This window comes from Triticum aestivum, chromosome 6B, assembly GCF_018294505.1.
Source record: "Triticum aestivum cultivar Chinese Spring chromosome 6B, IWGSC CS RefSeq v2.1, whole genome shotgun sequence".
Lineage (NCBI taxonomy): Eukaryota > Viridiplantae > Streptophyta > Magnoliopsida > Poales > Poaceae > Triticum > Triticum aestivum.
In genome coordinates, this window is record NC_057810.1 from 190,860,093 (window position 1) to 190,932,181 (window position 72,089).

The following is a 72,089-nucleotide window of genomic DNA, read 5'->3' on the forward strand; positions in this document are numbered from 1 at the left end:
CCTCATCTGCAGCCAAATCGGTCGCGCCCCCAGTATCCATTGCCCGGCGGCGCCCTCTCTCCTTCCCCTTTCTATTCTGCTCGGATCTAAGAGAAAAACATGAAAAGAACGAACCTGATGCAGTGACGGCGGCGGCGTTGTGGCGGGGCGGAGCTTTCCGGAGGCAGCAGTTGCGCCGGTCAGCGAATCGGGGAGGGGGTCGGGGAGGTCGCCATTCCCCTAGACAGAGGGGAGAGAGGGGTCGTTTTCGGGGAGGCATAAAAAAAGGGGAGACGTTCGGGGAACTGCTGGAGGCTGTTTTTTTGCTTTTCTCCCCTATAATGACGATGGGGGATGGTTTCGGGGCGCTGCTGGACTTGCTCTAACATCAGAAAGAGTCAAGAATAGAGTTTTTCAGCAAGTCCACATACTCAACTATCATATAATCTTCTACAATTGCTAACACCCACGCAATACTTGTGGTTATGGAGTTTCAGCCGGACACTGAGAAAGATAGGGGCTTATTGTGTTGCCTCCCAACGTATTCACCTTTAGGTGATGTCAACAATAATAGCCCATGCTAACTTACATTCAATTGGATATATATATATATATCATGATCTTTCAAACACGAGGAGCTTGCCAAAGGATAAAATGAAAAAAGGGAAAGGTGAGGATCACCTTGACTCAAGCATAAAGTAAAAACATAAAGTAAAGATAGGCCCTTCGCAGAGGGAAGCAGAGGTTGTCACGCGCATTTAGGGTTGATGCACAAAATCTTAATACAAAATAACGTCACTTTATATTGCCCCTTGTATGTGGACCTTTATTATGCAGTCTGTCGCTTTTATTACTTCCACAAGAAGTTCGTACAAAGCTTATTTTCTCTGCACTAATAAGTCATGCATATTTAGAGAGCAATTTTTATTGCTTGCACCGATGACAACTTACTTGAAGGATCTTACTCAATCCATAGGTAGGTATGGTGGACTCTCATGGAAAAACCAGGTTTAAGGATATTTGGAAGCACAAGTAGTATCTCTACTTGGTGCAAGGAATTTGGCTAGCATGGGGGAGAAAGGCAAGCTCAACATGTTTGGAAGGTCAATGACAATATACTTTAACTGAGATGTCGGAAAACATAAACCATTACGTTGTCTTCCTTGTCCAACGTCAACTCTTTTAGCATGTCATACTTAATGAGTGCTTCACAATCATAAAAGATGTCCAAGATAATATATTTGTATGTGATCCTCTCTTTCCTTATTACTTCCTATTAATTGCAACGATGACCAAAACTACGGTTGTCAACTCTCAACAACTTTTATGCCTCATACTTTCTATGTGTGAAGTCATCACTAACCATGTTATAAGCATATGAAACATATAAAAAAATTCAGATTTATGACATTCAATTCATTCCCCCATTTACTCGTAGGGTATACGTGAAGCACAAGAGTAAATGACAAACTACTCCAAAAGATTTGAGTGAAGGGCACTGAGTAGGCAAATAATTACTAACTAGCCATGGGAGGATTCTTTTTCATTCAATATTTCAGATCCAATGATTTTATTCAAACAGCAAGCAAAACAAAATAAAATGACATTGGAAGGATAGCACAACTTATGTGAAGAAGCAAAAACTTAGGTTCAACCGATACTAACCGATAGTTGTTGAAGAGAAAAGGTGGGATGCCTACCGGGGCATCCCCAAGCTTAGAATTGTGCTTGAGACTTCTTGAAATATTATCTTGGGGTGCCTTGGGAATCCCCAATCTTGAGCTTTTGTGTCTTCTTAATTCCTCTCATATCATGGTTTCTCTTTTTATCAAAAGCTTCATTCACAACAAACTCAACAAGAACTCGCGAGATAGGTTAGTATAAACCAATGCAAAACCTTATCATTTTCTACTGTAGCAAATTACTAAAATTATTATTCAACATTGCATACTGAATGCCTCTGCATATTTAACACTCCTATCCTCAAATAGAATCATTAAACAAGCAAACATATGCAAACAATGCAACCATAACAGCAATCTGCCAAAACAGTATAGTTTGTAAAGAATGGAAGAGTATCAATACTTCCCTAACTCCAAAAATTATGAGAGAAAATTCCCAGTGTAGTATATTTATCAGAGCTCAATATGAAAAAATATTCAACATTATACCACTCTCTGACTTTTCTAGGGAATTTTTGCAACAGCGGTAAATTTTTTGTTTTCAAACAGCAACATGTATACTAGCAAAATAAGCATGGCAAAGGCTATCCTTGACTTCTTTATTGAAATTAAAGATGCAAAACATTAATCTAATTAATAGCAAGCAAATACTAACAAAATAAAATGACTCTCCAAGTAAAACACATATCATGTGACGAATAAAAATATAGCTCCGAGTAAGGTGTACCGATAGTTTTGAAGACGAAAGAGGGGATGCCTTCCGGGGCATCCCCAAGCTTAGGCGCTTGAGTCTTCCTTGAATATTACCTTGGGGTGCCTCGGGCATCCCCAAGCTTAGGGTCCTTCCACTCCTTATTCTCCTCATATCGATATCTTACCCAGAACTTGAAAACTTCAATCACACAAAACTCATCCAAACTTCGTGAGATAGGTTAGTATGATAAAGAGTAAACCATGCACTTGGGTACTGTCAAAGACAGGTTCAATTGTTGTCACACAATGCCTACTGTACCATATCATTTGTACAATTTATATTGAGAAATATAAGTCATAGAAACTAGAAAACAAGCAAACTATGCAATGAAAACAGAATCTGTCAGAAACAGAACTGTCTATAATGATCTGAATAATAACCATACTTATGCTACTCCAAAAATTATGAAATAAATTGGTGGACGTGAGGAATTTGTCTATTAATCTTATGCAAAAAGAATCAACTCAAAAGCACTCTTCTGTAAAAAAATGACATCTATTCTCGTGAGCGCAAAGTTTCTGTTTTTTACAGCAAGATCACTTTAACCTTCACCCAAGTCTTCCCAAAGGTCTTACTTGGCACTTTATTGAAACAAAAGGATATAAAACATGATTACTACAGTAGCTTAATCATGTAAACACACAAAAACAGTAAGGGTAAATATTGGTTGTCTCCCAACAAGCGCTTTTCTTTAATGCCTTTTAGCTAGGCATGATGATTTCAATGGTGCTCACTTTAAAGATAGGGATTGAAACACAAAGAGAGCATCTTGAATAATATGACTAGCATATTTAAATCTAACACACTTACGATGCCTAGGGATTTTGTGAGTACAAAATTTATAAGAACAACAATCAACTAGAATAGGAAGGCAAAACAAGCATAACTTTCAAAACTTTAAGCACATACGGAGGAAACTTAATATTATTGCAACTCCTACAAGCACGTATTCCTCCCTCATAATAGTTTTCAGAGGCATCATGGATAACAACTTTGTTCTCATACTCAATTGGAACCTCCTCCGAAATAGTGGAATCATTACTAACTAAAGTTGACACTCTTCCAAATCCACTTTCATAAATATCACACTAAGATTCAATATCTTCCAAAATAGTGGGATCACTAATTCCTAAAGTTGACACTCTTCCAAACCCACTTTAAATGATAGTATTATTCATACTCCAAAAGGTATAAGTGAAGTTCATGGAGCAATTCCATAAGATCATACTTAAAAAGATTTAAGTGAAGCACATGAAGTATTCTATAAATCAATGAAGGGATATCTCATGCTAGCATGGTTCTTTAAGAAAAGGAAAAACACAAAGGACACAAATCATGTGAACAAAACAAAAACCGAGGTATACCGATATTTGTTGAAGAAGAAAGATGGGATGCCAACCGGGGCATCCCCAAGCTTAGATGCTTGAGTATCCTTTGAAATATTTACTTGGGGTGCCTTGGGCATCCCCAAGCTTGAACTCTTGTCTCTCTTTATTCTTCTCACATTGGTAACTCCTCGTTCTTCTAACACTTCACTCACAAAAACTTAAACAAAAACTTGTGAGATCCGTTAGTGTAATAAAGCAAACTACCACTTTAAGGTACTATAATGAACTCATTCTTTATTTGCATTGATGTTAAATATACTATATTTCAACTTCTCTATGGTTCATACCTTCCTATACTACTCATAGATTCATCGAAATAAGCAAACAACACATGCAAAACAGAATCTGTTAAAAACAGAACAGTCTGTAGTAATCTGGAAGTTTGGAAAACTTCTGTAACTCCTAAAATTACAAACTAAATTTGAAAATTTGAACAATTTGTACAGAAGTAATGTGCAAAAATAATCAGAACCATTTGACTTTCCAGTTAAAAACTTAAATTCATGCACTACAGCCAAAGTTTCTGTTTTTGTTTTGCACAAAGCAAACAAGCAATCTAATCATCCTAAAACCAAAGCTTGGCATATTATTTTTATAATACAAGGAACATATACAAAGGGGATAATTATTTACAGAGAAACTTCCATGAAAAATTCTACATTGTTTCCGTGAGCATGAGCACAAGTGCTCAAGGTCGACCCTCACTTCTTCAATGCAAAACCTTCCAATCACTTCTCTTTTTGAAAAACTTTTTAGGCATGAAAGGCAAGTAATAAATTTTTATGGCATTTTAATATTTAATAATTTTTTTGTATGTTTCACCCACAACTAAATAGAAACAAAAAGGAAAAAAAATCTACTTACTGAAGGAAGCAAACAAGCACACACGAGAATATCAACCCCACGCTATTGCTCCCCGGCAACGGCGCCAGAAAAGAGCTTGATAATCCCCAAGTGCAAGGAATCATCGTAGCACTTTCCAAAGGTGGAAGTGATAAGTATGGAGTGTTGAACCCACAAGGAGCTAAAGGTAAGATCAATATTCTCTCAAGCCCTATCTGCCACCGATACGACTCTACGTGCACCAGACGTTTGCTTCCAACTAGCAACAAGAAATAAAACTTTGTTGTGGGCATGAAGAGGATAACTTTGTATGATATCGGAGAGCTAATACATAAAAGTAGGTGTTGTTATCATAAAGTTAGAATATAATATTAAATACTATAAATAGCGAGTGCGGAATAATGGTGGATCGGTGTGCGGAATTCTCCTAGGCAATTGTTAACAAGACCAATAGTCGTCATTGCAGTTTCATATGAGGGAGAGGCATAAGCTAACATACTTTCTCTACTTGGATCATATGCACTTATGATTGGAACTCTAGCAAGCATCCACAACTACTAAAGATCATTAAGGTAAAACCCAACCATAGCATTAAAGCATCAAGTCCTCTTTATTCCCATACACAACAATCCTTCTTACTCGGGTTTGTGCTTCTGTTCACTCACCAACCCAATATAAGCGAATCATGAACATATTGCAACACCCTATAGCGGGAACCCCTCACGCTTGCGCGACACGGAGGGCACCATAGGACAGCACCAAAGTAAAACATACAACTCATACCAATCTAGATCATCAATCAACCCAAAGACAAAAGATATCTACTCAAAACATCATAGGATGGCAACACATCATTGGATCATAATATGTGGCATAAAGCACCATGTTCAAGTAGAGATTACAACGGGGTGCGGGAGAGTGGACCGCGTAAAAGAGATGAGGATGGTGATGATGATGGTGATGTTGATGAAGATGATCACCGTGGCGATGATTCCCCTCCCGATGGCACTCCGGCGCCACCGGAAGAGAGGAGGAGAGGTTCTCCCCCTTGTGCTTCCTCCTCCATGGCCTCCACCTTCTGGTCCTTGGCCTTCATGGTGATGAAGACCCCTCCGGGATACTCCTCCATGGCCACCGGTGATGATGGCCCCCTCCGACAGGGTGCTGGAGAGGGCCCCGATTGGTTTTTCGTGGCTATAGAGGCTTGCGGCGGCGGAACTTCTGATCTAATCTCTGTTCTGGAAGTTTTAGGGTACGAGAGTATATATGGGTGCAGGGGGTACGTCGGAGGAGCTACGGGGGCCCCACGAGGCAGGGGGCACGCCCGGGGGGGCCCACCCTCGTGGGCAGCCCGTATCCCCCTTGATGTGCACTCCAAGTTCCCTGGACTGCTTTCCTTCCAAAAATAACTTCTCCAGTTGATTTCGTTCCGTTTTGACTCCGTCTGATATTCCTTTTCCCCGAAACACTGAAATAGGCATAAAATAGCAATTCTGGGCTGGGCCTCCGGTTATTAGGTTAGTCCCAAAAATAATATAAAAGTGGAAAATAAAGCCCAATGTTGCTCGAAACAGTAGATAATATAGCATGGAGCAATAAAAAATTATAGATACGTTGGAGACGTATCAGCCGGCCGCACCTCCCCCCTCCCTCCTTTATATATGGGGGCAGGGGCACCGCATGACACACAAGTTTATCTTCGTGATCGTTCCTTAGCCGTGTGCGGTGCCCCCCCTCCACCATATTCCACCTCGGTCATATCGTAGCGGTGCTTAGGCGAAGCCCTGCGTCGGTAGAACATCATCATCGTCATCACGCCGTCGTGCTGACGGAACTCTTCCCCGACACCCTGCTGGATCGAAGTCCGGGGATCGTCATCAAGCTGAACGTGTGCTGAACTCGGAGGTGTCGTACGTTTGGTACTTGGATCGGTCGGATCGTGAAGACGTACAACTACATCAACCGCGTTGTTCTAACGCTTCCGCTTTCGGTCTACAAGGGTACGTGGACAACACTCTCCCCTCTCGTTGCTATGCATCACCATGATCCTTGCGTGTGCGTAGGAATTTTTTTGAAATTACTACGTTCCCCAACAAGGCTGAGAATGCACAGACATAAAAAATTATATCCGTGACTACTTCCGCTGAGTTTGGGTCTATGCAAACATCCAACACGGTACTACCGCAAGCCTGGCACGGTACTACTGTGTAGGGCGTGGATGTAAAAAATTATATCCACCCCTACTTCCGCCCGTGCTGCTGTGCCTGGCCAGAACTCATGGTACTACCGCGTAGGGAGCGGATGTAAAAATTTACATCCGCTCCTACTACTGCTTGAGCAACTGCTCCTGGTCGAGGCCACGGTACTACCATTCCCAAGGAGCGGTACTACCGTGAGTACCTACGGTACTACCATGCAGGAGCCCGGTACTACCGCAAGGGCCAGCGGTAGTACCGCTCTGGGGAGCAGTACTACCGCCTGTCTCAGTTCAGCAACAACATGAATCCTTCATTTTGCAGAGACACAGAGAGACGGACACTACTAGGGAAAACCCTAGCAGTAGCGCTGGTTTTGTGCTCACTAGTAGCACGGGGAGGCGCGCTACTAATAAGGCGCTACAGCTATTGCTTAGCAGTAACGCGTGCCCGCACGCGCTACTGCTAGGACAAATAGCTGCAGCGTTTGTTCACTCCCACGCTACTGCTAATGTAACTAGTGGCAGCGTGTTTTCTCTCCATCGCTACTAGTATTCTTTTTTTATTTTTTTATTTTTAGTGTATTTATGCGCCATCGTATAAATATTGGTACAATACCAGTTATGAGGTTTACATCATTATGTCCATAACAGTGTGTCAAATGAAGGTGGATTAGGTTCAAGTGGAGGCAATATGTGGTGCATGTCAAAAGTATACTACTAAACTGAACTTGATCTAGTTTGGACTAGTAGTACTTTCGATGTGCACCACATGTTGCCTCCACTTGAATCTAATCCGCCAGCACAAGCTATTTAATCATCATCATAGTCATAACATCAACAGTAGTTATTTAATCATCATAGTCATAGTGTAGCACATCACCATCTTCAAACTCATTCTAGCTAGCTAATCACCACCAACACTAACTGCGGTAGTTATCTAATCACCAGCAACACTAGCTAATAAAAATCATCAGTCATTGCCACCAACACTAGCTAATCAATCCTGCTGCTCTCTCTCAGGTAAAATAACATAAAACATGTGTAGCACTCGTTCTTCATCAAGTTGGAGCATGCAGATGAACCTATCTCCTAATCGTGGGCTGCGCTTCTGATTGCTGCCCCTAGTACTTCTCTGCGATCGTTCACAATTTTGCTCCAATCTTTCACTATTAAGTATTCCTCGCTATTAGAAGTCCTAAATGCACTAAAGTGCATTGTAGGATATCTTGGTCGTAAGATAACAATTCTCATCTGACCTTTAGTCTTGATCCAATGAGGCACAACATTCAGCGGGAATCCCTGTTGAAGAACATCGTATAGTAACATACTTAGCAATGAAATTTAGCTTAAAAATAATGTATGCGAAAGATGCACTGAGTACAATAGTAAACATCTTACCATCTTTCCTAAATAGATGTGACCGTAGTTCAATACGAACACTATTGGTCGCATGTTTTGAGTACTAAGATTTGCAAGTCCAAAAAAATAATTTGTCTTGGCAGTATGAAGATCCTCAAGCCATGAACAATAATGACTTATCTTCTCGCAGTTTAGTTCAGCCCCGGGACAGTAGTAGGTCCTGTCTACCAAGCGCTGGACATGTTTGCTTGATTGGAAATAAGCTGTCAATAGAAATTAGTTGTCAACTATTTTTGAATAAACAATATCAAAGACATAAATATGGTTGAGAAACTCACATTTTCGTAGAACTGGAGGCGTCTGCACATCGACCCAAGATGTCGGTATTACCTTCAATACCATCTTCCGGACGAATATCAAAGGTGATAACCATATCAGGCTCAAATGCATAAGTCTTGCATAGTGCTCGCCATGTTTTGCATCCAAAATAGGTGTAGTAGTCTTTGTTGTATAATTTTGCATGGAAAATATAACCATGCTCGGTCTTCAAATAAACTCTCTTTACCTCCATAGTAGTTGTCATAGAACTGAAACCTAACTTATCCAATACAAAAACTATTGCATGGCAGGGGATACACTAGTAGACTAGCAAAAACAATAAGTTGAAGCAAATGAAGCATATGTCATGCTTAATTACGAAAAAAGACTTGTCGTTGTGACTTACTGTATCCACTTCGAAGTTCTCGTCCAGCTTGATGCTGAAGCGCCTATCATCATCTAGGAAGATTCTGTCACACAGGCCGCGCTCGTCTTCGCAGTATTTGCAAATACCGAAATCCTTTTCGTCGTCAGACATTTCCTATGTTCATAGTTAAAACATTAATTGAAAATTGATCGAAGACAACTACCAGGATACTCAACACACAAATCCAGGGCACTCGATATTTCCTACATATTCTGGCATAAGTCATGCCAAAATTCATGGAAAAATCCGGCATGACCTTTACTAAAATAGGACATATCGAGCGCCTGAAATTTGCCGGAACGGAAATGAATCAACACTCCGGAAAAACATAGGCCACTCGGAGGTGTAACCTGCAAACATGACCGGCCACTTGGGCAAGCACATATCCTATTTGAGCAACACAAGATATACATTTCAAAATATCTTATAGGACTCAAATTAGCATGCATTCAATAAGCAAAAGTAAATCATCTCATGCGTTCGTACATCGTCGAATATTATCACTAATACATCCCGAATAGTGTCATACATATAACATCACTAATACAACTAATACCCTAGCACACGACGGGTATCGGCGTGGGCGGTGGACACCCACAGAGAAGGAACCATCACGGGATCATAGCTCCAGTGAGATCCCTGGAGAACCTCCAGGTATTGGAGAACCTGTGCTCCAACACAAACAAGTAGCAACGGACGTGCGCATCCTCCTCACTGACACGGTGATGCACCACCTCCGCGGGGTCCTCGAGCCTCTGGACCGTCACTGGCCCACGCGACCACCACCAAAGAAGGTTCAGGTCAACAACAGGCTGGCTCCTCACCAACCTGCGCCCCCCGGTAGGTAGCGCCTCCCAGTACCACCCCGGCGGAGTCTAGTCCCGGACATGGCCCGTCTGGTCAAGCAGGTGTCGTCCTCCGCCGACTCGACGACGAGGATGCGGGATAGGCATCGTCCACGTCGATGCGGGAAAAATTGCTTTAACTAAAAAATAGCAACAAGTTATTACTAACTAGTTCTATTAATTCAATTAGTTCTTATTAAAAATAAACTTACTATAAATAAAAATAAACTAGTACCTAATTAGTACCTAGTTCTTATTAACTAATTAGTACCTAGGAACTACTGCCCTAATTACCATATAAGTATCCATTTTTTAACTAGGGTATGTACTACCTAATTAAATACGGTTAATACGAATTGTAATTAACTAACTAGCACTAAAAATAGCCTAGGGTTCATACTAACTAGCACTAAATAGCTAGGGTTCATACTAAGCAAAGAAGAGGGATCGGAAGGGGAGAGTGCTTACAGAGGGCGGGGAGAGAGATGGGGTCGGGGGAGACGGCGGCACCGAGGCGCGGCAAGGCGGGGTCGGGGGAGACGGTGGTGAGGCGGGTCGAGGGAGACGGCGGCGGAGAGCGAGGGCAGGGGCTCCGGCAAGGTCGAGGTCGAGGAGGAGGAGGCACAGGCGCGTGACGACATCGAGGGGCAGATTCCAGCGGAGAGCGAGGGCAGGGCCTCCGGTGAGGGCGAGGGGAGGGGCTCCGGCGGAGGCGATGAGGGGGATAAGAGAGAGTGGGGAATTGGGGGAGGAAGCAGAGGAGAGGGAATCAGGCCGCGCGGGGGGTTAGGTGAAAATAGCTTTAACAGCAGCGTGGGGAGCGAAAATGCGCTGCTGCTAAAATCCGTACTAGTAGCGCTGTTTCTAGAAGGGCGCTACTACTATACATAGCACGTCAGGAACGGTGTGGCAATTATAGTAGTAGCGCGTTCTGTTCCTGCCGCGCTACTGCTAAGCGGGTAACAGTAGCGCCGTTTTAGCCGACGCGCTAGTGCTAAGTAGCAGTAGCGCCTCATTTTAACACGCGCTACTGGTAAGATTCTGTGTATAAGGTTTTCCCTAGTAGTGGGAGGATGGGCCAAAGAGCTAAAGGAAAGGTGGTGCAAAAAAGGAACAAATGTGTACGTGAGATTCCACCCAAACCTTTCCAACACGGACCCCCTTTTAATAGTATGGCTTTCCTATGACTCAAATCCACCGAAAAGAATTAGAGGAACGCCATCTTCAATATTCTTCGAGGGACACCAAATCGTCTTGTGTTTAGACATGATATATCTAAAAAGCTCAATGCACATGATTAGTCCGCAAAAGCATTGTCATCAATCACCAAAACTACTAAGGGATAAATATGCCCTTACAACGGCGGCCTCCCATGTTCTACTATTCCTCGCTATCGGCAGTGGTCATGGACTAGCCGGCATGTCATTTGTGTCACATTTAATATGGATTGGAGGTTAGATAATATATATCCGTGTGTATGTGTTTGTGTGACATTTGTGTTAATTAAAATTCAAGGGATAATTGATTTTATGCCCCTAGTTGGGTCACACTCGGCAAGTTTACCCCTAGTTTCCAAAAACACTTGTTCCTGCCCAAACCACTTTGCTCCTCTTATGCTTTTGCCCTTTGACCGTTTGACCATCACTTTGAAAACTTCATAAAAAATTCATACTAACTCAGAAAAATTCAAATAAGATATCAAAATGTTCAGAAAAGCATCACCTATATGGGCATGTCATTTGCATTCATGAAAAAAGTGTTGGCCAGTCCCCATCTTAGTTTTAGCTCATATGACCTTAGCATGAATAGTAAAATCTAAAAAAAATCTAAAAATTCTAAAAAAATTGCTGGCAAACATTGACCAATGTTTTGAGTGCTTGCCAAGTTTCATAAGGAAATGACATTCATGGAAGTCGTGGCAAAAAAACAAAAATCAATGCTCCAAAATTTCATTTTTTCCACGACTTCCACGAATGTCATTCCCTTATGAAACTTGGCAAGCACTGAAAACATTGGTCAAAGTTTGCGACCAATTTATTTTAGAACTTTTAGAATTTTTTTTAGAATTTACTATTCATGCTAAGGTCATATGAGCTAAAACTAAGATGGGGATTGGCCAACACTTTTTTCATGAATGCAAATGACATGCACCTATAGGTGATGTTTTTCTGAACATTTTGATATCTTATTTGAATTTTTCTGAGTTAGTATGAAGTTTTTATGAAGTTTTCAAAGTGATGGTCAAACGGTCAAAGGGCAAAAGCATAAGAGGAGCAAAGTGGTTTGGGCAGGAACAAGTGTTTTCAGAAACTAGGGGTAAACCTGCCGAGTGGGACACAACTAAGGGCACTAAAATAATTATCCCAAAATTCAATGGATCAAACAAAAGCTTTCAAGGTGGCTGCAATATAGATAATTATTCTGATAACACTTCCGCACTACATGCTCAACGCAAGTGCACGTCATTGTTTGAACCAAGTGTGCTGCAGTACTCTCACGAGTGAACTTCCCGTCGCAAAAAACTGCACGCTGTGTATTTTCGGTACTTTTTTTTTGCTCTACTTTTTAACCGTTTGTCGGAATGAGGCGTGTAATATACTGTTGAAAAGCTATGGATTAGGCGCAAATTCTCCTTGTTGAACAATTTTCGAGATTCCTCATGGTTTAAGAGCAGTTTTGAAAATGGTGCGGTCCATCATGAGTGGCAGCGAGCGTTTTTTCGCGATTTCTTCTAAACCTCTCGTCAGGATGAAGCAAATGGTACACCATTGGAAAGATATCGTCGAGGCGCATCTTTTTCATATCTATTATTTTCTCTAATTCGTTACGGTTTAAGAGCAGTTTCAAATTTACTAAATCGCGGAATTTTGTTTATCAATTTTTTTCAAATTTTTGATACTGTTTTCGCTCCAGTTTTCTAACCATTTATCGAAATGAGACGTATGATACGCCATTGGAAAGCTACGGATGAGGAGCAACTTTCATATGTTAAAATGTTTTTGAGATTCCTTATGGTTTTTAGTTAATTTTAAAAATTGTGCGGTTAACGACGAGAGGCACCGGATGTTTTTCACAAATTTAAATGTTACGCCGCTAGAAAGATATCACCGAGACGCAAATTTTTCATGTAGAGCACTCTCTCTAATTCCTTACAATTTAAGAGCAGTTTTAAAAATACGAAAATGCGGACACTTTGTTTTTTGTGACACCAAAATCGACGAAGGAACTGCATCAGACAGAAGAACGCACTACTTTAGACTGAAAAATTGCACTGCATTGGACAGTCAAGTGAACTTCATGGTTTCTTTTGTCACACGTAATTTTTCCTAGACGAGTTTTTTTTTCAATTTTTTTGTGAACGGGAATGGACAACGGAGAGGAGGGCAAGTGAACCGCGACATATATCGAAGTGAACCACATTAATATCTTGTTGTTTCGCTAAATTTTTCACACTTTTCCTGTTGGGCGCAAGTGAACAACCTCACTCTCAAAAGTGAACCACACCCGAAGACCAAACGCTGAAAGGATCAATATAGTTGACTAGAGGGGGGTGAATAGGCAACTAACAATATTTAGCTTTTCTTTACCAAATTAAACTTTGCATCAAAGTAGGTTGTCTAGATATGCAACTAGGTGAACAACCTATATGATGCAACAACAACAAGCACACGAGCAAGCAAAGGAAACAACACAAGTAAGCTTGCAAAAGTAAAGGTGCGAGATAACCAAGAGAGGAACCGGTGGAGACAAGGATGTGTTCCCGAAGTTCCTTCCTTTTGAAGGGAAGTACGTCTCCGTTAGAGCGGTGTGGAGGCACAATGCTCCCCAAGAAGCCACTAGGGCCACCGTATTCTCCTCACGCCCTCACACAATGTGAGATCTCATGATTCCACTATTGGTGCCCTTGAAGGCGGCAACCGGACCCTTACAAACAAGGTTGGGGCTCTCTCCACAACTTAATTGGAGGCTCCCAACGAAACCACGAAGCTTCACCACAATGGAATATGGCTTCGAGGTGACCTCAACCGTCTAGGGTGCTCAAACACCCAAGAGTAACAAAATCCACACTAGAAAGTATGGGGGAAGCAAATATCCTTTGGTGGAAGTGTAGATCTAGGTCTCCTCCTTCAATCCCTAGCAAATCAAAAAGTTTGAGTGGCTAGAGAGAGAGATCGGGCAAGAGAGCTTGAGAGCATTAATGGTGGAGTGAGAGAGGTAAGAGGTGAGAGTGGTAGGTGGAAGAACCACCTTATATAGCAGCCCTAATAAATCCAACAGTTACTGCGTTTTCAGCACTGAAGCGGTACAACGGCTCCTTGTTTCGGTACAACCGGGGCTCACGATGTAGCGGCAGAACCCTACCAGGCGGTACAACCGGGCCACCAGGCGGCAGTACCGGTTATTAGAAAATAACCGGACCAACCGCCCAGCCACCGCACAACTACCGCACTGAAACAAAACGGAGTCACCCTTGAGGGCGCTGGTTGGGCGGTGCGGGGCTGGTGCAACCGCTTGGCCTTGAGCGCTTGAGCGGCTAAGGTAAGAGCGGTAGAACCACTTGAACTTCCGGTAGTACCAGTTGATGAGGAGCAACCGGACCAACCAGGCCACCACCGCCCGGGAACCGCATCAGAACAGAAGCCTGACCGGTACATGGGCGGTGCATGGCCGGAACAACCGCCGCAGGTCTTTGCAGAGCATGGTGGCGGTACCACCGCCCGAAGGTAGCGGTACCACCGCTCGACAAAGACAGGAAAGTGCCAAGAGCCAGCGGTACAACCGCTCGGACGAGCGGTACAACCGCTGGGAAAACACAGCAGAAGTCAAACCAAGAGGGAGGCACTCTCTCTCACACGAGAGGAAGACAAAAGAGGGGTGATGGAGGTGTACGTGAACGGATTCCCCTATTCTTTCCAAAGTGGATTCCCTCTTGATAGTACGGGTTCCCTATGACCAAAGAGATAAAAAGTGTAGAGGACTCCGTCTTCAATCATTTCCTTCGAGAGAGAACAACTATCCGATGTAAGCCTAATCATCGAGAACCTGAAACATTTAGCACAGGATTAGACCAACAAAGGGTTGTCATCATCGTCCAAAACATAAGGTAGGGAAATGCCCTTTCAATCTCCCCCTTTTTGGTGGATGATGACAACATGATTTAAGATAGAAATCTATAGAATCTAGTCGGAGCTCCCCCTAGATGTGTGCCCCAATTTGAACTAGCTGTTAGAGAGCATAGGCACACTTTAAGGTCGAGACTCCCCCTAGATTTTATAGACTCGCCACTAAAAGCACATAGAATGAAGGTAGACAACATAATGGAACGAGAGCAATACTACCAATAATGACCAACAAACATGAAAATAAGATAGCAGGAGAGGCACAAGATCCACACAAAGCAAGCCGAGAAACGAAAAAAGTTCAACTGGAGACCACTGACAAAGTTCAACATGAAACACACACCACGCAAACACCCATGCAACTCCCGAGCCCTATCACACTCTCTCCCCCTTTGGCATCAAGACACCAAAAAGGAAGAGAGCGAAGCTAGCGCCCCAGGCTCAGTCCTCCTCCTCTGACTCCTCGGTAGCATCTAGATCTTCATCATCATCAGAATCTTCATCATCGTCCTGATCTGAGTCCTCCATGATATCATCAGCAGCAGTAAAGGAGGTGGAGGGCTGAGGGGGGCTTCATCATCAGTCCAGGTGTTGTGGGAAGAAATCCAACGCTCCTCCGGTGTGATGCTCTTCTCAGAACCACTCTAAACCGACATGTTGAGGTGCCTCGTCATAGCAATTTGGCGACGCCAGGCAAGCTTCTCATTGACATGTGCCTCGTACATCCTCTTCTGGATGTCAGACTGAAGGCAGGAAGTCTTCTTCACCTTGGCAGCGAGCTTGTCCACCCACGAGGGCTTGGCACCTGGCTCCAACTCAAAATCCTCATCATCAGAAGTGGCATAGACATCCTCAGGAGCATCAGCAGGGAAACGAGGCTCGGCGTGCTTCTTCTGCTTAAGGAGCTTGACTTCATGAAAACTGAGATTATCAGGAGAGGAGAGAGGCTCTCCAGGACGGCGAACCTCCCATACTGAGTTCAGAAAGCACATGACAAAAGGAGCATAAATGGGGACCTTCCTGTAGATGACCATGTTGTACATCTCATTCCATAGTCAGTTGGACACATCAAACGTCTCCCCAGATCCCACCTTGGTCTTCATTGCAACCATCAAGTCAACAAGATAGCCATGGATTTCATCTTGATCCCCACCTTGGGCAGAAGCACATTGCAAAACACGCGATGCATGATGTCATAGACCTTCACCAAATCCTTAGATTCTCCAATAATACCACGGCCCCGAATGTACAGAGGGGCAAGCTTCTCCTTAGGCATGGAGTCAGGATGGTCATGGGGGCGAATGCCACCCCTTCCTTCCAGACCGGTATAATCATACCCAATAGCATTGCAAAAGGTCCTCCAGGGAACTTGAAAGAGCTCATCACGGCACATGAAAGTGAGGGTGCACGCGTCATCTTCTCCAAAGTGAACGATGGCATAGAACTGATGGATGAGTTGAACATCAAAGTCACAGTTGACAGACATGAGCTTGACAAGATCAAACTCCTCACAAAGAGCCAAAGCCTCACCAAAATACTCCAGGTTGTTCCTCCAATGGTCAAGATCGATTGTCCACTACTTGGCATATCTGTTCTTGTTGTGCTCAAAGAGTTCATGAACAATCCGCACTTGCATCTCATTCCGAAACTGAACAGTGGTCCAACGAGGAGCTACGGGAACCACATAAGGATTCTTTAAGCGGAAGGCTTCCCAATCCTTGGCTTTCCAACGGTGCAATGGCATTACCACACGTTGCTTTGCAACGGCAGAATTTTCACGGCGAGTGGGCTTGGTGGGAATCACGACTTCCTCTTCATCAGCAGACACAGTCGGGCGCACGGTCCTTCGATCCCTCTTCTTGGTCTTGCGAGGAGCAGAGCGAGAACTAGAGCCACCTGAACACACACACGAAGAGAACACACGAAAACCAGCAAGAATGAGAGGAAAGCACACGACAAATGCAACAGCAGAGAAGCCAGAACAATGATGTGTGGTTCGCATATTCCGGTTGTACCGGATCTCCCACCGGTAGAACCGCCCCACTGGTTGTACCGCCCGTATAGGCGGTAGAACCGCTGACAGTGGCACTACTAGGGGGATAGATCTAACCAAGATATGCGAATCACACAAGCAATATTCTGATTTCTAGGTTCTGCAAACTAGACTGGAGAAAAACAACGATCTCTCCCAACCAAAGATCAAACACTAAACTTGGAGGGTTAAGTAATGCCCTAGACAAAGAAGGAAACCCAGTGAATATGAGCATTAAAACCGCCCAAGTACCGATTGCAAACCTACTGGGGCAGCACAACCAGGTATCAGCGGTAGAACCGCCCGTGACCCCGGTTGTACCGCCCGACCACCAATGTCCAAACCAAGGAGAAGGGAACAAAACAAACGGGACAACAACTTAGAGAAACCAACACTTAGAACAGAGAAAAGAACGAAAAGAAAAAACAACCGCACGAAAGTAGAGCGAGCTCAGGCCTTTCTCAAGAAAGGGTGGTGGCCGGAGCCACCTATGTTTGAGTCAATTGGTATGGCACCACGAAGAATTATCCTTGGGCCCATGACCAAAACTCGTCTTTGAAGCACAAGTACCATAAAAAATGGCTAATGTGAAGGAGTTGATCGTTTTATGCATAATGGGGGAGGGAGAGTTCATTGAGAGAACAACACTCCCCCTATGTCCATGCCTACACCTAAACTAGACAACAAGTTGAGTGTGGTGGGGGGTGCAAGGGTTCAAGTCACATTGCTCGAATCAATGATATTTAGCTCATGCCTTAACTCGCGAAATCTTGCTTCATCCAGGGGCTTCGTGAAAATATCTACAAGGTTATCATGAGTGTTGACATACTTGAGCTCGATCTCCCCTCGCCTAATATGATCCCGAATGAAGTGATACCGAATCTCAATATGCTTCGTCTTGAAATGTTGCACCGGGTTGAGAGAAATCTTGATGGCACTTTCATTATCACACCAAAGAGGCACTTTGTCACAAATGACACCGTACTCCTTTAAAGTTTGCCTCATCCGTAAGAGTTGTGCACAACAACTACCGGCCGCTACATACTCCGCTTCCATGGACGAGAGAGACACACAACTTTGCTTCTTGGAAGACCAACTCACCAAAGAGCAACCAAGAAATTGGCACCCTCCGGAAGTGGACTTCCTATCCACTTTGTCTCCCGCCCAATCGGAATCCGTGAATCCTTCAAGCTTGAAGTTTTCCCCTCTTGGGTACCATAAGCCAAAGTTTGGGGTATGAGCCAAATATCGAGAGATTCGCTTGACCGCCACATAGTGACTTTCCTTCGGTGCGGCTTGAAACCGTGCACACATTCCCACACTCAACATGATATCCGGTCTAGATGCACAAAGGTAAAGCAAAGAGCCAATCATGGAGCGATATACCTTTTGATCCACCGCTTTACCATTGGGATCAATGTCAAGTTGGCACTTGGTAGGCATTGGAGTAGAAGCCGGCTTGACATCACTTAGCTTGAATCTTTTTAGCATGTCTTGAGTATATTTGGCTTGGTTGATGAAGGTTCCTTCTCTTCTTTGTTTGATATCAAAACCAAGGAAGAACTTCAACTCTCCCATCGAAGACATCTTGAACTTGGAGGTCATGAGAGCGGCAAATTCCTCATTGAAAGCTTTGTTAGGGGAACCAAAGATAATATCATCAACATATAATTGGCATACAAACAACTCCCCTTTGACCTTCTTAGTAAAAAGAGTGGGATCGATTTTCCCTACTTCAAATCCACGATCTTGTAACAACTCGGTAAGGTGGTCATACCACGCACGTGGGGCTTGTTTAAGGCCATAGAGTGCCTTATCAAGTTGATACACATGATCCAGGAAGTAGGTATCCTCGAACCCGGGGGGTTGCTTGACATAGACCAACTCATTAATACGACCATTAAGAAAAGCACTTTTCACATCCATTTGTTGCAACTTAAAGTTGTGATGGGAAGCATAAGCAATCAACAAACGAATGGATTCCAGGCGAGGAACGGGAGCAAAGGTTTCACCGTAGTCGATACCCTTGACTTGGGAGTAGCCTTGCGCTACCAATCTTGCCTTGTTGCGAATGATGTTCCCATGAGCATCTTGCTTGTTCTTGAAAATCCACTTGGTTCCAATGACGTTGTGGTTCCCCGATGGCCTTGGCACCAATCTCCACACCTTGTTGTACTCGAAGTTGTTGAGTTCTTCATGCATAGCATTGAGCCAATCCGAGTCTTCAAGCGCCTCAAAGACCTTTTGGGGTTCAACACAAGAGACAAGCGCGTGATGTTCACAATAGTTTGCTAATTGTCTACGAGTGCTTACCCCCTTTCTTAGGCTTCCAACCACATTCTCCATGAGATGGCCTTTGGTGGTGAGTTTGGAAGCAATCTTCACGGCACGACGCTCTAATTCCTCCTCGGATGTGGAAGAAGGAGGGTTAACTTGATCATCTTGAGCGCCGTCTTGAGCTTGTTCTTGATCTTGAGCTTGCTCATGATCTTGAACTTGCTCGAGGGGAAGAACTTGACCTTGGGCATCATTTGGAGGTTCACCACCATCTTGAGATTGATCTTGCCCTTGGTCTTGTTCACGAGGTTGAGGGCCTTCACTTTGTTCTTCGGAAGCGTGTGGGTCTTGAGTAGGTGAAGGCTCCACTTGAGTGGAGTATTGTCCTTCTCCTTCGGCCACAAGGGGTTCCTCAATGGGTAGAATATGACCAATACCCATTCTTCTTATGGCTTGAGGAGGAATTTCATCACCTACATCACAAGTACCACTTTGCTCCACTTGGGAGCCATTATTTTCGTCAAACTCCACGTTACACGTCTCCTCAATGAGTCCGGTGGACTTGTTGAGAACACGGTAAGCATGAGAGTTTGTAGCATAACCAACAAATATGCCCTCATAAGCTCTAGCCTCAAATTTAGACAAACGAACACCTTTCTTGAGAATGAAACACTTACACCCGAACACCCGAAAGTACTTGAGATTGGGCTTGTTGCCGGTGAGTATCTCATAAGGAGTCTTGTTCAAGCCTTTGCAGAGATAGAGCCGATTGGATGCATGACATGCTGTGTTGATGGCTTCGGCCAAAAATTTGTATGGAGACTTGAACTCCGCCATCATGGTCCTTGCCGCATCCATCAACGTCCGGTTCTTCCTCTCCGCAACACCATTTTGTTGAGGGGTATATGGTGCAGCGTATTGATGCTTGATCCCCTCATCACTAAGAAACTCATCCAAGGTGTAGTTCTTGAACTCGGTGCCGTTGTCACTTCTTATTGTCAAGATCTTTGCATTATGTTGACGTTGAGCTTCATTTGCAAAGTCGATGACTGTTTGTTGAGTCTCACTCTTCCTCTTGAAGAAGTATACCCAAGTGTATCTTGAATAGTCATCCACAATCACCAAGCAATACTTTCTACCTCCAAGACTATCAAAAGATGGAGGCCCAAAGAGATCCATGTGAAGGAGCTCCAAAGGTCTCTTCGAGTAGATGATGGTCGTGGGAGGGTGAGCCTTCTCATGGAGCTTTCCTTCAATACAAGCACTGCAAGCACGATCTTTGGCAAAACTAACATTTGTTAGTCCACGGACATGGTCCCCCTTGAGAAGACTTTGCAATGATCTCATATTGACGTGGGCTAAACGGCGATGCCAAAGCCATCCCACGTCAACTTTAGCCATTAGGCATGTCGCGGTCTTAGTGGGTCGCTCCGAAAAGTTAATCACATAGAGACCGTTCTTGACATGCCCAACAAAGGCTACTTTAAGAGTCTTGCTCCACAAGAGGGCCACGGTATCAATGTCAAAGAAAGTAGCAAAACCCATGAGTGCAAGTTGACGAACGGAAAGAAAATTGTATGCAAGAGACTCAACAGGCATGACTTTCTCGATCGTTAGATCATGAGAAATGACAACCTTGCCAAGACCCAATACCTTAGAATGTGAGGCATCACCTGGGCATTGATGGAATCTTTTGCACATCCACCACCAAGTCCTTGCTCCCGGTCATATGATTTGTTGCTCCACTATCGAGAAACCATGATCCCCCACCGGAAGCAAACACCTACAAGAGATCAATGCTTGGTTTTAGGTACCCATTTAGTAATGGGTCCTTTGATGTTAGTAACAAGGGTCTTAGGAACCCAAATAGACCATTCAATGTACTCATAAGGAGAACCAACAAATTTAGCATAAACATGTCCATCACTAGCACGACACAACACATATGACGGGTTAAAGTCGCCGGCTTTGTTGGAGGAAATTGTTTTGCCCTTTTGGACAGCAACTCCCTTCACTTTTTCCTTCTTCTCCTTAGGAGCACCCTCTCCCTCTTTCACAAAAGTTTGCTTGAGAGGAGGACGTTTGGTCTTGTCGTTCTTCTTCTTACTCTTGGACTTGGGTGCAAACCCAATTCCCTTCTTGGCCACAACTTCCTTTCGATTGCTTAAAAGGTCGTTGAGGTTCTTATAACCTTGAATGCAAGTCACAAGCCCTTTCTCAAGTTGATCCTTCAACTTGGCATTCTCCTCCACAAGATGCACATGCTCACAACACGGGTTAGTAGCACATGCATTATCAATTAATACCATATGAGGGAAGGTGGCCTTTTCCTTGGTTAGCTTAACTTGGAGTTGAGCATGAGACTCCTTGAGGTTAGCATGAGCACCCTTAAAGACCTTGTGGGCCTTTTCAAGTATCTCAAACTCCTCCTTGAGTCTAGCATGATCAAGCCCAAGTTTAGCCTTCTCGGAAGTTAGCACACGAGACACGACAAGAGCATGATCAAGATCTTTATTTAACTTAGCATGGTCATCATTGTATGACTCCTCAAGAGTCAAATGATGCCCACGCTCTTCCTCAAGAGCATTAGAGAGATCCGATATCTCATCGGCATAGTCATGACTACGACCTTCCATCTTAGAGATGGTTTCTTTGTGAGCCTCTATCATGTTATTGGCCTCACCAAGTTGTTCCAAGAGAGCAACAAAGTGCTTCTTGGATTTGCCCTTGAGCTTACTCATAAAAGACTCAAATTCATTTACTTCCTCATTAGACCCATCATGTTCTTCAATGCAATCCTCCAAGGAGGGATTAGTGATGATGGTGGTTTTGATGTTGGGGGTTACCTTGTTGGAAGCTTTAGCCATGAGGCACTTGGCGGTGATGTTCTCGTTGGGTGAATCAAAGAGAGACACCCGGGGAGTGGTAGCGATGGCAACGGACGCCATGGCCATTGCTTCTCCATTTTCATCATCATCGTCATCCTCATGGTATTCTTCTTGAACCACCAACCCACGAGTAGGAGTCTTCTTGGTGAAGTTGTTCTTGTTGGGGAAGGACTTGGCTTTGTCTTTTCGGATGAACTTGCCGCCATTGTCTCCCCGCTTCTCGTAAGGACAATCCGCAACGAAATGGCTCACATTGCCACAGTTGAAGCAAGTTCTAACTCGTTGCTTGCCCTTGAAGCCACTTGAGTTATTCTTGTTGAAGTTGGGTCTTGCATTCTTCTTGCTCCAAAGTTGTCTTGAAGCAAGAGCCATGTGTTCATGATAATCATATTTGGTGTCTTCGGGGTTGCTCTCCTCATCTTCCTCTTCTTCCTCTTCTTCCATACTAACCTTGGCCTTCAAAGCAAGGTTGGGCTTCTTAGCCCTTTGAGAACGGAGCACCGCATTGTCGGCGGTCTTGTCCAAGATGCTCATTGCAACGAACTCATCCAACACTTCACTTGAGGTCATGGAGTGGAAGTCCAGTCTTTGACGGATGACGGAGGACATGGCCTTGTTGTAGGGCATCATGGCCTTGAGGAACTTGCGCTTGATCCAATTGTCATCCGTGTCCTTGCTTCCATGATCTCGAAGTGAGACCGCGAGTTTGGTCACTCTTCGAAAGAGCTCACGAGGTTCTTCATCTTCTTTCATTGCAAACTCATCGGCTTCATCTTGAATCACTTCATAGTTGGAGCGTTGAATGCTAGCACTTCCTCGATAGAGAGACACAACGCATTGCCATGCGTCTTTGGCCATGGCATGAGGTCGAAGATGAGGGAGATCTTCGAGAAGGATTGCATCTTGGATGATGAAGAGAGCACTCTCATTGAATTGATTATCCACCACTTCTCTCGGGGTGAAGTTGCTTCGGTCATGTGGATAGAAACCTTCTTCAATGATTCTCCAAAGGTTAGTATTCACATGATTTAAATGACGCTTGAAGCGATACACCCAAGAATCAAAATCCTCATTTTTCACAATCTTAGGAGGAGGACCGGCATGATTTAAATGAGTAGAGGGAATCGATCCTCCATAAATTGGAGGTTCCACATGGGCAAAGATGCCGGTGCCATTTTTACCACTAGTAGAAGGACTCTTTTCACTGTTAGCTTCCCCCTTGTCGGAGGTAGCATCTGTCACCTTGTTAGTGGGATCACCCACTTTCATCGGTGAGGTGGACAGTTTAAGCCCTTCAAGAAATTTAGTAAGCATGCTTTCAACCTTGGTCGTCATGGAGTCTTTCAATGTGTCTAGAGCCACATTGAATTCCTTACGAGAGACCGAGGTTCCCCCATCGGCCGTAGATGAGATAGGATTCACACCAGAGTGCTCCTCCGCACCGTCTGTGGTGTCAACCATACTCTTCAGACGGCAAAGTCCTTAATAAAGAGACGAGACTCTGATACCAATTGAAAGGCTCGATATAGTTGACTAGAGGGGCGTGAATAGGCAACTAACATTTTTTAGCTTTTCTTTACCAAACTAAACTTTGCATCAAAGTAGGTTGTCTAGATATGCAACTAGGTGAACAACCTATATGATGCAACAACAACAAGCACACGAGCAAGCAAAGGAAACAACACAAGTAAGCTTGCAAAAGTAAAGGTGCGAGATAACCAAGAGACAAACCGGTGGAGACAAGGATGTGTTCCCGAAGTTCCTTCCTTTTGAAGGGAAGTACGTCTTCGTTAGAGTGGTGTGGAGGCACAATGCTCCCCAAGAAGCCACTAGGGCCACTGTATTCTCCTCACGCCCTCACACAATGCGAGATGTCGTGATTCCACTATTGGTGCCCTTGAAGGCGGCAATCGGACCCTTACAAACAAGGTTGGGGCTCTCTCCACAACTTAATTGGAGGCTCCCAACAAAACCACGAAGCTTCACCACAATGGAATATGGCTTCGAGGTGACCTCAACCGTCTAGGGTGCTCAAACACCCAAGAGTAACAAAATCCACACTAGAAAGTATGGGGGAAGCAAATATCCTTTGGTGGAAGTGTAGATCTAGGTCTCCTCCTTCAATCCCTAGCAAATCAACAAGTTTGAGTGGCTAGAGAGAGAGATCGGGCAAGAGAGCTTGAGAGCATTAATGGTGGAGTGAGAGAGGTAAGAGGTGAGAGTGGTAGGTGGAAGAACCACCTTATATAGCAGCCCTAATAAATCCAACCGTTACTGCATTTTCAGCACTGCAGCGGTACAACGGCTCCTTGTTTCGGTACAACCGGGGCTCACGATGTAGCGGCAGAACCCTACCAGGCGGTACAACCGGGCCACCAGGCGGTAGTACCGGTTATTAGAAAATAACCGGGCCAACCTCCCAGCCACCGCACAACTACCGCACTGAAACAGAACGGAGTCACCCTTGAGGGCGGTAGTTGGGCGGTGCGGGGCCGGTGCAACCGCTTGGCCTTGAGCGCTTGAGCGGCTAACGTAAGAGCAGTAGAACCGCTCGAACTTCCAGTAGTACCGGTTGATGAGGAGCAACTGGACCAACCGGGCCACCACCGCCCGGGAACCGCATCAGAACAGAAGCCTGGCCGGTACATGGGCGGTGCATGGCCGAAACAACCGCCGCGGGTCTTTGCAGAGCCTGGTGGCGGTACCACCGCCCGGAGGCAGCGGTACCACCGCTCGACAAAGACAGGAAAGTGCCAAGAGCCAGCGGTACAACCGCTCGGACGAGCGGTACAACCGCTGGGAAAACACAGCAGAAGTCAAACCAAGTGGGAGGCACTCTCTCTCACACCAGAGGAAGACAAAAGAGGGGTGATGGAGGTGTACGTGAACGGATTCCCCTATTCTTTCCAAAGTGGACTCCCTCTTGTTAGTACGGGTTCCCTACGACCAAAGAGATAAAAAGCGTAGAGGACTCCGTCTTCAATCATTTCCTTCGAGAGAGAACAACTATCCGATGTAAGCCTAATCATCGAGAACCTGAAACATTTAGCACATGATTAGACCAACAAAGGGTTGTCATCATTATCCAAAACATAAGGTAGTCAAATGCCCTTTCAAACGCACTGCAGGTGTTGATTTAGTCGGCTGAATTTTGCAACACACAAAATAAATTGCACCTCATACAAAGGGATAATGAGCTGCTACACAAATAGAGTGAACTACTTTTGTCGTTTACTTAACTTTTTTTACAAACGTGTCTGTACTGAATGGTCAAGGCTAATGTATTGCATTAATTTTTTATAAAAAAGAGGTTCACTAGAAGAACACTCCCGAAAGTGAACCACATTGTTTTTTTCTAATGAACTTCAAAACCTTTCTTTTCAGTTGTCCGAGAAACTAAACAAAGTGCATTAAAAAAAGAAAAGAACCTCTGCTAGGAAAAAAATTCTCTCGTTCTTGACAAAGTGAATCACCAACCACCACACAATGAATCACATCATATTTTTTTTCTCGAAGTACATACCATTAAAAATAAACCACAAACTACTAGTTGCTTGTTTGTTCTCTTCTTTTACATCAAATAAAATAGGACAAGCTGCCGTGCACAAACAAATGGACCCGACACAATGTACGAGAGAACCACCCGACGCCGAACGAAAAGTGGATGCTCGCCGACACTACTTAATTCTTTTTTCCTGCAAAATAAGCAAATGAACCTAAAAGCAATCCATAGTGTACTGCATTTACAATTTGATTTTTCTTCAGAAAAACACCAAATAGTGAACTGCAGGAGAGGACAGTGTTAACCCTAGATTTTTTTCTCCTCCTCGCCCGTGCTTGCAGGAGGTCGTCAGGGCGCGAGGTTGAACAACCAGCAGTCATTAGAGTTTTTTGAATCGGCGGCTGCAACCCGGCTGAGCTGCATCACTGATCTAGGTGAACTGAGGCATATCACCCATGATTTTCAAACGGGGAATTCCACATGGGAGCACGAACTTTCAGTAGTACAGACACACAGCCATCCAAACTGAAGAAAAAAGACAGAAAAGAACTGCAGCTGGAGGGAGACCTGCAACCACACTGCCGATCTACACGGTGAAGCAGGTCCCATCGATGAAGGGCCCCGGCCCGATGCCTCCATTTTTCTCGCCGCCGTGGCGCTCCATATGTGTTGGAGATGCATGGGGACGACCATCAACGACACCGCCGAAACCACGGCGGCACGGACGTGGTTGCCGGGTGCAGATCCGAGCAAAGGGATCGAGTAGTACAAAAGTGTTAGCAGAATAAGCCTAGTGTTAGCAGAATAAGACTCTTAGGGGGTGTTATTAGAATAGACCTACCCTACATATATAAAAATAATTTGATAGTAAACTTGCAATGGTATTTCTGATGATGTAATTAACATTACATCATAAGTCTTGACATTCGACAACGTTAGAGATAAAGGACTGGTATATGAGAATTTGTGACCACAAACTATTAAAGTGCAAATCAAACTGGCGACACATGGACGATGGAGTGCAGGTAAAAGTCGTTCTTCCTCCGGATGGTGATGCCCATGTCCTCCACCATGTTGACCTCACCTGGCTTCAACCCTGCCGGGAGCTTCCAGTCGAAGTGGTAGAGAAGTGCAGCGAGAACGATCTCCAAGCTGGCCTATTCAAACATCATACCAGGACACATCCTTCTCCCCGCCCCAAACGGTATGTACTCAAAGTTCGTGCCTTTGAAGTCGATGATGCCAGACTCGAACCTCTCTGGCTTAAATTCCTCAGGGTTATCCCAGTGCTTAGGGTCCCTACCGATCGCCCATGCATTCACAAGCACGTTTGTGTCCTTTGGCACGTCGTACCCGAGGATTTTGCAGGACTTCATGGCCTCCCGTGGAATAAGCAGCGGGGCCGGTGGATGCAACCTTAGTGTCTCCTTGATGACGAGTCTGAGGTATTTTAGGTCCGCCAAGTCATCCTCGGTCACTGTGTGCTTTTCTCTAAGGCAATCGCGTACTTCGGCCTGTGCTTTCTGCATCATGTTTGGGTACCTCAGGAGCTCCGACATGGCCCATTGAAGTGTCGTTGCTGACGTCTCACTCCCGACACTAAAGAGGTCCTACAATAATAATACCAATGTGTGCAATTTATAGAACAGGTAAATTACCAATTGAAAAGTCGATGATTTTCACCCGATGTCTTATTGACATGTGGACCCTAGAACTAGAACCACATGCTAGCAAGAGATCGAGTCGCCATCCTAAGTTTTCAACGAAGGAATCATGGAAGGTAAATCTTGAGTTCAAAGTCACGCAGAAATGAAAAGATAGGCTATGATTGCTGCTTCTCGCAAGTTGACCCTATAGTAGGAACTAAAAGTGGCTGGGGAGCTGTTGCACTCACCAGGATACATGCTTTGATGATTCCCATGGTGAGAGGCACCTCGAGGCCACCTTCCTTCTGTATCCTCAAGAGCACGTCCACCAGGTCCTCTCCATCCCCCACGGCCCTCTTTTCCTCGTGTTGTTTGATGGCATACTCCATGAGCTCGAAGCTCTTCCGGTGGACCTCCTCGGCCATCCGCGTCGTGCCGCTTATGAAGTTGGCAAGCCACGATGAAGGGAACAGGTCGTTGAGGATGGACCCGGTGATGAGCTTGAGCCCCTCCTGGAGGACCTGCAAGAACTCCTCCCTCCTCTAAAACCTGTCCCCGATCATGGTGCGCACGGCGGAGTCGGTGATGAGCACGGCGATCCGCTCGTTGATGTTCACGAGCTGGCGAATTGGTGGATCGGCCAGGCGGGAGGGAAGGTCCGTCGCAGTGAGCCAGATCCACCGCCGTCGCGGCTTGGCGGTGAAGGAGAAAGGCAAGGCAGGGGAGGGAGACCCACGGCCGCCACGGTCAGCCGGATCTGACGTGAGGGAGGTCAAGTCACTGGCCAGATCTATTGGAGGTGCACCATGATGGATCCGTGAGGCCACGGGGTGGTGGCGCTAGGTGGTGGCCGGGCGGGCTGCGGGGGCGAGGGCTGGGGTGGCGGCGCTAGGTGGTGGCCGAGGGCCGGGGGCTGGCGGCGCTGGGTTTTGGCCGGGGCGGGCGGCGCGGGGGAGGGAGGTGGTGGTCCGGCGCGGTGGAGGCAGGTGGGATGCGGTGCAGGGGAGGGAGGTGGGGTGGCGGCACGGTGGAGGGAGGTGGGGCGGCGGCACGATGGAGGGAGGTGGTTTTGCGGCACGATGGAGGGGAGGTTGGGCGGGATGGGATGGGCGCGGCCACGGTTGAAGGGATGAGGTGGAGGGAGTGGGGGAGGGGAGAGGTCGTGGGTGGAGGCAGTGTTCTCGGGTTGCTATGCGGTCCGGGCAAAGGGATCGAGTAGTACAAAAGTGTTAGCAGAATAAGCCTAGTGTTAGCAGAATAAGACTCTTAGGGGGTGTTATTAGAATAGACCTACCCTACATATATAAAAATAATTTGATAGTAAACTTGCAATGGTATTTCTGATGATGTAATTAACATTACATCATAAGTCTTGACATTCGACAACGTTAGAGATAAAGGACTGGTATATGAGAATTTGTGACCACAAACTATTAAAGTGCAAATCAAACTGGCGACACATGGACGATGGAGTGCAAGTACAAGTCGTTCTTCCTCCGGACGGTGATGCCCATGTCCTCCACCATGTTGACCTCACCTGGCTTCAACCCTGCCGGGAGCTCCCAGTCGAAGTGGTAGAGAAGTGCAGCGAGAACGATCTCCATGCTGGCCTATTCAAACATCATACCAGGACACATCCTTCTCCCCGCCCCAAACGGTATGTACTCAAAGTCCGTGCCTTTGAAGTCGACGATGCCAGACTCGAACCTCTCTGGCTTAAATTCCTCAGGGTTATCCCAGTGCTTAGGGTCCCTACCGATCGCCCATGCATTCACAAGCACGTTTGTGCCCTTTGGCACGTCGTACCCGAGGATTTTGCAGGACTTCATGGCCTCCCGTGGAATAAGCAGCGGGGCCGGTGGATGCAACCTTAGTGTCTCCTTGATGACGAGTCTGAGGTATTTTAGGTCCGCCAAGTCATCCTCAGTCACTGTGTGCTTTTCTCTAAGGCAATCGCGTACTTCGGCCTGTGCTTTCTGCATCATGTTTGGGTACCTCATGAGCTCCGACATGGCCCATTGAAGTGGCGTTGCTGACATCTCACTCCCGGCACTAAAGAGGTCCTACAATAATAATACCAATGTGTGCAATTTGTAGAACAGGTAAATTACCAATTGAAAAGTCGATGATTTTCACCCGATGTCTTATTGACATGTGGACCCTAGAAGTAGAACCACATGCTAGCAAGAGATTGAGTCGCCATCCTAAGTTTTCAACGAAGGAATCATGGAAGGTAAATCTTGAGTTCAAAGTCACGCGGAAATGAAAAGATAGGCTATGATTGCTGCTTCTCACAAGTTGACCCTATAGTAGGAACTGAAAGTGGCTGGGGAGCTGTTGCACTCACCAGGATACTTGCTTTGATGATTCCCATGGTGAGAGCCACCTCGAGGCCACCTTCCTTCTGTATCCTCAAGAGCACGTCCACCAGGTCCTCTCCATCCCCCACGGCCCTCTTTTCCTCGTGTTGTTTGATGGCATACTCCATGAGCTCGAAGCTCTTCCGGTAGACCTCCTCGGCCATCCGCGTCATGCCGCTTATGAAGTTGGCAAGCCACGACGAAGGGAACAGGTCATTGAGGATGGACCCGGTGACGAGCTTGACCCCCTCCTGGAGGACCTGCAAGAACTCCTCCCTCCTCTGAAACCTGTCCCCGATCATGGTGCGCACGGCGGAGTCGGTGATGAGCACGGCGATCCGCTCGTTTATGTTCACGAGCTGGCAAATTGGTGGATCGGCCAGGGGGGAGGGAAGGTCCGTCGCGGTGAGCCAGATCCACCGCCGTCGCGGCTTGGCGGTGAAGGAGAAAGGCAAGGCAGGGGGAGGGAGACCCACGGCCGCCACGGTCAGCCGGATCTGACGCGAGGGAGGTCAAGTCACTGGCCAGATCTATTGGAGGTGCACCATGCTAGATCCGTGAGGCCACGGGGTGGTGGCGCTAGGTGGTGGCCGGGCGGGCTGCGGGGGCGAGGGCTGGGGTGGCGGCGCTAGGTGGTGGCCGAGGGCCGGGGGCTGGCGGCGCTGGGTGTTGGCCGGGGCGGGCGGCGCGGGGGAGGGAGGTGGTGGTCCGGCGCGGTGGAGGCAGGTGGGATGCGGTGCAGGGGAGGGAGGTGGGGTGGCGGCACGGTGGAGGGAGGTGGGGCGGCGGCACGATGGAGGGAGGTGGTTTTGCGGCATGATGGAGGGGAGGTGGGCGGGGTGGGATGGGCGCGGCCCCGGTTGAAGGGAGGAGTTGGAGGGAGTGGGGGAGGGGAGAGGTCGTGGGTGGAGGCAGTGTTCTCGGGTTGCTATGCGGTCCGGGCAAAGGGATCGAGTAGTACAAAAGTGTTAGCAGAATAAGCCTAGTGTTAGCAGAATAAGACTCTTAGGGAGTGTTATTAGAATAGACCTACCCTACATATATAAAAATAATTTGATAGTAAACTTGCAATGGTATTTCTGATGATGTAATTAACATTACATCATAAGTCTTGACATTCGACAACGTTAGAGATAAAGGACTGGTATATGAGAATTTGTGACCACAAACTATTAAAGTGCAAATCAAACTGGCGACACATGGACGATGGAGTGCAGGTACAAGTTGTTCTTCCTCCAGACGGTGATGCCCATGTCCTCCACCATGTTGACCTCACCTAGCTTCAACCCTGCCGGGAGCTCCCAGTCGAAGTGGTAGAGAAGTGCAGCGAGAACGATATCCATGTTGGCCTATTCAAACATCATACCAGGACACATCCTTCTCCCCGCCCCAAACGGTATGTACTCAAAGTCCGTGCCTTTGAAGTCGGCGATGCCAGACTCGAACCTCTCTGGCTTAAATTCCTCAGGGTTATCCCAGTGCTTAGGGTCCCTACCGATCGCCCATGCATTCACAAGCACGTTTGTGCCCTTTGGCACGTCGTACCCGAGGATTTTGCAGGACTTCATGGCCTCCCGTGGAATAAGCAGCGGGGCCGGTGGATGCAACCTTAGTGTCTCCTTGATGACGAGTCTGAGGTATTTTAGGTCCGCCAAGTCATCCTCGGTCATTGTGTGCTTTTCTCTAAGGCAATCGCGTACTTCGGCCTGTGATTTCTACATCATGTTTGGGTACCTCATGAGCTCCGGCATGGCCCATTGAAGTGCCGTTGCTGACGTCTCACTCCCGGTACTAAAGAGGTCCTACAATAATAATACCAATGTGTGCAATTTATAGAACAGGTAAATTACCAATTGAAGAGTCGATGATTTTCACCCGATGTCTTATTGACATGTGGACCCTAGAACTAGAACCACATGCTAGCAAGAGATTGAGTCGCCATCCTAAGTTTTCAACGAAGGAATCATGGAAGGTAAATATTGAGTTCAAAGTCACGCGGAAATGAAAAGATAGGCTATGATTGCTGCTTCTCGCAAGTTAACCCTATAGTAGGAACTGAAAGTGGCTGGGGAGCTGTTGCCCTCACCAGGATACTTGCTTTGATGATTCCCATGGTGAGAGGCACCTCGAGGCCACCTTCCTTCTGTATCCTCAAGAGCACGTCCACCAGGTCCTCTCCATCCCCCACGGCCCTCTTTTCCTCGTGTTGTTTGATGGCATACTCCATGAGCTCGAAGCTCTTCCGGTGGACCTCCTCGGCCATCCGCACCGTGCCGCTTATGAAGTTGGCAAGCCACGACGAAGGGAACAGGTCGTTGAGGATGGACCCGGTGACGAGCTTGACCCCCTCCTGGAGGACCTGCAAGAACTCCTCCCTCCTCTGAAACATGTCCCCGATCATGGTGCGCACGGCGGAGTCGGTGATGAGCACGGAGATCCGCTCGTTGATGTTCACGAGCTGGCGAATTGGTGGATCGGCCAGGGGGGAGGGAAGGTCCGTTGCGGTGAGCCAGATCCACCGCGTCGCGGCTTGGCGGTGAAGGAGAAAGGCAAGGCAGGGGGAGGGAGACCCACGGCCGCCACGGTCAGCCGGATCTGACGCGAGGGAGGTCAAGTCACTGGCCAGATCCGTTGGAGGTGCACCATGCTGGATCCGTGAGGCCACGGGGTGGTGGCGCTAGGTGGTGGCCGGGCGGGCTGCGGGGGCGAGGGCTGGGGTGGCGGCGCTTGGTGATGGCCGAGGGGCAGGGGCTGGCGGCGCTGGGTGTTGGCCGGGGCGGGCGGCACGGGGGAGGGAGCTGGTGGTCCGGCACGGTGGAGGCAGGTGGGATGCGGTGCAGGGGAGGGAGGTGGGGTGGCGGCACGGTGGAGGGAGGTGGGGCGGCGGCACGATGGAGGGAGGTGGTTTTGCGGCACGATGGAGGGGAGGTGGGGCGGGGTGGGGTGGGCGCGGCCCCGGTTGAAGGGAGGAGGTGGAGGGAGTGGGGGAGGGGAGAGGTCGTGGGTACAGGCAGTGTTCTCGGGTTGCTATGCGGTCCGGGCAAAGGGATCGAGTAGTACAAAAGTGTTAGCAGAATAAGCCTAGTGTTAGCAGAATAAGACTCTTAGGGGGTGTTATTAGAGTAGACCTACCCTACATATATAAAAATAATTTGATAGTAAACTTGCAATGGTATTTCTGATGATGTAATTAACATTACATCATAAGTCTTGACATTCGACAATGTTAGAGATAAAGGACCGGTATATGAGAATTTGTGACCACAAACTATTAAAGTGCAAATCAAACTGGCGACACATGGACGATGGAGTGCAGGTACAAGTCGTTCTTCCTCTGGACGGTGATGCCCATGTCCTCCACCATGTTGACCTCACCTGGCTTCAACCCTGCCGGGAGCTCCCAGTCGAAGTGGTAGAGAAGTGCAGCGAGAACGATCTCCATGCTGGCCTATTCAAACATCATACCAGGACACATCCTTCTCCCCGCCCCAAACGGTATGTACTCAAAGTCCGTGCCTTTGAAGTCGACGATGCTAGACTCGAACCTCTCTGGCTTAAATTCCTCAGGGTTATCCCAGTGCTTAGGGTCCCTACCGATCGCCCATGCATTCACAAGCACGTTTGTGCCCTTTGGCACATCGTACCCGAGGATTTTGCAGGACTTCATGGCCTCCCGTGGAATAAGCAGCGGGGCCTGTGGATGCAACCTTAGTGTCTCCTTGATGACGAGTCTGAGGTATTTTAGGTCCGCCAAGTCATCCTCAGTCACTGTGTGCTTTTCTCTAAGGCAATCGCGTACTTCGGCCTGTGCTTTTTGCATCATGTTTGGGTACCTCATGAGCTCCGACATGGCCCATTGAAGTGTCGTTGCTGACGTCTCACTCCCGGCACTAAAGAGGTCCTACAATAATAATACCAATGTGTGCAATTTATAGAACAGGTAAATTACCAATTGAAAAGTCGATGATTTTCACCCGATGTCTTATTGACATGTGGACCCTAGAACTAGAACCACATGCTAGCAAGAGATCAAGTCGCCATCCTAAGTTTTCAACGAAGGAATCATGGAAGGTAAATCTTGAGTTCAAAGTCACGCGGAAATGAAAAGATAGGCTATGATTGCTGCTTCTCGCAAGTTGACCCTATAGTAGGAACTGAAAGTGGCTGGGGAGCTGTTGCCCTCACCAGGATACTTGCTTTGATGATTCCCATGGTGAGAGGCACCTCGAGGCCACCTTCCTTCTGTATCCTCAAGAGCACGTCCACCAGGTCCTCTCCATCCCCCACGGCCCTCTTTTCCTCGTGTTGTTTGATGGCATACTCCATGAGCTCGAAGCTCTTCCGGTGGACCTCCTCGGCCATCCGCACTGTGCCGCTTATGAAGTTGGCAAGCCACGACGAAGGGAACAGGTCGTTGAGGATGGACCCGGTGACGAGCTTGACCCCCTCCTGGAGGACCTGCAAGAACTCCTCCCTCCTCTGAAACCTGTCCCCGATCATGGTGCGCACGGCGGAGTCGGTGATGAGCACGGCGATCCGCTCGTTGGTGTTCACGAGCTGGCCGGGCGGCGTGGCCGCGATGGCGGCCACGAGGCGGCCGACCTCTGAAGGAAATATGCCCTAGAGGCAATAATAAAGTTATTATTTATTTCCTTATATCATGATAAATATTTATTATTCATGCTAGAATTTTATTAACCGGAAACATAATACATGTGTGAATACATAGACAAACATAGTGTCACTAGTATGCCTCTACTTGACTAGCTCGTTAATCAAAGATGGTTAAGTTTCCTAACCATAGACATGAGATGTCATTTGATTAACGGGATCACATCATTAGAAGAATGATGTGATTGACTTGACCCATTCCGTTAGCTTAGCACTTGATCGTTTAGTATGTTGCTATTGCTTTCTTCATAACTTATACATGTTCCTATGACTATGAGATTATGCAACTCCTGTTTACCGGAGGAACACTTTGTGTGCTACCAAACGTCACAACGTAACTGGGTGATTATAAAGGAGCTCTACAGGTGTCTCTGAAGGTACATGTTGGGTTGGCGTATTTCGAGATTAGGATTTGTCACTGATTGTCGGAGAGGTATCTCTGGGCCCTGTCGGTAATGCACATCACTATAAGCCTTGCAAGCAATGTGGCTAATGATTTAGTTACGGAATGATGCATTACGTAACGAGTAAAGAGACTTGCCAGTAACGAGATTGAACTAGGTATTGAGATACCGACGATTGAATCTTGGGCAAGTAACATACCGATGACAAAGGGAACAACGTATGTTGTTATGCGGTTTGACCGATAAAGATCTTTGTAGAATATGTAGGAGCCAATATGAGCATCCAGGTTCCGCTATTGGTTATTGACCGTAAACGTGTCTCGGTCATGTCTACATAGTTCTCGAACCCGTAGGGTCCGCACGCTTAAGGTTTCGATGACAGTTATATTATGAGTTTATGAGTTTTGATGTACCGAAGGAGTTCGGAGTCCCGGATGAGAACGGGCACATGACGAGGAGTCTCGAAATAGTCGAGACGTAAAGATCGATATATTAGACGACTATATTCGGACTTCGGAAAGGTTCCAAGTGATTCGGGTATTTTCGGGGGTACCAGGGAGTTACGGGAATATGAGGAAGAAGCAATGGGCCTCATGGGCCAAGTGGTAGAAGAGAGGCGGCAGGGCGCGCGGCCCCCCTAGCCCAAACCGAATTGGACTAGGGGGCCGGCCCCCCTTTCCTCCTTTTCCTCCCTCTCCTTCCTTCTCCTTCTCTTTCCCTTCCTTCCCCTCTCCTAGTTGGACTAGGAAAGGAGGGAGTCCTACTCCCGGAGTAGGACTCCTCCTTGGCGCGCCCTCCCTTGGTTGGCCGCCCCCTCCCCCTTGCTCCTTTATATACGGGGGCAGGGGGCACCCCATGACACACAAGTTGATCTTCGTGATCATTCCTTAGCCGTGTGCGGTGCCCCCCTCCACCATATTCCACCTTGGTCATATCGTTGCGGTGCTTAGGCGAAGCCCTGCGTGGGTAGAACATCATCATCGTCACCACGCCGTCGTGCTGACGAAACTCATTCCCGACACCCTGCTGGATCGGAGTCCGGGGATCGTCATCGAGTTGAACATGTGCTGAACTCGGAGGTGCCGTACGTTCGGTACTTGGATCGGTCGGATCGTGAAGACGTACGACTACATCAACCGCGTTGTCATAACGCTTCCGCTTTTGGTCTACGAGGGTACGTGGACAACACTCTCCCCTCTGGTTGCTATGCATCACCATGATCTTGCGTGTGCGTAGGAATTTTTTTGAAATTACTATGTTCCCCAACAGTGGCATCCGAGCCTGGTTTTATGCGTAGATGTTATATGCACGAGTAGAACACAAGTGAGTTGTGGGCGATACAAGTCATACTGCTTACCAGCATGTCATACTTTGGTTCAGCGGTATTGTTGGATGAAGCGGCCCGGACCGACATTACGCGTACGCTTACGCGAGACTAGTTTTACCGCCGTGCTTTGCACACAGGTGACTAGCGGGTGTCTATTTCTCCAACTTTAGTTGAACCGAATGTGGCTACGCTCGGTCCTTGCGAAGGTTAAAACAGCACTAACTTGACGAACTATCGTTGTGGTTTTGATGCATAGGTAAGAACGGTTTTTGCTCAGCCAGTAGCAGCCACGTAAAATTTGCAACAACAAAGTAGAGGACATCTAACTTGTTTTTGCAGGGCATGTTGTGATGTGATATGGTCAAGACGTGATGCTATATTTTATTGTATGAGATGATCATGTTTTGTAACTGAAGTTATCGGCAACTGGCAGGAGCCATATGGTTGTCGCTTTATTGTATGAAATGTAAATGCCCTGTAATTGCTTTACTTTATCACTGAGCGGTAGCGATAGTCGTAGAAGCAATAGATGGCGTAACGACAACGATCATACGATGGAGATCAAAGTGTCGCGCCGGTGACGATGGTGATCACGACGGTGCTTCGGAGATGGAGATCACAAGCACAAGATGATGATGACCATATCATATCACTTATATTGATTGCATGTGATGTTTATCCTCTATGCATCTTATCTTGCTTTGATTGACCATAGCATTTTAAGATGATCTCTCACTAATTATCAAGAAGTGTTCTCCCTGAGTATGCACCGTTGCGAAAGTTCTTCGTGCTGAGACACCATGTGATGATCGGGTGTGATAGGCTCTACGTTCAAATACAACGGGTGCAAAACAGTTGCACACACGGAATACTCAGGTTAAACTTGACGAGCCTAGTATATACAAATATGGCCTCGGAACACAGAGACCGAAAGGTCGAGCGTGAATCATATAGTAGATATGATCAACATAGTGATGTTCACCATTTAAAACTACTCCATCTCACGTGATGATCGGACATGGTTTAGTTGATTTGGATCACATGATCACTTAGATGACTAGAGAGATGTCTGTCTAAGTGGGAGTTCTTAAGTAATATGATTAATTGAACTTAAATTTATCATGAACTTAGTCCTGATAGTATTTTGCAAATTATGTTGTAGATCAATAGCTTGCGTTGTTGCTTTCATATCTTTATTTTGATATGTTCCTAGAGAGAATTGTGTTGAAAGATGTTAGTAGCAATGATGCGGATTGGATCCGTGATCTGAGGTTTATCCTCATTGCGGCACAAAAAAATTATGTCCTTAATGCACCGCTAGGTGACAGACCTACTGCAGGAGCAGATGCAGATGTTATGAACGTTTAGCTAGCTCTATATGATGACTACTTGATAGTTTTGTGCACCATGCTTTATGGCTTAGAACCGGGACTACAAAAATGTTTTTCAAACGTCACGGAATATATGAGATGTTCCATGAGATGAAATTGATATTTCAGACTCATGCCCGTGTCATGAGGTATGAGACCTCTGACAAATACTTTGCCTAAAAGATGGAGGAGAATTGCTCAACTAGTGAGCAAGTGCTTAGATTGTCTGAGTACTACAATCGCTTGAATCAAGTGGGAGTTAATCTTCTAGATAAGATAGTGATTGAGAGAGTTCTTTAGTCACCATCACCAAGTTAGTAGAACTTCATGATGAACTATATTATGCGAGGGATGACGAAAACGATTCTCGAGCTCTTCGTGATGCTGAAATCGACGATGGTAGAAATCAAGAAAGAACATCAAGTGTTGATGATTGACAAGATCACTAGTTTCAAGAAAAGGGCAAAGGGAAAGAAAGGGAAACTTCAAGTAGAATGGCAATCAAGTTGTCACTCCCACGAACAAGCCCAAAGCCGAACCAAAGCCTGAAACTGAGTGATTATACTGCAAAGGAAATGATCACTAGAAGCGGAAATTCCCTGAATGTTTGGTGGATAACAAGGATGGCAAACTGAACAAGGGTATATTTGATATACAGGTTATTGATGTGTACCTTACTAGTGTTTATAGTAACCCCTGAGTATTTGATACTTGTTCGGTTGCTAAGATTAGTAACTCGAAACAGGAGTTATAGAATAAACAGAGACTAGTTGAAGGTGAAGTGACGATGTGTATTGGAAGTGGTTCCAAGATTGATATGATCATCATCGCACACTCCCTATACCTTCGGGATTAGTGTTAAACCTAAATAAATGTTATTTGGTGTTTGCGTTGAACATGAATCTGATTTGATCATGTTTATTGCAATACGGTTATTCATTTAAAGTCAAAGAATAATTGTTGTTCTGTTTACATGAATAAAACCTTCGATGGTCATACATCCAATGAAAAAAGTTTGTTGGATCTCGATCGTAGTGATACACATATTCATAATATTGATGCCAAAAGATGCAAAATTAATAATGATAGTGCAACTTATTTGTGGCACTGCCGTTCGGGTCATATCGGTGTAAAGCGCATGAAGAAACTCCATAAAGATGAATTTTCATAATCACTTGGCTGTGAATCATTTGATGCTTGCGAACCGTGCCTTTTGGGAAAGATGACTAAAACTCCGTTCTCCGAAACAATGGAACGAGCTACTGACTTATTGGAAATAATACATACCGATGTATGCGATCCAATGAGTGTTAAGGCTCGTGGCATGTATCGTTATTTTCTGATCTTCACAGATGATTTGAGCAGATATGGGTATATCTACTTGATGAAACATAAGTCTGAGACATTTGAAAAGTTCAAAGAATTTCAGAGTGAAGTGGAAAATCATCGTAACAAGAAAAATAAAGTTTCTACGATCTGATCATGGAGACGAATATTTGAGTTACGAGTTTGGTCTTCATTTGAAACAATGTGAAATAGTTTCGCAACTCACGCCACCTGGAACACCACAATGTAATGGTGTGTCCGAACATCGTAATCGTACTTTACTAGATATGGTGCGATCTATGATGTCTCTTATCGGTTTACCACTATCGTTTTGGGGTTATGCATTAGAGACAGCTGCATTCACGTTTAATAGGGCACCATCTAAATCCGTTGAGATGACACCGTATGAACTATGGTTTAGCAGTAAACCTAAGCTGTCATTTCTTAAATTTTGGAGTTGTGATGCTTATATGAAAAAGGTTTTCAACCTGATAAGCTCGAACCCAAATCGGAGAAATGCATCTTCATAGAATACCCAAAGGAAATTTTTGGGTACACCTTCTATCACAGATCCGAAGGCAAAACATTTGTTGCTAAGAATGGATCCTTTCTAGAGAAGGAGTTTCTCTCGAAAGAAGTGAGTGGGAGGAAAGTAGAACTTGATGAGGTAATTGTACCTTCTCCCAAATTGGAAAGTAGTTCATCACAGAAATCAGTTCCTGTGATTCCTACACCAATTAGAGAGGAAGCTAATGATGATGATCATGAAACTTCAGATCAAGTTACTACAAAACCTTGTAGGTCTTCCAAAGTACAGTCTGCACCAGAGTGGTACGATAATCTTGTTCTGGAGTCATGTTACTAGACCATAATGAACCTACAAACTATGAGGAAGCAATGATGAGCCCAGATTCTCCGAAATGGCTTGAGGCCATGAAATCTGAGATGGGATCCATGTATGAGAACAAAGTGTGGACTTTGGTGGAGTTGCCCGATGATCGGCAAGCCATATTGTATAAATGGATCTTCAAGAGGAAGACAGATGCTGATAGTAGTGTTACTATCTACAAAGCTCGACTTGTCGCAAAAGGTTTTTGACAAGTTCAAGGTGTTGACTACAATGAGATTTTCTCAACTGTAGCGATGCTTAAGTCTGTCTGAATCATGTTAGCAATTGCCACATTTTATGAAATCTGGCAAATGAATGTCAAAACTGCATTCCTTAATAGTTTTCTTAAAGAAGAGTTGTATATGATGCAACCAGAAGGTTTTGTCAATCCTAAAGGTGCTAACAAAATGTGCAAGCTCCAGCAATCCATCTATGGACTGGTGCAAGCATCCCGGAGTTGGAATATACACTTTGAGAAGTTGATCAAAGCATATAGTTTTATACAGACTTGCGGCGAAGCATGTATTTACAAGAAAGTGAGTGGGAGCACTACAACATTTCTGATAAGTATATGTGAATGACATATTGTTGATCGGAAATAATGTAGAATTATTCTGCAAAGCATAAAGGAGTGACTAAAAGGAGTTTTTTCAAAGAAAGAGCTCGGTAAACCTACTTACACATTGAGCATCAAGATAGATCAAGACGCTTGATAAGATTTTTCAATGAGTACATACCTTGATAAATTTTTGAAATAGTTCAAAATGGAACAATCAAAGAAGGAGTTCTTGCCTGTGTTGCAAGGTGTGAAGTTGAGTAAGACTCAAGACCCGACCATGGCAGAAAATAGAAAGAGAATGAAAAGTCATTCCATATGCCTCAGTCATAGGTTCTATAAAGTATGCTATGCTGTGAACCAGACATATTGTATACCTTGCTCTGAGTTTGGCAAAGGAATACAATTTTGATCTAATAGTAGATCACTGGACAGCGGTCAAGAATATCCTTAGTGAGGACTAAGGAAATATTTCTCGATTATGGAGGTGATAAAAGAGCCCGTCGTAAAGAGTTACATCGGTGCAAGCTTTCACACCGATCCAGATGACTCTAAGTCTCAATCTGGATACATATTGAAAGTGGGAGCAATTAGCTAGAGTAGCTCCGTGTAGAGCATTGTAGATATAAAATATTTGCAAAATACATACGGCTCTGAATGTGACAGACCCGTTGACTAAATTTCTCTCACGAACAAAACATGATCATACCTTTGTACTCTTTAGGTATTAATCACATAGCGATGTGAGCTAGATTATTGACTCTAGTAAACCCTTCGAGTGTTGATCACATGACGATGTGAACTATGGGTATTTAATCACATACAGATGTGAATATTGGTGTTAAATCACATGGCGATGTGAACTAGATTATTGACTCTAGTGCAAGTGGGAGACTGAAGGAAATATGCCCTAGAGGCAATAATAAAGTTATTATTTATTTCCTTATATCATGATAAATGTTTATTATTCATGCTAGAATTGTATTAACCGGAAACATAATACATGTGTGAATACATAGACAAATATAGTGTCACTAGTATGCCTCTACTTAATTAGCTTGTTAATCAAAGATGGTTAAGTTTCCTAACCATAGACATGAGTTGTCATTTGATTAACGAGATCACATCATTAGAAGAATGATGTGATTGACTTGACCCATTCCGTTAGCTTAGCACTTGATCATTTAATATGTTGCTATTGCTTTCTTCATAACTTATACATGTTCCTTTGACTATGAGATTATGCAACTCCCGTTTACCGGAGGAACACTTTGTGTGCTACCAAACGTCACAACATAACTGGGTGATTATAAAGGAGCTCTACAGGTGTCTCTGAAGGTACATATTGGGTTGGCGTATTTCGAGATTAGGATTTGTCACTGATTGTCGGAGAGGTATCTCTGGGCCCTCTCGGTAATGCACATCACTATAAGCCTTGCAAGCAATGTGGCTAATGATTTAGTTATGGAATGATGCATTACGTAACGAGTAAAGAGACTTGCCAGTAACGAGATTGAACTAGGTATTGAGATACCGATGATCAAATCTCGGGCAAGTAACATACCAATGACAAAGCGAACAACGTATGTTGTTATGCGGTTTGACCGATAAAGATCTTCATAGAATATGTAGGAGTCAATATGAGCATCCAGGTTCCGCTATTGGTTATTGACCGTAAACGTGTCTCGGTCATGTCTACATAGTTCTCGAACCCGTAGGGTCCGCACGCTTAAGGTTTCGATGACAGTTATATTATGAATTTATGAGTTTTGATGTACCGAAGGAGTTCGGAGTCCCAGATAAGATCGGGGACATGACGAGGAGTCTCGAAATGGTCGAGACGTAAAGATCGATATATTGGACGACTATATTCGGACTTCGGAAAGGTTTCGAGTGATTCGGGTATTTTCGGGGGTACCGGGGAGTTACGGGAATACGAGGAAGAAGCAATGGGCCTCATGGGCCAAGTGGTGGAAGAGAGGAGGCATGGCGCGCGGCCCCCCTAGCCCAAACCGAATTGGACTAGGGGGCCGGCCCCCCTTTCCTCCTTTTCCTCCCTCTCCTTCCTTCTCCTTCTCTTTCCGTTCCTTCCCCTTTCCTAGTTGGACTAGGAAAGGAGGGAGTCCTATTCCCGGTGGGAGTAGGACACCTCCTTGGCGCGCCCTCCCTTGGTCGGCCGCCCCCTCCCCCTTGCTCCTTTATATACTGGGCAGGGGGCACCCCGTGACACACAAGTTGATCTTCATGATCGTTTCTTAGCCGTGTGCGGTGCCCCCCTCCACCATATTCCACCTCGGTCATATCGTTGCGGTGCTTAGGTGAAGCCCTGCGTCGGTAGAACATCATCATCGTCACCACGCCGTCGTGCTGACGGAACTCATCCCCGACACCCTGCTGGATCGGAGTCCAGCGATCGTCATCGAGCTGAACGTGTGCTGAACTCGGAGGTGCCGTACGTTCGGTACTTGGATCGGTCGGATCGTGAAGACGTACGACTACATCAACCGTGTTGTCATAGCGCTTCCGCTTTCGGTCTACGAGGGTACATGGACAACATTCTCCCTTCTCGTTGCTATGCATCACCATGATCTTGCGTGTGCGTAGGAATTTTTTTGAAATTACTACGTTCCTCAACAACCTCGTCCACCTGGATCTGGCGGGACGACTGCACGCGGCGCGCGCTGAGCAGCTCCAGGATGCATATCTTTCGGAGCTGCCACCACAGGGCGCCGTATTGGCCGAAGACGAGCCCTTGCCCGTCCGACATCATGATCTTGATGGTCGGGTTCAGCCGGCTCGCCAGGGCGACGTCGTGCGTCTTCATGACCTCACGCGCGGCCTCCGGGGATGAGGCGACGACGATGGAGACCTTGCCGAGCTTGAGGTACATGAGCGGCGCGTCCAGCCGGCGCGTGAGGTCGGCCATGACGCGGTGCGCGAGCGGGCTGCTCGCGAGGTGGTGCAGGTTGCCGATGACCGACAGCCGCCATGGGCCGGGCGGCAGACACACGGCACCGCCACGCTTCCTGCTCAGCTTCAGGAGCAGGAGCGGGAGGAGTGGAGCCAGGAGGAGGCAGAGGTAGTAAGAGCAACTCCAACGGGGCGACCCATTTCATCCGCCCGCATCCGTTTGGGTCGACGCGGACAAAGGTGGCGGCCCAACACGCTGACCCAAACTCAAATCGTGTCCGCCTGGCGTCCGGGTCGACCCATTCCGGCCCAAAATTGCGTCTAGAATGCGTCGGCGCGGATGCAAAGCGGACGCGCCGCGCCTCTCCTTGCCGCCCGCCACGTTCCCACCTGGCGGCCACCCAACCACCACTGGTCGTCTTATTTATGACAACCACCGACAGTGGAAACGTCCTTTTTAACCACGCGTGCAGCGGGGTCGGCCTCATCCACTTCTCCCGTCCACATCTACCCCCCATCACTCCCTTTGCTTCCTCGCCGGCGACCGCAAACCCTAGCGCGCCCATGGGCCTCTTCGGCAGCAGCAATGGCAAGGGCAAGGTCAAGGGCACCCCCGGCGCCTCGTCATCCTGTGCTCCCCCTCCCCCTCCACCGCCGGCGCGTTTCCACCCTGAACACCGACGCCTGCACATCCCGGTGCACCAAGCGCGGTGGCACTGGGAGTACAGGCAGCCCCTCCCCTACCCCGACGTGACGCTGCCGCACCATTGGTATTTGGATTCCCAGCGGATCCCGGTGCCGGCGGTTCCGCGGACCCAGCGGGCGCATGACGACGAGGTGCGCCGGCGCCGCGCGCAGCTCACGCCGGAGCAGCGTCGGTTGCCCGAGTACGCCACCGACTCTCCCAACTGGGAGGCTTGGTTCGCCCTCGAACACGAGGAGCAACGGCGCTCGGGTGTCGACGTCGGCCCGCCGCCATTCCCACCGCCACCCCCGCAGGTAGAGCCGGAGGACATGGAGGCGGAGGCGGAGTACCAAGCCTCCCTCGAGGAGGCCCTGCAGCATGCGCTGGAGGCTAGCCGCATCGAGGAGGATGCGCACTGGGATGGGCTGGAGCAAGCCCTTGCCCTGTCGGTGGCGGGGGACTCCGTCCACACCCCGCTCTTCGTGCCGCCACCTCCACCGTCGCCGTCCGTCCAGCCCAAGCCGGAGCCGTCGTGTAAGCGCTCCCCGCCTCCACCCACTTGGCCGGAGGAGGCCTACTCGTGGACGGGTCAGTATCGCGAGTGGGTGAGCGCGCCTCCCGTCCACTTCACCGCGATGCCGGAGGAGGAGGCGGCCCACCCCGAGCGATGGAAGGAGCACTGGCTCCGCCAGGAGTAGGCCGACGGCGAGGAGCAGATGCGCTACGAGGCCATGCTCCAACGCGACTCGGAGGCGCTCCGGCTCGAGGAGGAGGAGGAGGAGCGCGCGTGGCTTGCCGCAATGCCGCCGCCCCAGCAGACGTTGGAGGAGGCTGCCCTGGCAGCGTACCAGGCGGCGTTCGGGTGGGCTGGCCCTACTCCGGTCTTCATCGACCTCACCAACGACGGCGCGGACGCCGGCAAGGGCAAGAGAAAGGCCGACGACGTCTAGGGCAGCATGTCGGGCGGCAGCAGGCGGGCGCAGACTTTTTTTAACGTTTTATTTAATGTTTATTAGGTTTAGGTGGACTTTGGCCGGCGTTTGACCGGCCACTTTATGTTTAATTATGTTTATTTATGTTTATTTCGTGCAACTTGTTTTTTTTTCACGGCGACACATTTGGGTCGGCCTCCCCGTTGGGCGGTCAATCCGACCCATTTTAAAATGCGGACGCGCACGTCCGCCTGACCGACCCAAACGGATAAAAAGCAGACAAAGCGTGCGTCCGTTTGGATCGCCCCGTTGGAGTTGCTCTAAGTAGCTTGCACCATGACGGGCAGTGTGAGTGTGTGTGACCACCGCGCACTGTTGTACGTATAAATCGCGTTTAACAACAAAAACTGCGGAGAGCTGCGAAAGCATCTGTTGTTTCGAGTTGAGCCCTCATGTGTTCCTAAGCAGGCTATGTATTTGGGTGGTGTCGCGTTTTGGGTGGAAAGGAATAAGCTACAGTGTCCTCCAGTCTAATCCCTGCCCACAGCCTTACAAAACAGTAACGGAGGAACTAATAAGCACGAGCAACTACGAGGATGAGATCGGTTGACTGATAATTGACCGAGAAGTAAGCTAAATCTCAGTGGACCGTGACTGAGAAAGAAGCTACTCGTACTACTGAAAAATAATAGGGTTTCTGATTGTGTAACCTTAGTCAAGTTACATCATGATTCTTGAGCTAAACCTCAGTGGACTGTGACTGAGAAATAAGCTAATGAGATAATAGGATTTTCGATGAAGTGACCGAAGTCAAGTGGCATCATGATCCTTGAGCGCCGGTCAAATTACATCATCCACCTGGTACCGAGCCAGCATAACTTGGCATTTGGAAGTTAGACCTTTTTATAGGACTCTCTTTCAGTTTCAAAAAGAGAACATTTGAAACTTTTAACATGCATAATCATGAGTCAACAAGTGATTCGAACTGTGTGTAAAAAAAGTATTTTTTTTTTTCAAAATGGTAGAACTATATAAGGAAGTTTTCTATAACCTTGAGAAAAAGGATAAAAAGGTAGTTTTGTTTTAGTTTATGACTCCCATCAAGAGCGGGAAATCCTTGATTTGGGATTGGACATAGAACCTAGATCCATCCTTAATGGCATGTGTTGTACACCCGTAGCTCACGATGCCGGCGAACAATCGTCGGTCCACGGTGCCGGCCGCGACAGTGAGCACCCACGAGATGCCGTTGTGTAGTGTAGCGAACCCGCCGTCGTTCCCGGCTGACGCGGACACAAAGATGCCGTGCTCCATGGCAGCAAAGGAGGCAATGACCATAGGATCCGTGTACAGCGGCTCATTGTCGAAGTCGAGGGAGATGGTGGGAGATGGAGACGACGTCGACGCCCAGAGGCGGAGCTATGTGTATTGCCGAGGGGGCTATGGCCCCCCGGCCTAGGATAAATTTCTGAAGTCTTCTTTTTCTAGGGACATAGTTAGAAGAAAATTTTCTCATTACCCCCCACAAACAAGCATACTTTACCTTTTGCCCCCCCCCCTAACATCAACCATATGACCCTGTATGCGGCGACATGGGCACGTGGAGCAGTTCCACGTGCCGTCCCGCACTTGTACCCGAAGAAGGACGCGCACGACACAGGGCTTCCCGCGGCGGTGGACGCCGTGTGCGGGCCGTGGCCGTCGTCGTCGCGCATCGAGTTCATGGAGATGGTGTCGTTGGGTTCATGGCCATGTAGCTTAGTTGAAGTAGCTAGCTTTGATGAGCTTCCGGTTGCACGTGGTGGCGGGGAACGCGACGCCGTACACGCACGCCCCGCGCCATCGTGACGGCACGGAAGGCATCCCATCGTCCTGGAAGCTGTTGCTCTTGGGCCAAACGCCGCTGTCGACCACGCCAATGATTAGGCTCTCGCCAAGGTTCGCGGCCGGCCACAGCCCAATGCCAGGGTAGAGGTTGAGGACAGGGCCGGTCCTGACATTTTGGTGGCCCGAGGCGAAATTAGAAACCAGGGCCTCTAAATATAAACATGGCGATGATACAATTTCAACTTTGTAGAGCTTTTCTCAACATAACATTTGTGCAAGTTTGGAAATTTTGCTTGAAGAACATAGTACAGACAAAATATAAATTTACAGTAGGAATCACTGACATTTTTCTATACAAATCGTTTGGGACTACGCTCCATTCGTTTGCAACATTAGAATTGGCCTCTTTTTTCTTACTTTACCACAGTCCTAATTAGTCCAACAAAATTAACAACCAATTTTTGCCTGAGAGTTAATTATATAGCGTATTGGGATGTTCCATATTTTGTTAACGACTTCGCAAAAAATTGAAAGTAATTTTACATTGCAAGAACCCATCAAAAGGTTAGCTAGGCAGAGGGAAAAAGAAAAATTCTACTAAACTTGCCTTGTATCAAGAATTTTACATGGTATCTGTATACCTGTATCTGTATGTGGCAGATCGATGTAGTATTCATTCCCATACCCAGCTCCGAGGATCGAAGGCGACACTCAAGGGCGACCAACGATTTCATCTAGTGTGTCAGGAACAGGAACAGACCACAAGTTAAAGCTATCATCACGGCAGGATAGAGATCTTTCTCACCGTGGTTATCGGTCGGCAGATCGAAGACGCCGTAGACCTGCAGGAAGCAGCGCGGCGTACTGTTCCGGCTCGCCGGAGGGTGCTTTGGAGTCGGCGTACGCCGGTACCCACATATTTCGGGGGCGATGGTGCGATACCTAACCCGTGCAGCAACAATCGAGAAAAATTCAGGAGACGACGACGCACACAGGAGATCGTGGAATCAACCTCGCAGTCACAGGCGGAGATCGTGGAGACCTCCTCGTCGGCCCGTAAGGAGTTTGGGCGCCCACGTGCTTCCTTCGAGGGCTGCATTGTACGAAGCCCACTCGTTCTTTCTAGATTCTTTCGTTGTGTTCGTTGGCTCGTGCGTGTACGCTCGTTGGTTCCAGCTATTTCGCCGATTCTAAAAAAAAGCTATTTTGCTGGCTCGTGCGTGTACTCTCGTTGGTTACCTAGCTATTTAGCTGGTTCGTGCTTGTTCGCTCGTTCTTTTCGCTGTTTCTTTCCGTTCGCTCGTAGTCATAGCAGTAAAGTTTGGTTTTGGCTGGTTGAGGATTTTTTTGGTGTGTAGTTTTTTTTGTTGATCTTATTAATTATTACTTTTTTGTTTGAATAATAATCAACAAATAAGCTTAGAATTATTAAAAAGATTAAAGAAATAATTTTCAACATGGATTGGATACTAAAATCTCCACAAATGTTAAATTGAGAATAAGAAGAAGAAAATTCGATTTTTTTTGAAAAAAAACATGAATTAAAAAATGTACATGAATTTCCAAAAAAGTTCGCAAATTTTCAAACAAATCATAAAATTTGAAAAAGTTCATTGAATTTGAAAAAAATCATCCATTTTTAAAAAAGTTCATCGGTTTTGAAAAAATGCTCATCAGTTTCGAAAAGTTCATCGGATTTGACAAAAGTTTTTTGAATTCGAAAAAAGTTCGTCAGATTTAAAAATAGTTCACAAATTTGAAAAAGTTCATCAATTCTAAGAAAAGTTAATCAAATTTGAGCACACAATTGAAAAAAGTTTATTGGATTTGAAAAAAAGTTCATCGGATTTGAAGAAAGTTCACCGACTTTGAAAAAAAGTTTGCCAAATTTAAAAAAAGTTCATCGGATTGGAAAAAAGTTCATCGAAATTGGAAAAAAGTTCACTGAATTCGAAAAAAGTTCATTGAATTTGAAAAAAGTTTGCAGAATTTGAAGAAAGCTCATCGATTATAGAAAAGTTCATTGAATTTGTAAACAAAAAGTTCATCCATTTTTCAGTGAAAAAACATGAAAAATAAAATTTCTTGAATTTGAAAAAAGAAAATTTGGAAAAAGGAAAAAAGGAAAGATAAATGAAGAAAGGATACAAATAGATGTAAATTACCATGGCAGGCTAGGTGGCGCAGCGATTGTTGCAACTTCTCACGAAGCGGGAGGCCGCGGGTTCGATTCTATCTCGGGCGCCCTGTTTTGCGTTATACAAACATACAGCGAACATGAAGATGGGCCGGCCCGTTTGTAGCGAACGAAAGGGGGGGGGGGGGGGGTGCGCCCGTTTGTGGAAACAGCTGTATCGGGCGCAATATGCGCCAAATAGGATTTGGCGAGATTCTGTGCTAGGCCTTAATGCAGATCGCAGGTAGATGCAACATCATCTTTATGATGCCTTTTCTTTTCGTGGTTTTCTAAATTGTTGTGTATTATCCTGCCTCGGAGCTTGTAAAAGTGTAGCTAATTCATCACTTTTATTTGGTCAGTATAGTTCCTAAAATAGGCGGCAAGATTCATTATATTCTCTCTCTCTTTCGACCGTACACACACTGGCAGTGCAAAGAAATCAGTAGACGTGGCATTGGAGGATGCGGGCGCCCCTATGTCTTGTTTATAGCGAGACCTAGGGAACCATTGCATCAAACAGTGCACGAGATAGGTCGGCCTAGGCGCAGGAGACCACGGCCTCATTTTTTTCATGTTTTTTGTGTTTTTTCTTCTTCTTTAACTCTGGTTTATATTTTCAAATATTATAAATAAATATATTACAAAAAATTACATAAAACAACTTCAAAGAAATATATCAACTAAGCATTTGAAAATTTTCAAATTGTGTATGGAGAAAATGTTTCTCATGTATACAAAAAATATACAATGCGTATGAAAATGGTTGATCATGTTTCTTAAAAAATGTTAATCAGGCATATAATAAAATGTTAATCCAAGCATTTAGAAAAATGTTAAATAGCTATTTGAAAAGTGTTAATTAAGCATTTGAAAATTGTTGACCATGTATTTAAAAATGTTGAAATATATTTTTAACAATGTTAATCAAGCATTTGAAATATTTTGTTAAATATGTATAGAAATAAAGTTGACCATGTATTAAAAAATGTTAATATGATATTTGAAAAATCTTAATCAAGCATTTGGAAAATGTTAAATTTTATAGAAAAAATGTTGATCATGTATGAAAAAATGTTAAACTTCTATTTGGAATGATTTAATTAATATTTTAAAAATAAAAGTTAAATGTGTATAGAAAAATAGGTTGACTGTGTACTAAAAATGTTAATTTTCTATTGGAAAAATGTTAAATATTTATAGAAAATTATCGGCCGTGTATTTAATAAATATTGAACTTGTATTTGAAAAATGTTAAACATTTATTACAAATTATATAATATATTTTATCAAAGTCTGTTAGAAAAACATTGAAACCCTAAGCGAAATAAAAGAAAATTGATGAAAAAACAATGAAAAGAAAAGAAAAATAAAGAAAAGGAAAAGCCAATGAAAACCGAGAAACAAACAAAGAAAACCAAAGAAAAAATGATTTTTTTTGTAAAAACAGAGAAAGAAACGAAGAAAATCTAGTGAAAAACAACAAAAAAACAAAAACACAAAAACCCAGAAAACCAATGAAAAGGGGGATCTTTCCTTCAAGTTTGTCTCGACCTTTTGTCCTTCGTTTTTGTGTGAGCAAGCCCAATAGGGTTGGGCTTTGTGTTGTCTGTCTTTTCTCTATCGTTTAAATCTTTAGTCGCTCTAGTATGATGGGATGTATAAATTGATTGTGATATTTTTAAAATAATATAATTAAATACTCCCCCATTCACAAATGTAAAAGGTTCTAACATTTTTGTTAGATGTATATTGGCACGCTTAGAGTGTTAATTCTTTCATTTCAATTTCCTATGAAGTCTATATTAAAATATCCAAAAACATCCTATATTTGTGAACGAGGGAGTATACAACTGCATCTGTCCAACGTAGACCCTTCATACGGACACCATATCTCTCCGCGGACCGGTCTGGGAAGGTGTCTGGACACCGATGATATGAGAGTCGGTCATCCAAAGCTAGCCACAAACGCCAGGTCACATCTCAAATGGAATTCAACCAAAACAAAGAAATTTGATGCAAGTTTAAACAAATTGGATGGCTTCCATTCAAACTTAAAATTATTCATCTAAACCGAAGCAAATTCATTGCATTTTGACATATTTCCATAAAGATGGTCTAGGTTATTCTAACCTAGTATAAATGATCACCGGCCGCGGCGACAACCGTTTCCCACGACATGGTCAGGAGGAAGCTCACGAGCCCTAGGATGTGAAACTTTGGGAGGGAGGGAATAATAGCCTCCGCTTCGGCGAAGCGGGCAAGCTCACCAGCTATGAGGCCTGGTAAGACCCAAGCGGCGGCGGCCTCCCATGTTCTACTCTTCCTCGCTATCGGCGGCGGCCTCCCATGTTCTACTATTCATCGCTATCGACGGCGGCCGTGGACATGTCGGCTTGGTCATTTGTGTCACATTTAATATGGATTAGCGGTTGCATAATTTATAACCATGCGTGTGCGTGCGTGACATTTATGCCAATTGAAATACAATGGATCAAATGAAGGCTTTCAAGGTGGCTGCAATATAGATAAAAGTTTCTTTGCAAATAAAGAGTGATTCGACAAAATTAACACTTTGTTTGGCGTCATGGTGTTGGGATTTATGTATATATTGATAGTAAACTTGCAATGGTATTTCTGATGATGCAATTAACATTACACCATAAGTCTCGACATTTGACAGCGTCAGAGACAAAGGACTGGTATATGAGAATTTGTGACCTACTATTGAAGTATAAATCAAACTGGCGATACATGGACGACGGAGTGTAGGTACAAGTCATTCTTCCTCCGGACGGTGATGCCCATGTCCTCCACCATGTCGACCTCACTTGACTTCAGCCCCGCCGGGAGCTCCCAGTCAAAGTGGTAGAGAAGTGCAGCGAGAACAATCTCCATGCTGGCCTGTGCAAATGTCATACCAGGACACATCCTTCTCCCTGCCCCAAACGGTATGTACTCGAAGTCCGTGCCTTTGAAGTCGACGATGCCAGACTCGAACCTCTCTGGCTTAAATTCCTCGGGGTTGTCCCAGTGCTTAGGGTCCCTACCAATCGCCCACGCATTCACAAGCACGGTTGTGCCCTTTTGCACGTCATACCCAAGGATTTTGCAGGACTCCATGGCCTCCCGTGGAATAAGCAACGGGGCCGGTGGATGCAGCCTCAAGGTCTCCTTGATAACGAGTCTGAGGTATTTTAGGTCGGCCAAGTCATCCTCGGTCACCGTGGGCTTTTCTCCAAGGTAACCACGTACTTCGGCTTGCGCTTTCTGCATCACGTTTGGGTACCTCATGAGCTCCGACATGGCCCATTGAAGTGTCGTTGCTGACGTCTCACTCCCGGCACTAAAGAGGTCCTACAATAATAATACCAATGCGTGCAGTTTATAGAACAGGTAAACATAGAAATTACCAATTGAAAACTCGATGATTTTCACCCGATGTCTTATTGACACGTGGACCCTAGAACTAGAACCACATGCCAGCAAGAGATCGAGTCGCCATCCTAAGTTTTCAACGAAGGAACCATGGAAGGTAAATCTTGAGGTCAAAGTCACGTGGAAGTGGAAACGAAAAGATATGCCATGCTTGCTGCTTCTGGCAAGTTGAACCTATAGTAGGAACTGAAAGTAGCTGGGGAGCTGTTGCACTCACCAGGATACTTGCTTTGATGATTCCCATGGTGAGAGGCACCTCGAGGCCACCTTCCTTCTGTATCCTCAAGAGCACGTCCACCAGGTCCTCTCCATCCCCCACGGCCCTCTTTTCCTCGTGTTGCTTGATGGCATACTCCATGAGCTCGAAGCTCTTCCGGTGGACCTCCTCGGCCATCCGCGCCGTGCCGCTTATGAAGTTGGCAAGCCACGACGACGGGAACAGGTCGCCGAGGCTGGACCCGGTGACGAGCTTGACCCCCTCCTCGAGGACCTGCAGGAACTCCTCCCTCCTCTCAAACCTGTCCCCGATCATGGTGCGCACAGCCGAGTCGGTGATGAGCACGGCGATCCGCTCGCTGACGTTCACGGGCTGGCCAGGCGGCGTCGCCGCGATGGCGGCCACGAGGCGGCCGACCTCGTCCTCCCGGATCTGGCGGAACGACTGCACGCGGCGCGCGCTGAGCAGCTCCAGGATGCATATCTTCCGGAGCTGCCGCCAGAGGGCGCCGTAGCGGCCGAAGACGAGCCCTTGCCCGTCCGACATCATGATCTTGATGGTCGGGTTCCACGGCCGGCTCGCCAGGGCGACGTCGTGCGTCTTCATGACCTCGCGCGCGGCCTCCGGGGACGAGGCCACGACGACGGAGACCTCGCCGAGCTTGAGGTACATGAGCGGCGCGTCCAGCCGGCGCGCGAGGTCGGCCATGACGCGGTGCGCGAGCGGGCTGCTCGCGAGGTGGTGCAGGCTGCCGATGACCGGCAGCCGCCACGGGCCGGGCGGCAGACGCACGGCGCCGCCACGCTTCCGGCTCAGCTTGAGGAGCAGGAGCGGGAGGAGTAGAGCCAGGAAGAGGCAGAGGTAGTAAGTAGCTTGCTCCATGGCGGGCAGTGGGCAGTGTGAGTGTGTGTGACCACGGCGCGTCAGGCAGGTCTTATATTGACAGAGGCGGGTTACTATCTTGAGCGGTCAGCACGCAGCGACGCGCGTGAACAAAAAAAAATTGCGTAGCTTTCGGTGTGCGTCACACACGCAGCTTATCCAAGCGTTTCCCGATGTGAACATGGTGGGCATCGGCGTGGCCGATACGACATGCCTCTTTGGCGTCGCGCGCCGGCATGTAACCAATTTTGTATGCAGTGACACAGCTTGTCTAGACAGTCCTGTTTGCGATTGACGCCTCAACAACGGTCAGGGGATTTGGGGGAAGGGCGCAATCTTTCTGGAAGGCGCGATAGGATAGGAATGCTGAGGCGCTCGTCCGTCTTCCTTCGCGTCCCGACTCCAGATCAGACGACGCACCGAGTGCACAACCGGGGGTCGGGCTCTCCTGCTGGGTTCACAACCGGAGGCTGCCTTTCCATGCAAGGGAAGGGTGGTCCGGTTTTTTCGCCTCGGTCCCTTTCATCCATACACATGTAATTTGCACGGGAAGCTCATTGGCCGGATGCCAACCGAATGGATCGCGCGACGTCGACCAGTGCCGGCCAGGCCAGCCGCTTTCGGAAGGCCGGCCGGCCGGCGCGGAGACCCGATCCTCTAGCTAGCCAAAACTCCCGATCGAGCTTGACAACTACGTAGTGATCGATGCCCAAAGAAAAGAAAAGGACAAGTGTAGGTAGCAGCGACTCGGTCGGGCACCAGCGACTGGTGAGTTCTCTAATCTGTACAGCCACACTCATCGATGGATGGATCTAGCTAGCGGCTTAGCACTGCACAACAACGTTACGATGGGATCGTGTGAATCTTTTGGTGCTCGATCGACTCGGTTTGATCCGTCCTGAGGCTACCGTTTCCTGAGTGCTTTTTTTTAGTTTCCTGAATCCTCATTTGTCTACATCGGTACTTTGCTCCAAAACCAAATTCATTGCAACAATCTTTGATTCCGGCAATGTAGTCAGATATTATGTACTCGCTCCGTCCCTAGGTATAAATATAAGTCCTTTTAGAGATTTTAAAATGGACTACATATGAAGCAAAATAAGTGAATCTACACTCTAAAATACGTCCACATTAAAAATCTCTGAAAAGACTTATATTTAGAAAGGGTTAATTATCCTTTTGCCCTTAGTGGTGTCTCTGTGCTCAGTTTTGCCCTCAGATGCAAATTGTGCTCAGTTTTGCCCCTAGTCCATGCACAGCTACTATGGCGAGGCCAAACGGCCATATTTGAGTCCATTCCGTCCGCCAGCGTTAAGTTATGGGTCCAGAGCTTACACGTGGGACCACGTGGACGTGGGTCCGGAGTTGACATGTAGGCCCGTGCAACTAAATCCACAAATCATTCGTAGCTCACTCTGCCCATCTGCTTCCCTGCCGTCCGGCTAACCTGCGCCGCCGCCGGCACTTGCGCCGCGGCCAGGGCCTGCCCCGCCACTAGCTGCACGCCTACTCCACCGCTACCTTTCTGCGCCTACGCTCCACGGCTGCCTGCGACGCCCGCCACCTTCCTGCGACGCCCGCCACCTTCCTGCGACACCCGCCACCTTCCTGCGACGCCCGCCACCTTCCTGCGATGCCACGGGTGGGGCGCCCGCCACCTGCTCGACCCGCGGCGCGGCCTCCTTCTGTGCGCCCGGCCGGAGCGCTCAAAGGTGGGGGGTTGCTGGAGCTATCTGAACTAGGAGGAAGAACCATAGGGCGAAATGGAGAGCAGCGGCGACCACGGAGTATTTGGCGAGGCAGGCATCGGGCCGGAGATCCGCCGCGTCCACGACTGGGTTCCCGAGGGGTAAGTCTCGCCTCCTGTTTAGATTGAGCTTAGTTGTGCATTTGAACACTCGATTCGAGTAGGTTTGCCCAATTAGTGTGCTGATTGCGTCTCTGTTTTTCGCCGGTTAGGATGGAGTTGCGGTTTGCTTTCTTGATGCACATTAGAAGGGACCGGTACACGTTCGATGCAAAGGATCAGAAGAAATACCAAGGAGGTTTTGATTATCGGTTGCCAATGGCTAGTAACTGGAGTTTCAGACAATTTGGGGAGGTAATTTGTAGCCAATATCCTTGGGGTTTGCTTGATGAAGTGGTATACAAATACTATGATGGGGAAAAGAAATGGGTGACAGTTAGTAATGATGAAGAGCTAGCTACCATGTTTGTTAGGCATAAAGAGAAAGATAATTTGCATGTGAGGCTGCAAGTTGATGTGCTTGAGCAGGCATTTGGACCTAGGATGGCGGGTGCAACATCTCGGGGAGAACCAAGTCATCGTAATGGCATCTCTAGCCAGAACAGTTCAGTTGGTGCACGACGACGTGGTGGCTCGACAAGTGTGGGCAACAGCAGTAGGGTCCCCCTTAAGGTGGAGCATGATGACTACAATTCTGGGGTTGATGAAGAGAAGCTATATTATGATGTTATTCGGAATTTACGACAGGCACCTCGGGCTGATAACCAAGATGAGGCTCACAATGCAGTCCGTGTGGATGATGACGCGGTGGGTGAGAACGAAGACCTTGCAGCTGTTGAACGGGACCCTTTGAACCCTAATTTGGAAGAAGGTACAGTTTTTGCATCCATGAATGAGTATAGAAATGCAGTTGTGACACACTGCATCAAGGTAGAACGTACTTTCAAAGTTGACAAGAGTGATCAAGTACGTTACAGAGTGCACTGTCCGACTGAGGGTTGTCCATGGAGGCTGCTCGCATCTAAAATGCGTAATAGCACTAATGTTCAGGTCAAAGTGAACCCTTTTAATCGCACATGCCAGGAATCAACCCTTAGGAAGGATACAATCAGTAGAGCCAAGTCAAGATGGGTGGCAGAAGAAGTAAAGAAGTGGGTGAAAGAAAACCAGCAAGTGGGTCCAAAGAAATTGCAGAAGAACATCAAAGATAAATTCAAGATAGATTTACCATACATGAGGTTGTTCAATGGTAAACAACATGCTATGGATTCTATTTATGGTAACTGGCAGGAAAGTTTTCAATTGTTGTATTCATTCAAAGGTGAAGTGGAGAGGACAAGCCCAGGTAGTATTGTAGATATTGATCACCACACCGTGGAGTACACATTCAGGGGAGTGACAAAGACCAAGGAATGCTTTAGGAGGGTTTTTGTCTGCTTTGAGGCTTGTCGCCGGGTTTTTTTGGCAGGTTACAGGCCTTATTTGGCTATTGATGCCACTTTTCTCACAGGGAGGTTTAAATGACAGTTAGTAGCTGCTTGTGTAGTTGATGCACATAGTTTTGTATTTCCAGTTGCCTACGATGTGCTGGAGACAGAGTCTGAGGAGAGCTGGACTTGGTTTTTGCATAATCTGCGCCGGGCTATTGCATATCCCAATGGGTTGGTCATTCATACAGATGCCTGCAAAGGTTTAGAAGTGGTCGTGGACAATGTGTTCCCTGGAGTAGAGCATAGGGAATGCATGCGTCACCTTGCTGCAAATTTCATGAAGAAATTCAAAGGAAAGGTGTATACCGACAATTTATGGCTAGCATCTTTGACTTGCAGTGTGAAGAAGCACAACTACCACTTGAGGCAGTTATACATGAATCCCAAAGTGAAAGAATACTTGGAAACACACCACTCCAAGTTATGAGCCAGAAGCCAATTCAGTGAACTGAGCAAAGTTGACTATGTGCACAATAATCTAGCAGAGTCTTTCAACTCAACGATCCGAAAACTAAAGGGTCATTATGTGGTGGATTTGCTGGACAGGATAAGGATAGAATACATGCAGAAATTTCATTATCGTGCAGGAATAGCCGAGGCAAAATTCATGGGCCACATTATCATCCCTGCCGTGATGAATGAACTGAAGCAGAAAACAACAGGCTTGGAAATGAACATGACTCTTTGCTTGAGTACCACAGCAGAGATATCATATTTGGATAAAGAGAAGAGGGAATGGAGATATCCAGTGGATTTAGAAGCTAGAACTTGCAGTTGTAGGCAATGGCAGATAACTGGGTTGCCATGCATTCATGCCTTGTTTTTCATCACTTCTCTCCCTGATCCAGCAGGGAACATTCAGCAGTATGTGCATGATTACTACTCTGTTGCAAGGTTCAAAGCCACATATGCTTATGCCTTGCCTGCTATGGAGGGAAAACAACAATGGGACATGGTGGACCCTGGATTCAAACTTTGCGCTCCAGTTCTGAAGAGAGCAGCAGGTAGACCAAGGAAGAGTCGAATCAGACCTCGCAGCGAAGGAGCTGGACTTGGAGCGAGGAAGCGTAAGTGCACAAGATGTGGTGGGTCTGGTCATTTCGGTAAGTATTGTGATAACACAGTAGATCCAGCGTTCGGAGAGAGTTTCGATGAAGGCTTCAATGAAAATGATGGACAACAGCCGGTTGCATCAGATGAGGATTTTGACGAGGTTCGAAATGATGATGGTCAATAGCCGCATGACTTTGACGATGATCCAAGTGAGGCTCCAAATAGTGATCATGGTGATCCAAGTGAGTCTCCAAATAGTGATCATGGTGATCCAAGTGAGGCTCCAAATGATGATCATGGTGATCCAAGTGAGGCTCCAAATGATGATCTTGGTGATCCAAGTGAGGCTCCAAATGATGATCATGGTGATCCAAGTGAGGCTCCAAATGATGATCTTGGTGATCCAAGTGAGGCTCCAAATGATGATTATGATGATCCAAGTGAGGCTCTAAATGGTGACCAACCTTCTGTTGTTGTGAGTTCTGCTAGGTATGTAAATTTTGCAAGGGTCAAATACTATTGTACGTTTATGGGTCACTTGACATGATCCCATTACCCTTTATGTTTTGCATAGCTCTATGATAGGTTTGAAGAAGACGCACAAGATATCGACAACCAAGAGGAGAAGAGAAGAAGCAATGAGTACAAGGTGCACGAGGAGCAAAGTGATGGCAAGAAGCTCAAGGAACAGACAGAAGCCCGAACGCTATATGTGAATAATTATGAAACATTACGAATAATGTTGTATTTCTGTTGGATGATGTTAGAACTATGTTTGACATGATGTTTAAATCTGTTGGACGATGTTTGAATGAGCACATGGTTTTTCCTTTTTTTGATTTTTTTGAATTTTGTTTTGCTCATTTGAATTTTGGTCAAACTTAACTTTGACCAAGATTTAAATAAGTGTAAAACATCAAAATGAAAAACTAAGCCTGGATCCTTCTTAGTCAATCCAAAATGAAGCTGTGGTGAGGTTTTTGAAATTTTCATGAAAAATGTGCTAAAATGAGGGTTCAAAGGTAGGGTAAACGGTCTCATCTCTAAGCAAGGTTTTTTTCGACCTTCTCTAAATCAGCCAAATAACTTTCCTAAACATATATTCTACATATTCTATATATACGGACTATGTGCGCTGGTTTTTCCATTTTTTGATTTTTTTTAATTTGTTTTGCTCATTTGAATTCTGATCAAACTTAACTTTGACCAAGATTTAAATAAGTGTAAAACATCAAAATGAAAAACTAAGCCTGGATCCTTCTTAGTCAATCCAAAATGAAGCTGTGGTGAGGTTTTTGAAATTTTCATGAAAAATGTGCTAAAATGAGGGTCCAAAGGTAGGGTAAACGGCCTCATCTCTAAGCAAGGTTTTTTTCGACCTTCTCTAAATCAGCCAAATAACTTTCCTAAACATATATTCTATATTCTATATACGGACTATGTGCGCTGGTTTTTCCATTTTTTGTTTTTTTTAATTTGTTTTGCTCATTTGAATTCTGGTCAAACTTAACTTTGACCAAGATTTAAATAAGTGTAAAACATCAAAATGAAAAACTAAGCATGGATCCTTCTTAGTCACTCTAAAATGAATATGTGGTGAGTTTTTTGAAATTTTCATGTTTATTTTCCCAAAACACTTCTCCTCACTTCATACAAAAGAGTTTGAGATACTCGAGATATCATACAATACACATGAACTTACCGTTTAAATGTATGTAAACCTTGTTTATCAACTTAAATCGTTAGTATATGACATAAGAAGACTATGTGCGCAGGTTTTTTATTTTTTTGATTTTTATTTAATTTATTATGCTCATTTGAAATCTGGTCAAACATAGCTTTGACTGCTCCAAACCCCTCCCAAACCCCGCTAACCCTAGCGCTGAACCAGGACCGTTCATCTAACCCTAGCGCTGAACAAGGGCCGTCGATCTCACCCTTCTAGAAGGAATCTGTGGGGAGGAGGGGGCGATCCGCGAGATGCAATCTGATTGGCTGGGAGATTCGTTTTTTTAAACAAATATCGGGCGCGCTGGATGGACTGTTGGGCCGTCTCGTTGTCTGGGCCTGAAACCGCTGAGACCGTAGTAAATAGCCCGTCTCAGCCTTTCTAGGCCTTGCATGCATGCATGGGAGGCGGCGACGTGCATAGGATGCGAGCGAGGGAGGCTGCGACGTGCATGCATGCGAGCGAGGTGAGCGAGGCGTGCTAGGCACGCTAGGCTAGCGAGGCCAGCTAGGTGGTTCAACGAGTCAGATGCACTGTCCGGTCAAAGAGCCATGTAGTGATTCAAATGCACGCACGCGCCCCATGCATGCATCGTTTTTGTGCAAAAATTTAAGAGTGCAAAGCGTAACGGATACACACACGCGTTCGGATTCACACATGCACCATTCTCACCCTTTCTCTCTTCCTCTCCCACCCACAGGCCTATAAATGGGGTGCCTATCTTCCTCTCCCACCCATAAGCCAGATCCGATCCATTCTCAAGTGAGACATCCAATCGACCGAGCCCTCCCCAAGCGAGACCATGCAGTTCAATGGGCCGACCTTCAGCCGTCCGCCTGTCGTGCCGGAGCGGCGCTACCCACTGGGCGTGCTCGTGGAGAGGGAGCTCCGCGTGTGGGCTTTTTCAAGGTGGAGGGGTTCCGTCGAACTCACCCGCGCCTTCCTCAGAGCCGGCTATGCCCACCTCCCACGGGGCTCGCCGAGGATGTTCATCGTCAACGAGGTTCGTGACCGCGGCGACATCCTCCTACTGCTCACAATCACCTTCACCAACCCGTTTTACGCGCGCGAGCTCCTCGGCCAAGTCTTTTGGTGCGGCTGCGAGGCCATCTTCTTCACCGTCTACAACATCTACACCAACTATGAGAACATCTTTCCCACTCCAGCCGGGATGCACTCCCTTCCCTACGACGACGAGCAGGAGGCGTGAAGATGAAGACGGTGTTGAAGGGGCGCGTGCGGCCAAAGTGGAAGGACGAGATCAAGATGAAGGTTATTTCGTTTTTTATTTGTTGCTTTTTTATGCCGTGTCGTGTCGTGTCATGTTTCGTCATGTGTCCGTGAACTGTCCGTGAATTTATTATTGTAATGGTACTTGTTGCATCTTATCTAAGTTATTTATTAGGGTTTATTATGTGTGTTAAAACATGTCCGTGCCCAAGCATATAATTTCTTCCCTAAACCAAGTCATGAAGCTCGAGAACTTGTGGTTGTCATTCAAAAGAGGGGGTGAGAAGCCCTCCGTTTTATTCAAAAAAAAATAAGTCATGAACTAACATGCAAATTTATTCCGTTTAAATCCTAAACCAAGTGAGACTCTAACACTAAACCAAGTGCCACTCTAACCAAAACCACGTGGCAGTGCAAACATACGTTTTCAACCTTCCAACCCTCCAAAATTTCAGTGCAAAACAAAGGAAAACCACTCTCACGCGTGTGCAAACATTCACGGTCTCACCTTTTTTTTGACAAATTTCACAGTCTCACTATGTATACATTCCTTCCGTACCCATATCAAACTCTTGCCATCTGTCCTAGCGGTTACCAACGCAGCCCTAAACACCACTAACCCACACGGTCTTGGGTTCGAGTCCCCAGCCGCACCAATTTATTGTGCATTTTCCATCCTTCATTTTTTTTGACAAATTTCACAGTCTCACTATGTATACATTGCTTCCCTACCCATGTCAAACTCTTGCCATCTGTCCTAGCGGTTACCAGCGCAGCCCTAAACACCACTAACCACGCGGTCTTGGGTTCGAGTCCCTAGCCGCACCAATTTTTGTGCATTTTCCACCCTTCATTTTTTTAGAAAAATTAGTTTCTACTAAATGTAATGCCCTTAAAAAATGTTCATTTATTTTGGCACTAGGTGTAAACATCTACCAGAGCTGAGGCACATTTTCCATGACATTTTGGAACCGTTTGGTCTTTGATTTAAATGACGGTGTATTTGAATTGGATTACTTAAATTGCTATTAAATATTTAACAGCTCCAAATAATTTCTAACCTTAATTGTTTGGCTCTGGAATAATTCATTAGCTGCATTTCATTGATCAAAAGTTTCTGAATTCCTCATTTCTTCTTCCTTTTTTCAACATGGTCAATTCTTCTCTTTTTTTCAACATTTAAACAACTTTGACCAACATTTAAACTAGGTGAATTTCTCATATAATTTCAAGATTACAAATTCCTCCATAATTCATGCCTTTCCATACATTTTCAACATTACAACTAGTGCGATTACCATACCTAAAAATGCCCAAAAGTATTTGCAAATGGATATTGGTAGTGCTTGATCTTCAAGCTTCCTAACCTTCTTCTTCAACATCCTAAGATCAACAGCTAGCTCTCTGTCAGTGCGTGCTTCGCCCTCCATCTCTTCTTCCGGAGCTTGTGCTGCGGCCACTGCGGTTTGGGGCAGCATGCGCAACCATTCGTCATGCTCTTCTTGCAGTTCATTTATCGGAGTCTTGGCCAGAGCATCGACCCAAAGAAAGAAGCATGCCACCTGCATGAACACGGAACAGATCAACCGATTTCTCAAAGATCCCGACCACGAAAATGATGCAATTGCCCCGATTCTTACCCCATTCTCGTTGCACACGTAGAACGGACGATTGTGGTTCCTCGGTGTGTGAGAAACCCTCCGATCAACGCTCGCCCGGCACCGCGGACAGACGAAGACATGCATCTCCACGCGCACCCGGCTCTGCATCCGTGAGGTGGCGCGGGAGCTTGCGGAAGACATGGAGCTCGGAGTCGAACGGGGTCTCAACGCCACCGCGCCCTCCACAGCTAGCTTCCCACCGCCGTGCCCTCCACAACTAGCTTCCCACCGCCGTTGTGCTCTCACTCTCTCGCCGTGGTCAGCGTCGTGCTCTCTGTCGCCGTGCTCACCGCCGCTGTCGCCCGCTAATATAGCACACACCCGCAATGGCTCTATGCTCAACGGCTCTCTGCTGGGTCCTGCAAGCCACGCGTGCAACGGTCTGAATAAAATTGGCCGCCTCTGCCGCCTGGTCCCACCTGTAAGGGCCGAGTCAGAACGTTGACCTGACGGAGACGCCAAAGTTCATAGAACAAGTCGGTGCGCATGGAATAGGGGCAAAACTGAGCACAATTTGCATCTGATGGCAAAACTGAGCAGATGGACACCACTAAGGGCAAAAGGATAATTAACCCATTTAGAAATGGAGCGTACAATATAATGGCTATCACTTGGGTAGTACTTTGACTGAATCCCCTGCAATATAATGGCAACAGAAATTCTATATGGCTGACGGATGACAGGGGAGGTGTTGTGGCGAACGGTATGTTCGCATCAGGAGGAGCAATCGAGCGAACTAAATCGTTGGTTGAGAGAAACCCTCCTAGCGACCCTCTCCCCCTCCATGATGAAAAGCAGGCGAACCAACATGTGGTTGCATGGATGTAAATATAACAAATACATAATAGAAAATGCCATCACAAAGGAAATTGTTGGAAAATTTCATAAATGATCACATGGTAACTTGTTGGAAAAAGTTTTACTTATCAGAAGGATGAATTTTGTAATCATCATGTTTGGAAAAAAAATCTACAATTTGCCATGGGACACTTTCAAAACATTCCAAAAAATATCCATAGGGATAAGTATTTACAATTTGTCATGTGAAACTATTTTCGGGAAAATTGCCATGTGTACAAACACAAAAAATCTTTAAAAGTTGCCATGAACCATATGGAACATTTGCCATGGATATTTGTTCTTTATTTTTGCCATGGACCAATACAAAAATGCCATGTGACAGTACCAAAAAATGGTAAACTAACACAATTCTAAAATCACCATACATCATAGAAATAAAAAGAAGTTATAAGACAGAGAAAAATTGGGCATTAGTAATTAATAAAATGGCCATACCCTAAAGAACAAAAAATGTCATGCTACATAAAATAAAACTGCCATGTTCTACTTAATAAAAATGCCATGGCCAGTTTACTGAAAATGCTATGCTCTAAAGAAATAAAAATGACATGCTACCTAAATTAAGTATGCCATGGTCTACTTATAAAAACTTCACGATCTAATTACTAAAATTTCCATCGTAGCTCAAAAAAATTACCATAGTCTAATTAATAAAATTGACATGCTCTAAAGAATATAAATGCCATGCCACACACAAAATTGAAATCACCATGGTCTAGTTAATAAAAATGCCATGGTGTAATTAGTAAAAATGCCAAAGTACCTATAATAAAATTGCACATGTCAAGACAATAAAAATGAACATCATGAAATCCGATTACCGTTCTAGCAATCCATCACTGCTATCTACCACTAGAAGACGTGGTCACAGACCGGCACTCTGCAATACTACCACTGCTCATAGATCTATCCCCAGTACATGCTCATAGACGTAAGCTACAATGAGTAGAGAGGGGGGCTGATAGAACTTAGAGCCATCGGAGAGTAGGGAGTTGATGCAGAACTCGTCGGAGAAGAGGAGGCTTTCGAAGCACAGTCGTCATCTACTATCGACCAGAGAAGATGTGCCGCTTACCTGCTAGTCGTTGATGAACTTGCTCTGGATGGAAAGCGCGAAAGGGTGAAATGGTGGTGTGGAAATTGGCGGTAAGCCGACGGGGGCTAAATAGGGTATCTGATTCGGCCGGAGGTGACCCAATTCCTCTCACCACTTTTTGCAAACACGCACGAACTCGGCACCGTGTTCCACTCCTATGCACGTGCGAGTCTGGATGGGAGGAACTGCCGAATCATGGGCTTGGCTGTGAGGTGTTTTAAAGTTTGTGCGATGCGGGTAAAACTACGAAAACAGACAACCAAACAGGAAAATTTCCATCCGTCGGGCCTAGATGAGGGTAGTGCAGGCAACCAAACAGGCTGTAACCCACCTCATGCACTCATTGGTGCATGCAATACGTTAGCACTTGAGTTTTGGAACTAGACCGGCCAGCGAGCTCAAGTTACATGTGGTTAACACTCAACCCCCATCTCCTAATAGGCCTTAGGGCATGTCCAATGCCAAGACTCTTAACTGGGCGCTTAACTACTGCCACCTAACTAAGCGCCTATACAGGAGGCTAGCTTGCAATGCGTAAGTGCCCAACCAAGCGCTTATTCCATCACACAAATCGCCTAAGCGTCCAGCACCAGGTGTGGCATCGGGCACCCAGGAATTTGGTCGGTGCCGTAAAAATAGCTGAGATTTTAATCCCTAGCGCCTACGTAAGCGCCCCCATTGTAGATGCCCTTAGCCGTCAGGGAAGTCACGCAGTTGCCGTGTGAGACGGATCCCATGTGTCGTCCGCGAGCGGCAAATAGAGGAGGCACCGCTCACAAGCAGGCAAGGAGGGCACGTCCATTTTGTCGCGCTCTGTCGTTTCTTCACTACAGTTTTTTCCCTTCTGTCATTTCTATTTTTTGTTTTGTTTTTATTTCCAGTTCTTTCATGCCTTTTTTCTTTCTTTTTTTAATTTCCCTTTGGGTTTTTCTTTTTCTTTATTTTTTCCTTTTTATCATACATGATGAATAATTTCATAATACACAACAACTGTTTAATAATATGTTAAATTGTTTTTGAATATACACTAAAAAATTATAATATATGATGAACATTTTTTGAATACACAAATTATTTTGTAATTTTTGTTGAGCATTTTTTCAGTACACACTGAACATTTTTAATATACAGTAATTTTTTAATATACAATGATCATATTTTCAGTATACACCAAACGTTTTTAAAAAAGTACTGAATTTTTAATAGGATTTAGACATTTATCTCAGCAAAAAACCTGGGTTTTTTTAGGAAATAATATTAAAAATCATGGAGCAAAAAATAAAATTCCTCGGTCCAGAATGGGCCAGCCCATTTGCCTTGCTTACATGCGTTGCCTCACGGAGCTCCTAACTGGCAGCGCCACCAAGCAAAACCGGCGACGCACCGACCACAGGAAATCGCGAGCTTCCCCTCTCGTTAGGGTTTATGTTTCCTCTCGGCGGCGCCTTTGCCGATGTTGAGATCTACATCCCCTCGCCATCCCTGCTCGATCTCTACCCTGACTTGGACTGAATAAGGGGCGATCTTGTATCGCTTCCCGGTCTTGGTCAGGTAGTCTCTCGGGGGGCAGCCTTTGCTAGGGTTTCTCGCCCGGTGATCTGTTTTCGTCGGGTTAGGCTACAGAGATGGAGAACTCGGCCTCAGGGTCGGGAGCTAGCAAAGATGATGTTGCAGAGATGATGAAGAACCTGGGAATCAAGGAGGAGGATCTGGATGATGTGGTTTTTGAGGAGGAAGAACCCGCATCAGCGGAAACACCCAGACGGATGGCGATTGCGAGGGTCCATACCCCCAAAACCTACTCCCAGTATTGGTTTTTTTGCAACATGCGGGCCGCTTGGGATTTGGCACAGGAGGTAAAGATCCGGCCATTGGAGGAAAATCTGTACACCATGCAATTCGCATGTTTGGATGACTGGGAACGTGTGATGATGGAAGGTCCATGGACTTTTAAGGGTAATGAAGTGGTTATGGCTGAATATGATGGGTTTACCAAACCGCCGGAGGTCAATTTGGACATGATGGATATTTGGATACAGATACATGATTTGCCTGATGGCTACTACCCGATGATCAAGTCCCTGGCTGGAAAAGTTGGACAGTACATATATGCAGAACCGAACTCTCATGACTTTGAAGGCAATTTTTATCGTGTCAGAGTTCGCGTCAATGTCCACAAGGCGCTCAAGAATGCTGCATCGGTGGTAAAGGCTAATAAAAGGCAGTTCTTCCTCGTGAAATACGAGCGTCTTCCGGATTGTTGCGCGGTGTGTGGTCACCTGGGACACCAGTTCAAGGAGCATGGGGACGGGGTACACCCTCCAAGTGCGTTGGTTTTCAAGAACCTCCGAGCTACTTGGTTCAGGGGCCCGGGGAGAGGCCCTGGTGAAGGAAGAGGACATGGACGATCTGGCAGGGGTCATGGTCGTGGCCGAGGCCAAGGACGTGGGGATGGACAGTTTGGAAGGAGAGTTGAATCTGAAGCCGGAGAGGATGCAACCGAAAAGGAGGACCTGGATCATGACTTGACGATGCAAGAGGCTGAACTGAACCGCAAAAGAACGGCTACTCAAGTGTCGGACCGAGCAAAGGGTGATCAGCCGACCTCTCAAAAGTGTCTGTTAGCCCTACACCACCGGTGATTCCTCAAAGTCCATCGGCAAAACAGGAGCAGAAGAGGAGCAAAACAGGGAGTGGCAATGGCAAGGATGCGGGGAAGACGATTCCTGTTGGGGAACGTTGCAGAAAATAAAAAATTTCCTACGGTTTCACCAAGATCCATCTATGAGTTCATCTAAGCAACGAGTGATAGGAGTGCATCTACATACCTTTGTAGATCGCGAGTGGAAGCGTTCAAGAGAACGAGGATGATGGAGTCGTATTCGTCGTGATCCAAATCACCGATGACCAAGTGCCGAATGGACAGCACCTCCGCGTTCAACACACGTACGGAGCGGATGACATCTCCTCCTTCTTGATCCAGCAAGGGGGAAGGAGAGGTTGAGGAAGAAGGCTCCAGCAGCAGCACGACGGCGTGGTGATGGTGGAGAGGTAGTACTCCGACAGGGCTTCGCCAAGCACTTAACGGAGGAGGAGAGGTGTTGGGGAGGGGAGGGGCTGCGCCTTGGATGTTGTGTGCAGCCCTCCCCTCGCCCCTCTATTTATAGGGGAAGGGGAAAGGGGGCCGGCCCCCTCTAGATGAGATCTAGAGGGGGGGGGGGCGGCGGCCAAGGGAGGGGGCTTGCCCCCCAAGCAAGGGGGGCGCCCCCACTAGGGTTCCCCCCCCCCAACCCTAGGCGCATGGGCCCAAGGGGGCGGGCGCGCCCAGCCCTCCAGGGGCTGGTTCCCTGCCCCCTACGGCCCATGAGGCCCTCCGAGAGGGGTGGGTCCTCCCGGTGGACCCCCGAAACCCCTCCAGTGGCCCCGGTACAATACCGATATGCCCCCGAAACTTTCCGGTGACCGTATGACAACTTCCCATATATAAATCTTTACCTCCGGACCATTCCGGAACTCCTCGTGACGTCCGGGATCTCATCCGGGACTACGAACAACATTCAGTAATCACATACAAGTCTTCCTAATAACCCTAGCGTCACCGAACCTTAAGTGTGTAGACCCTACGGGTTCGGGAGACATGCAGACATGACCGAGACGGCTCTCCGGTCAATAACCAATAGCGGGATCTGGATATCCATGTTGGCTCCCACATGCTCCTCGATGATCTCATCGGATGAACCATGATGTCGAGGATTCAATCAACCTCGCATACAATTCCCTTTGTCAAACGGTACGTTACTTGCCCAAGACTCGATCGCCGGTATCCCAATACCTCGTTCAGTCTCGTTACCGGCAAGTCACTTTTACTTGTACCGTAATGCATGATCCCGTGACCAAACACTTGGTCACTTTGAGCTCATTATGATGATGCATTACCGAGTGGGCCCAGAGATACCTCTCCGTCATACGGAGTGACAAATCCCAGTCTCGATCCGTGTCAACCCAATAGACACTTTCGGAGATACCTGTAGTGCACCTTTATAGTCACCCAGTTATGTTGCGACGTTTGGTACACCCAAAGCACTCCTACGGTATCCGGGAGTTAGACGATCTCATGGTCTAAGGAAAAGATAGTTGACATTGGAAAAGCTCTAGCAAAACGAACTACACGATCTTGTGCTATGCTTAGGATTGGGTCTTGTCCATCACATCATTCTCCTAATGATGTGATCTCGTTGTCAACGACATCTAATGTCCATAGTCAGGAAACCATGACTATCCATTGACCAACGAGCTAAACAACTAGAGGCTTTCTAGGGACGTATTGTGGTCTATGTATTCACACGTGTATTACGATTTCCGAATAATACAATTATTGCATGAATAAAAGACAATTATCATGAACAAGGAAATATAATAATAATCCTTTTATTATTACCTCTAGGGCATATTTCCAACAGTCTCCCACTTGCACTAGAGTCAATAATCTAGTTACATTGTGATGATCGAACACCCATAGAGTTCTGGTGTTGATCATGTTTTGCTCGCGGAAGAGGTTTAGTCAACGGATCTGCGACATTCAGATCCGTATGTTCTTTGCAAATATCTATGTCTCCATCTTGAACATTTTCACGGATGGAGTTGAAACGACGCTTGATGTGCCTGGTCTTCTTGTGAAACCTGGGCTCCTTGGCAAGGGCAATAGCTCCAGTGTTGTCACAGAAGAGTTTGATCGGCCCCGACGCATTGGGTATGACTCCTAGGTCGGTGATGAACTCCTTCACCCAGATTGCTTCATGTGCTGCCTCCGAGGCTGCCATGTACTCCGCTTCACATGTAGATCCCGCCACGACGCTCTGCTTGTAGCTGCACCAGCTTACTGCCCCACCATTCAACATATACACGTATCTGGTTTGTGACTTAGAGTCATCCAGATCTGTGTCGAAGCTAGCGTCGATGTAACCCTTTACGACGAGCTCTTCGTCACCTCCATAAACGAGAAACATGTCCTTTGTCCTTTTCAGGTACTTTAGGATATTCTTGACCGCCGTCCAGTGTTCCTTGCCGGGATTACTTTGATACCTACATACCAAACTTACGGCAAGGTTTACATCTGGTCTGGTACACAGCATGTCATACATAATAGATCCTATGGTTGAGGCATAGGGGATGACGCTCATCTCTTCTTTATCTTCTGCCTGGTCGGGCATTGAGCCGAGCTCAATCTCACACCTTGCAGTACAGGCAAGAACCCTTTCTTGGACTGATCCATTTTGAACTTCTTCAAAATCTTATCAAGGTATGTGCTTTGTGAAAGACCTATGAGGCGTCTTGATCTATCCCTATAGATCTTGATGCCTAATATGTACGCAGCTTCTCCAAGGTCCTTCATTGAAAAACACTTATTCAAGTAGGCCTTAATGTTGTCCAAGAATTCTATATCATTTCCCATCAAAAGTATGTCATCTACATATAATATGAGAAATGCTACAGAGCTCCCACTCACTTTCTTGTAAACGCAGGCTTCTCCATAAGTCTGCATAAACCCAAACGCTTTGATCATCTCATCAAAGCGAATGTTCCAACTCCGAGATGCTTGCACCAGCCCATAAATGGATCGCTGGAGCTTGCATACTTTGTTAGCATTCTTAGGATCAACAAAACCTTCCGGTTGCATCATATACAACTCTTCCTTAAGATAACCGTTAAGGAATGCCGTTTTGACGTCCATCTGCCATATCTCATAATAATAGTATGCGGCAATTGCTAACATGATTCGGACGGACTTAAGCTTCGCTACGGGAGAGAAAGTCTCATCGTAGTCAATCCCTTGAACTTGCCGATAACCCTTAGCGACAAGTCGAGCTTTATAGATGGTGACATTACCATCCGCGTCCGTCTTCTTCTTAAAGATCCATTTGTTTTCTATCGCTCGCCGATCATCGGGCAAGTCAGTCAAAGTCCATACTTTGTTTTCATACATGGATTCTATCTCGGATTGCATGGCTTCTAGCCATTTGTTGGAATCTGGGCCCGCCATTGCTTCTTCATAGTTCGAAGGTTCACCGTTGTCTAACAACATGATTTCCAGGACAGGGTTGCCATACCACTCTGGTGTGGAACGTGTCCTTGTGGACCTACGAAGTTCAGTAGCAACTTGATCCGAAGTACCTTGATCATCATCATTAATTTCCTCTCCAGTCGGTGTAGGCACCACAGGAACATTTTCCTGAGCTACACTACTTTCTGGTTCAAGAGGTAGTACTTCATCGAGTTCTACTTTTCTCCCACTTATTCCTTTTGAGAGGAACTCTTTTTCCAGAAAGGATCCGTTCTTGGCAACAAAGATCTTGCCTTCGGATCTAAGGTAGAAGGTATACCCAAAGGTTTCCTTAGGGTATCCTATGAAGACGCATTTTTCCGACTTGGGTTCGAGCTTTTCAGGTTGAAGTTTCTTGACATAAGCATCGCATCCCCAAACTTTTAGAAACGACAGCTTAGGTTTCTTCCCAAACCATAATTCATACGGTGTCGTCTCAACGGATTTAGACGGTGCCCTATTTAAAGTGAATGTTGCTGTCTCTAGAGCGTATCCCCAAAATGATAGCGGTAAATCGGTAAGAGACATCATAGATCGCACCATATCCAATAGAGTGCGATTACGACGTTCGGACACACCATTACGCTGAGGTGTTCCAGGCGGCGTGAGTTGTGAAACGATTCCACATTTCCTTAAGTGCGTACCAAATTCGTGACTTAAATATTCTCCTCCACAATCCGATCGTAAGAATTTTATCTTTCGGTCACGTTGATTCTCTACTTCATTCTGAAACTCCTTGAACTTTTCAAAGGTCTCAGACTTGTGTTTCATCAAGTAGACATACCCATATCTACTCAAGTCATCAGTGAGAGTGAGAACATAACGATATCCTCCGCGAGCCTCAACGCTCATTGGACCACACACATCAGTATGTATGATTTCCAATAAGTTGGTTGCTCGCTCCATTGTTCCGGAGAACAGAGTCTTGGTCATTTTGCCCATGAGGCATGGTTCGCATGTATCAAATGATTCATAATCGAGAGACTCTAAAAGTCCATCAGCATGGAGCTTCTTCATGCGCTTGACACCAATGTGACCAAGGCGGCAGTGGCACAAGTATGTGGGACTATCGTTATCAACTTTAAATCTTTTGGTATTCACACTATGAATATGTGTAACATTACGTTCGAGATTCATTAAGAATAAACCATTGACCATCGGGGCATGACCATAAAACATATCTCTCATATAAATAGAACAACCATTATTCTCGGATTTAAATGAGTAGCCATCTCGCATCAAACGAGATCCAGATACAATGTTCATGCTCAAACTTGGCACTAAATAACAATTATTGAGGTTTAAAACTAATCCCGTAGGTAAATATAGAGGTAGCGTGCCGACGACGATCACATCGACCTTGGAACCATTCCCGACGCGCATCATCACCTCGTCCTTCGCCAGTCTCCGCTTATTCCGCAGCTCCTGCTGTGAGTTACAAATATGAGCAACGGCACCGGTATCAAATACCCAGGAGTTACTACGAGTACTGGTAAGGTACACATCAATTACATATATATCAAATATACCTTTAGTGTTGCCGGCCTTCTTGTCCACTAAGTATTTGGGGTAGTTCCGCTTCCAGTGACCCTTCCCTTTGCAATAAAAGCACTCAGTCTCAGGCTTGGGTCCATTCTTTGACTTCTTCCCGGCAACTGGCTTACCGGGCGCGGCAACATCCTTGCCGTCCTTCTTGAACTTCTTCTTACCCTTGCCCTTCTTGAACTTAGTGGTCTTATTGACCATCAATACTTGATGTTCTTTCTTGATTTCAACCTCTACTGACTTCAGCATTGAAAATACTTCAGGAATGGTCTTCACCATCCCCTGCATATTGTAGTTCAACACAAAGCTCTTGTAGCTCGATGGGAGCGACTGAAGGATTCTGTCAATGA

At 46.2% G+C, this 72,089-nt stretch overlaps 1 protein-coding gene and 4 pseudogenes across 1 annotated transcript; all 5 read right to left on the minus strand.

Moving 5' to 3' along the window:
* Nucleotides 1–26,603: 26,603 nt before the first annotated feature.
* Nucleotides 26,604–27,871, minus strand: LOC123133933 (desmethyl-deoxy-podophyllotoxin synthase-like; annotated as a pseudogene).
* Nucleotides 27,872–28,702: 831 nt separating this feature from the next.
* On the minus strand, nucleotides 28,703–29,970 carry LOC123133934 (desmethyl-deoxy-podophyllotoxin synthase-like; annotated as a pseudogene).
* Nucleotides 29,971–30,801: 831 nt separating this feature from the next.
* LOC123133935 (desmethyl-deoxy-podophyllotoxin synthase-like) lies at nucleotides 30,802–32,069 on the minus strand (annotated as a pseudogene).
* An 831-nt stretch (nucleotides 32,070–32,900) lies between these two features.
* Nucleotides 32,901–43,101, minus strand: LOC123133936 (desmethyl-deoxy-podophyllotoxin synthase-like; annotated as a pseudogene).
* An 8,196-nt stretch (nucleotides 43,102–51,297) lies between these two features.
* Nucleotides 51,298–53,237, minus strand: LOC123133937 (desmethyl-deoxy-podophyllotoxin synthase). The gene is made up of 2 exons (XM_044553315.1): nucleotides 52,346–53,237; nucleotides 51,298–52,047 (listed from the first exon to the last, which is right to left on the minus strand). Exons 1-2 carry the CDS (start codon nucleotides 53,225–53,227, stop codon nucleotides 51,430–51,432), a joined length of 1,500 nt encoding a protein of 499 aa, XP_044409250.1. The 5' UTR covers nucleotides 53,228–53,237; the 3' UTR covers nucleotides 51,298–51,429.
* Between the last annotated feature and the right edge of the window lie 18,852 nt (nucleotides 53,238–72,089).

What these genes read in the sequence shown, in the direction of transcription:
- LOC123133937 (XM_044553315.1), bottom strand. Translation starts at nt 53,227, where the DNA reads ATGGAGCAAGCTACTTACTACCTCTGCCTCTTCCTGGCTCTACTCCTC. An exon ending in TCATCAAAGCAAGTATCCTG is followed by an intron (nt 52,048 to 52,345) that starts GTGAGTGCAACA and finishes TTATTATTGTAG; the next exon opens with GACCTCTTTAGTGCCGGGAG.